Source organism: Medicago truncatula, chromosome 2 (genome assembly GCF_003473485.1).
Source record: "Medicago truncatula cultivar Jemalong A17 chromosome 2, MtrunA17r5.0-ANR, whole genome shotgun sequence".
NCBI lineage: Eukaryota > Viridiplantae > Streptophyta > Magnoliopsida > Fabales > Fabaceae > Medicago > Medicago truncatula.
Window position 1 is genome coordinate 13,937,136 of NC_053043.1, and position 72,089 is coordinate 14,009,224.

General features: G+C 32.7%; 6 protein-coding genes and 1 long non-coding RNA gene across 7 annotated transcripts; 5 read left to right on the forward strand and 2 right to left on the reverse strand.

Moving 5' to 3' along the window:
• Positions 1-17,537: 17,537 nt before the first annotated feature.
• LOC112419068 (uncharacterized) lies at positions 17,538-19,416 on the reverse strand. The gene is made up of 6 exons (XR_005643978.1): positions 19,194-19,416; positions 18,967-19,097; positions 18,683-18,837; positions 18,301-18,404; positions 17,972-18,193; positions 17,538-17,883 (listed from the first exon to the last, which is right to left on the reverse strand). It is a non-coding gene; the product is annotated as an uncharacterized lncRNA (long non-coding RNA).
• Positions 19,417-24,464: 5,048 nt separating this feature from the next.
• On the forward strand, positions 24,465-32,087 carry LOC25488070 (probable acyl-CoA dehydrogenase IBR3). The gene is made up of 17 exons (XM_013607729.3): positions 24,465-24,823; positions 24,929-25,066; positions 25,530-25,670; positions 25,938-26,069; positions 26,335-26,520; positions 26,785-26,862; positions 27,092-27,205; positions 27,287-27,385; positions 27,719-27,836; positions 27,947-28,182; positions 29,169-29,363; positions 29,468-29,610; positions 30,028-30,112; positions 30,204-30,413; positions 31,216-31,368; positions 31,457-31,561; positions 31,654-32,087. The coding sequence occupies exons 1-17, from the start codon at positions 24,710-24,712 to the stop codon at positions 31,849-31,851; spliced, it is 2,445 nt and encodes an 814-aa protein (XP_013463183.2). The 5' UTR covers positions 24,465-24,709; the 3' UTR covers positions 31,852-32,087.
• Positions 32,088-34,052: 1,965 nt separating this feature from the next.
• On the forward strand, positions 34,053-36,263 carry LOC25488084 (pectinesterase/pectinesterase inhibitor). Its single transcript, XM_024776943.1, has 3 exons — positions 34,053-34,668; positions 35,299-35,652; positions 35,746-36,263. Exons 1-3 carry the CDS (start codon positions 34,053-34,055, stop codon positions 36,261-36,263), a joined length of 1,488 nt encoding a protein of 495 aa, XP_024632711.1.
• A 5,339-nt stretch (positions 36,264-41,602) lies between these two features.
• On the forward strand, positions 41,603-43,262 carry LOC25488085 (pectinesterase/pectinesterase inhibitor). The gene is made up of 3 exons (XM_013607744.3): positions 41,603-42,239; positions 42,463-42,816; positions 42,910-43,262. Exons 1-3 carry the CDS (start codon positions 41,603-41,605, stop codon positions 43,260-43,262), a joined length of 1,344 nt encoding a protein of 447 aa, XP_013463198.3.
• An 8,076-nt stretch (positions 43,263-51,338) lies between these two features.
• Positions 51,339-53,444, forward strand: LOC25488086 (pectinesterase/pectinesterase inhibitor). Its single transcript, XM_039830101.1, has 3 exons — positions 51,339-52,407; positions 52,620-52,973; positions 53,067-53,444. The coding sequence occupies exons 1-3, from the start codon at positions 51,417-51,419 to the stop codon at positions 53,417-53,419; spliced, it is 1,698 nt and encodes a 565-aa protein (XP_039686035.1). The 5' UTR covers positions 51,339-51,416; the 3' UTR covers positions 53,420-53,444.
• A 1,781-nt stretch (positions 53,445-55,225) lies between these two features.
• LOC25488087 (condensin-2 complex subunit H2) lies at positions 55,226-61,833 on the forward strand. The gene is made up of 11 exons (XM_013607746.3): positions 55,226-55,698; positions 55,815-55,914; positions 58,128-58,234; positions 58,705-58,847; positions 58,928-59,354; positions 59,459-59,637; positions 59,717-59,875; positions 59,974-60,072; positions 60,328-60,429; positions 60,510-60,668; positions 60,770-61,833. The coding sequence occupies exons 1-11, from the start codon at positions 55,530-55,532 to the stop codon at positions 61,580-61,582; spliced, it is 2,457 nt and encodes an 818-aa protein (XP_013463200.1). The 5' UTR covers positions 55,226-55,529; the 3' UTR covers positions 61,583-61,833.
• Positions 61,834-67,549: 5,716 nt separating this feature from the next.
• Positions 67,550-68,882, reverse strand: LOC25488089 (RING-H2 finger protein ATL2). The gene has a single exon (XM_013607748.3). The coding sequence runs from the start codon at positions 68,710-68,712 to the stop codon at positions 67,846-67,848; it is 867 nt and encodes a 288-aa protein (XP_013463202.1). The 5' UTR covers positions 68,713-68,882; the 3' UTR covers positions 67,550-67,845.
• Between the last annotated feature and the right edge of the window lie 3,207 nt (positions 68,883-72,089).

The window sequence follows — 72,089 nt, forward strand, 5'->3', positions numbered from 1 at the left end:
GGATATGTTGGGTACCAGAATAACAAAATATTATCACGTAATTATAATAAAAGATGAGAAAGGAGGAACCGAACACAATATTTACATGAGAATTCCTCAACAAACAAGGGGGAAAACATGGAGCAAGAGTAGAAAATTTTTACCAAGTAAAAAAATTACAAAACCTCTCTCTAAATATAAGGAGAGTACAATTACAATTCTCTCTTAAAAATAAAAGAATACTTACACTAGAAGAAACCTTATAGGATAAACTATTCTTTATCTCTCGGTATTTTTGCTCTCGCTTTCTCAACTTGTTGTTGTTGTGTTGGCTCACTAATCTGTGATGATTGAAATGATACAATGGGGTTTCTATTATAGGATCAAAATATTATTGTCCAAACCACATCAATTAATTAATGGCACCTTAAATATTTTCAAAAATTGTCAAATTTTTTTTGCTCTCATGAACATAATTTCAAAATTGTGCAGCAATTACCAACCGGAACTTCTGATCCAACTTATTTGAGTTGGCACACAAATTGCTTTACATGTTTACAATCTCTCACTTAAATCTACTTTTGTGAGCTTCTAAAATTTCTCTGCCTTGCCAACTCTTGTTGCTATGTTTCCAATAGGTCATACTTCCCAGGATCGACGCCATACAAACTTATTAGCATTGATCGGTTTTGTCACCACATCCGTTAGGTTATCACTTGTCTGAATCTTCTGCACATCCATACTTCCTTCGTCGACTACTTTTGAACAAAATGATATTGAACACTTATGTGTTTTGTCCTTGAATGAAAAATGAATTTCTTGCAATGTGAAAGGCATTCTAATTGTCACAATACATAGTAATTTGATGTTGTTTGTGCCCAAGTTCCTCCATTAACCTTTGCATTCAAATAACTTCCTTGCAAGCATGGGAAGATGCCATGTACTCAGTTTTGTCGTTGACAAAGCTACATTCTAACTTGGATAACCAACTTACCGCTCCTCGTATAAACGTGAACACATAATCAGTAGATTTTATATTATCATGATCACTTGTAAAATCTGAATCAACATAACCCTTGTCATTTAACTCTGATCCTCCGAAACATATTGCAACACTTGAGGTTTCTTTGATATATCTCAAAATTCATTTAACAAATTTAAAGGATATTTACCAGGATATGCCATAAACCGACTAACCACTCCCACTATTTGTGTAGTGTCTGGTCTTGTACATATCATGGAATACATAAGGCTTTCCACCATCAATGCATACGGTACTCGAGACATCTCCATCCTCACTACTTCATTTCTAGGACTGATACCTACGAATAATTTAAAATTCACAGGAAGTGAGGTAGAGATTAGTTACAATCTTGCATGTTAAAGTATCGCAAGACTTTCCATAGATAATCATTTTGAGAAAGGTAAATCTTCTTGTCTTTTTGTATACAATGAATTTGTATCCTTAAAATCTTGTTTGCTGGTCCCAAGTCATATCGAACACACTAGCCAATTTTGTCTGCAATTCCTCGACTCAATCTTTGTTGGGTCCTACCACCAATATGTCGTCCATACACAACAACAAAATGATAAAATCGTTATCATAAAAAAATTTGCAGTACGTACAATGGCCTAAACTCAGTCTGTTGTAATGAAGGCTAATTATCAAAGAATTAAATATCTTGTAGCAACATATGGACACCTGCTTTCAGCCGTACAAAGATTTAGTCAACCTACAAACTAAGTTTTCTTTTCCTTCTTCTTTGGATCTTTCTGGTTGGAGCATATAAATGTCTTCTTCAATTTCACCATGAAAAAAAGCAGTCTTTACATCTAGTTGTTCAAGATATAGAGAAAATATCTCATTGAAATCAATACCTCTTTTCTGAGTATATCCTTTGACAATCAATCTTGCACGATATCGTCTCACTTGATCATTTCCATCACATTTTATCTTGTATATCCATTTGTTTTCGATGGATTTTCGAGCCTTTAGAAGTTCAACAAGATCTCTTGTCTTGTTTCTATGTAAGGCTTTAATTTCTTCATGCACTTTTTCATCCATTGAGAAGCATACGAACAATTCAACACCTCTTGATAATTTAAAGGCTCATCTTCTTCAGCTAGAAGACAATATGCATTGTGGCTCGCCGTGACAGAGTCTGATTACTAGGATGGTTTATGCATCTGACGCATTGATCGACGAACACCTTTATCACTTACCTCATCTAGATTTCCTTTCACTACTTTCAAGATTACCATGATGGTTTCTGTGATCTTTTTTGCTTTCATCACCAGAAGATTTCCTTTCACTACTTTCAAGATGCCACTTTCAGTGTGGATCACACACTCGAGGTCATCTAATTGTCCAATAGAAAATGAATCCTTTTTAACTCCTTTTACATGTCGTACCACTTTTATTTTATGAACAATATCATCTTGCATCTTTAATATGATAGTACCGACTCCAACAATTTCTAAAGCATTGTAATTTCCCATGCACAATCATCCTTTTCAGATAGGCTCATAAGAGTAAAACCAACCTCAAAGTGGAGTTGTCTTTCGCCTTTATAACTAGTTGTTGCTTTGTTATATATGATTTTACCATCATTCAAGATACTTTCAACACATCCTTAAGATGTTGAAGCTGCAGAAGTCTTCTATCAGTTCTTCTTATTATTCCAACACTCAGTCTTTAAGTGCCCTCTCAGACCATAATTGTAGCATTTGAGATTCTTCCTTCTTCAATATTTTTATCTACCATGATTTGACTTCCACTGGGATCACATTATGTTGATCTGCCTATTGTCATTGTCAAAGCATCTGGTTGCTTTGAACTCTCAGACCTTTCTTCCTTATTCTTAGGTCTGGATTCTACTCCAAGAATTGAACTGTTGACATCATCAAAGTGAAGAGTGTCAACTATATTGTTATTTGTAATGTTGATGATGAGTTGATCATACAAATTTGATATACTATGAAGTAGAAGTTCAACATGCTCATTTTCTGCTATTATGAAATCAGAAGTTGTAAGTTGAGAAAATAGTGTATTCAAGGTCTTAATGTGATATGTTATTGATGTGGATTCACTCATTCTAAGAGTGTAGAGCCTCCCATTTAAGAATATTATGTTATGAAGTTATTTGACCTCGTACAATTTTATTAGAGTGTCCTAGATCTTCCTTTGTTGCCTTCTTTTCAACAATACTTGACAATATCGAGTCTACCATTGCAAGGTGCAAATTGGCAACAACGTTATCATCTATCTCTTTTTACTTTTCGTCAGTGATATTTGCAAGTTTGCCATCAATTGTGTCTACACAATTATCTTTTCTTAAAATTGCTTGTATCTTCAATTTCCAAAGGGAAGAATTTCTCCTGTTGAACTTTTCTATCTCAAATTTCGATGTCATGGTTTTACACCAACTTTTTTTCTTTAAGCTGGTCCTAAATAATAAGAATTTTTTTTTGATGTGGAAAATCAATCTATATTGCAACCACATAACATACTAATATTTTTCTTACCACTCCACCAGTTTGCTACAGCGGAACAACTATCACGAGCCAATGGCTCTAATACCACTTGTGGCTATCAGAGTAATAAAATATTATCACGTAAGTAAAGTAAGTTTTGAGAAAAAAGAAAAATGAACACAATATTTACGTGGAAACCCCTCAACAAATAAGGAGAAAAATTATAGGTTAAAAGTATAGAATTTTCATTAAGTGGAAGAAATTACAGGACCCCTTTATAAATACAAGAAGAATAAAATTACCACTCTATTTTAAAAATAGGAGAATGTTAATACTAGGAGAAACCTCACCGGATAAACCATCATTTTTCTCTCGGCATCGTTTCTCTCACTCTCAAGAAGTACATGCACTTGTTCTTGTTGTTGCTGTTGTTGTTGTGTTTCTCACTTATGTGACATGATTGAAATGATACAACGTGGTTGTTATTTTTAGGACCAAAAGATTATTGTCCCATAAAAAAAATTAATGTCATTTATGCAATTTCAAATTTGTGCAACAATTACCAATAGAAACTATTGAGCCAACGTGTTTGACTTGGCACATAAATTGCTTTACACGTTCAAAGGATCCAGCGAAGGAACATCATCAAAGGGAACATATCTCTTGATTTGGTATAAAAAAAAAAAAGAGTTTGTTTAAGAATGTTCGTAATATACTTAGATTGAAAAAGAAGATAACCTTTGAACGAGTAATAAACTTCCATCCGCAAGAAGTAGTGAAGAGTTACTAATATTCAAAGAAATTGGATAATAAGAAGAAAAAAGTGGGAAAAAAATTGGTTTTATATTTTACAAAATGATCATTAGCACATAAAGTTAAAGTAATCATTAGTTTAAAAAAGGACAATTATAAAATTTTGTTAGTACAATTTTTATATATTGTTATTGTTAGTAGATACAAGTCCGTGAGAATCTGGTCTCTTGGTGTCTAAATAAAAAATGACTCTCATACTTTCCACGCCTCATATTAATGATTAATATTCTTTGATCAATTTATGCATGCAATCAAACTTGGAAGAATATCAACGACCAGTCATCAAAAGAATCAGGAAAATAATTTATGCAAAGGGGGCATGTATGCATCTAAAAAAACAATTTTTACTTTTTGTCTTTTTTTCTCTTTTCTACTTTTTACTCTCCTTGTGATTGCTCACTACTAATTAAATTACTGATTGCTTAAATATTCGAAGAGACTGATTACTTAATTTCTACAGAATCTATTTAGTTTTTTTATATAAAAAAGTACTAGAAAAGAGGCACTGAGACACAATTATAGATAGAAGAACAAGCTTCCATTAACTCTTTATCAAGATAAATATTAATACTCCCAAGAATAATATCTACAGAATTTAAATATCCATAACACTATTGTAGATAGTTATTTTCTCTGTATTAAAAATCACAAGACAGATTTCTATAGATTTTTTTAGAAAAATTTCCTAAGAAATTTTCGTGCAGAAAAATTCACAACAAATCTCACATGTTGCAAATCAGGTTTATATTTTCTCACATCTTTTACTTTCATCTCAAAGCACAGAATTCATGAGGAAATAATACTAGAAAGAGTGTGAAATATGATTTGAAAAACAAAGTAGGCTAACATGAGTGTGAGATACTTCTTGAATAATACTAGAAAATGCAGTTTGTTGCCCGCTTGCTTTCTATTCATGTGTAAATAATTTTTTATATATATAAAATTTGAATCAGATTGAACTAGAAATATATTTGTTAACTTGGTATTTGATAGTTCTTGTGAGTATAACTCAGTTGATAAAGACATTACATTATATATGCAAGGGTGAGTTCAAACCCTAAATTCTCTACTTATTCACCTTAAAGGTGAAATACTAACCACTAAGTTATTTGAAGAAAAAAAAAATTGGTCTTTGATCAATATGATGTCAAAAATCTTCTTGAATATGAGGTCAGCAGACAACAAAGGACCATGGCGTGTTGGAGCTGGTTATAAAACTCACCTCTCTTTTACTTTATAGCCCTATATAATTCCCAAACTTTGAACCCAATTCCGTGTACCTCTTGCCAAAATATTCCTATTCTTTTCAACATGTCTAAATGAGAATGTTTTTCCCTTTTTACTTATTTATTGAGCTTATCAAGTTACACGAATCAAGAGTAAAAAATGTGAGAAAAAGAAAGAAAAAAAATTGATGGAGAGAGCGCTCTTATCCTTTTCTAAATTCTTATGGGTCTTGCTAACCAATATTTCCGAAGCATTGGTTAAGAAAACCCTAAATACGTATAATTTTTGTCTTAAAAATATAATTTGTACTTTTGACCAAATAATAATTACACGATTTTTTTATGAAATTTTTTGGTTGCTTAACTAGTGCCTATAGGGAACTCTTTTAACATTTCTTGATCCTTATTGGTGATCAAAAGCAAGAATGAAGCACAAGAAGTCTAAGACCTTATACAAATTGTGGTATAGAGAAATAAATAACTAATTAATTAAGTTGAGAAAAAGACAAGAGGATGTTGAATTGTGTTGGTTTCTTTTTCTCTTTGATAACTCTTTTTCAACGATAAGACTGAAGATAAAGTGTAGGAATGTAAAGAGTTAAGGGATAAGAGAAACAACACAAGAAGTTATCTTAGTTCACTCCACAATCTGATTCAATCTCTAAATACTTTTGAAGATTTTCACTATAATCCAACTGATTACAAAAACACGAAGACACCTACTTCTAGATTTTCCCTTGCCTCAAACTAGAGGATTTCCTAACCTCAAACTAGAGGATTACAAGTTTACTAAATAATATTTTGAATGTTTACACGGACTCAGAGAGTAGTAAACTAATTGAGCGTAGTACAATTAAATTGTATTTCTTTGATAATTTTTTTATAGTTTCTCGACAAGATTGGATAGGTTCATATATTCTTAAGTTTGACCCCTTCTCCTGTAAATGTCATTCCTTTATGGAAAATGCTAAACTTCCTGAGAGAAACTGTCCCGATAACATCATGAATCAACATGATTGGCTATTCAACAATAAACATTGTGTTTACCGTTAAAGTCAACTATTGAAGTGGTTCATTTTAGCACGTAGTAATGCATTCGGGATGATTTCGTGAACAATTAGTTCGTTGTATATAGCAGTGTTCTAATATTTGTTAGTTCTCATTTCCCCAACAGAATTTAAGTGCATGTATTTCTCATCATTTTACCTTGCTCTACCCTTACCAAAAAAAAAAAAAAAACTTGCCCTCCACCTCTAAAAATAGAATAAACTTGCTCTCAATAGTATTATGTATTCTTGTCGTAATGATATAATGATATGCATTTCTCATTATTTTAACTTTTCTATATGAAATACAAGTTAGGAATATTTCAATATTATTTATTTTGTTGGTTATTTATTATTTAAAAATAAAATAATTATGTAGAATAACACTTACATAGAAACAAATATATGTGAAGGTCATCGTGAGTAAATTAAGACGGAAAATTTAGTTATTGCATTAGAGTGAAATCATGAGAGTGTTCTTAAACAAATCAGGCAATTTAGTTACTGCATAAAACAGCTTTAGAACATAATTTACATGGTTCATAACTCTTCTTTGCATCAGAGATGTTATATAAGAGAAACTAGTAGCGACTAGTGAGAGTACATACTTCATATATATATTATTACTATTAGTACACAAACTAGTAGAGAGTACATATTTTGGGCACTCAAACTATAAACTACTTTATTTAACTACAAATATTCTCCCCTGGGCTACAGAAGACTTTGATTTAAATATGATCACATGCCTTCGAGCTTTTTTCTACATACATATATACCATAACATGAAACTGAGACCCACTTAAAATTTAAGGCAAAGTAGTGCTTAAAATTTAAAGGGTCTACCCCAACGGTTTTGGGTCCCCTTAGGGTAACTTACATTCGATATATCAACAAAGTAAACAGTTCCATCCTTGCTAACCCCAGAAGCACGGTCTTGCATGCTGATCCTTCTTGTTGGACCATAAAACTTGTCTATTAAAGCAAACCCTTCTAAGCCAATCTTCCTTAGGTCTGATGAAGGAGGTGCCATTGATGCTAAATGTTGGAGGTCAATAAAATGCTTCTAATCTATCAAATATATGTGTGTATTGATTGATGTTGGGTACTTGCTTCAAATGAGGAGAGAGCCACATTCCCTTTTATAGTGGAAAAAGGAAAAATAGAAAGATTCCCCTTAGCTATTGGTGTAAAACATTTTTATCTAAAAAAAAATCAAAAACATATGTAATTAAACGAAAACACTTCTTATTTAACGCGATAAAAAGTGTTAAACTACATTAACAAAATAAATCACAATTTCGTTGAATGGGTTAAGTTCATATGTGATTAATCGGTCAATGAAGCGCATAAACTAATTATAAGAACCAAACCACTTTGAATTTGGTCGGGTTGGTAGGTTCAATCTAGAATTAAAAATCAACCAATCAATAATATAAACCCAACATTTTAGATTATTTGAGTTATTGGGCTTATTAGATTTACTCACACATAACATGTTTGGGTTCAAGTGTGGTATCTTCCTCTCTTGTGTGTCTATAGTATTAATTCGTTGTTGTTCTCAACATTTTCTCAGATCTTCGACAAGTGGTATCATAGTTGAGTTATGGTTGAGGCCCTAGGAAGAGGCTCCAAATGGCATGTTCCCCATATGTTCCTTGATCAGCATGCGACAACCCTTTCTCGTTGCAGTTGCAGCTCAAGCAATCGACTAACAATCGATATGATTGAAATTGAGACTCTTGTGTCCATCCCTTTGAGCTAATCATTTTCCCATGTTACAAATCCATTTTTCTGAATTTCCTTTCATAGGTTATAAATATCTGATGATCCTGAATATGCCAGCAGAGGAAGAAACTATAGTATGTATATCAGGAGTGAGTAAGAGTCCCACATTTAAGGAAAAAGTTAATGTTGACCAACATATAAGTCAGAAGAGTGACATACTGAATGCCTTAATTGAAGTTTTGTACAAATATGGATTGTTTTATCTCTTGGCAGTTCTAGATCACTGACGTGTTGCTCCCAACGTTCTACCAGACGTCCTAACAAGTGGTATGATAGTTTATGGTTTGACTTTTAGTTTATTGTATCAAAAGTCTTCCAAAAGTTTGTTGTGGTTAGACAACATGTTCCATTGATATATCTAAGTCAAATATGATCTAATTAAGCGTAGCTAGATGCAAAAAACTTTTGTTTGAGGGGGAGCATACTTGAATGAATTGTCTCACACTCGAGAGAGAAATTGTTGGTATAACAATAATTAGCAATATATAGATGAGATGACTATTATATTCAATGCCTTAAGATTTTGGAAAAAGATGCAATGTTTAACTTCACTTTATTGGTTGTTCGAAACTCAATGTGATGATCATTAAACTTCCATCAAGATCCAACAACTTAGTGCCGTAAGTGTTTGATTTGTAACCTCGAAATGGATTTTAGATCAAGAACGGTCGTAAAATAGACATTAATATCACATTAATAAATACTCCCTCCGTCCTAAATTGTATGATATTTTGGATATTTCACACATATTAAGAAATGTAATTAATATTGTGTGGGAAAGAGATATTATGAGTTGTTTTACAAAATTATCCTTAATAAATTATATGGGAAAGATAAATGAAAGAATTGAAAAAAGAAATAGTAATAAATAGTTAAGGATATAATAGGAAAAATAACACTAATGTTTCATTGCTATTCTAAAGTGACATACAATTTAGGACAAATATTTTTTCTAAAGTGGCATACAATATGGGACGGAGGGACTAATAATTTTCCACTTCTCAAAAAAAAAAATATTGTAACACAAATAGTTTTATCTTATTCTACTAATTAAGTATATGAAACGCTACTATGAAAACAGAATTCATTCTGGAATGTTCTGTTCACGCTTTTAGATGGAACATATTCACATTTATCTTTTACTACCTCCGTTCCTTTTTAATTGTCATTTTTTGATATTTTATATAAACCAAAACAATCAATAAATATTATTAGTTTTGATACAATTGCTATTACTTTTACTATAATGACCTTGTTAATTTAATATTTCATTTCATATGTTTCTCTCTCTGCAATAAATATCTAAAGGTAATATTGATAAAACAACATTTAATGATGCATTGAACTTTGAAAGTGACAGTTAAATAAGAACAAAAAATTTCTTTAAAAGTGACAATTAAAAAGAAACGGAGGGAGTAATACTTTGATATTCATATAGATACGAAAGTAGATCAGAGACTCAATATAGTTAATTGAGATTTTAGTATATAGTACTAAATGGGAGTATAGGCAAGCAGTGATATTTTGACAACTATTTTGGTATAACTTTTGAGACAATTTTGTTGTTCTCTCTTTTCATTGGTCAAAAATAATGGAGAGAGAAAAGTGTAAAAAGAGAATAAAAACATAATGTGAGTATGAGAGAGAAAGTTGTACAAAAATTATATCAAAATGATTGTATAAATATCATTTCTCATCTAGTAATCCAAAATTGTGCTATTTGTGGTCCCTTAAAGATCTGGACAACTCTACCAAAAAAGTAGATATGCACAACTTAAAATATCACGAATTAAAAAAAGAAAATAATGGTTGCTTCAGCAAAAAAATAGTTTTGTTTTTTGTTACATAAAAAAAATGATAGTATATAATCGTGGATTTAACTTACCCTGAGAGTTACTCTGCAAATTTGTACATGCATATCTTCATGTAATAATTCAATGTAAGAAATTGTTATAAAAATAGGCTAAAATATAGTTTTGATCTCTGCAAATATGTCTCGATTTGGTTTTAGTCCCTGTAAATTTTTTGTTTGTTTTTTGTCTCTGCAAATATGTCTCGTTTGGGTTTTGGTCCCGACCCCACTTTTGTGATGATTTGCACACGTGACACATGATGATTGAACCCATTTATTAGAAAAAATAGTCCCTGCAAAATCTTTTAATTTTTAAAAAGTTCACTGCAAAATATTTTGTTTTTGAAAATAGTCCCGGGACTATTTTTAAAAACAAAATACTTTGCAGGGACCAAAAACAACAAAAGAAAAAATTACAGAGACTAAAACCAAAACGAAGCATATTTGCAGGAACCAAAACCATATTTTAATCCAAAAAATATTCTGGGTAAGAATCAAATAGTAAAATGAAGAAGAAAAAAAAGTGTCTTCAATCTACTATGTAATTGCAATCATTGATAATATGATGAGTTCGGGTACATCTTTTACTCTATTTTTTATTACAAAAAAATACTCTATTTTTTATTACAAAAAAATCCTACAATGGTGAACCCTAATAGACAAGAGAAATAACTTAGAGATATATAAAATTGTTAACAAATCTTATTATGGTTGATTAATTAGTGAGTTTCGCACAAGAATAGCTACAATTGTATTGCCTAAAAGTGAATATGAATGATTGAGAAGATTGGGTGAACCGAAGGCACATTTCGTCAAATTTGGATGTTGAGGATGGTACCTGCAAACACTTTGATGCTCAAATTAATAAGAGAGAAACAAGTGAGAGATGTTATGTGAGAATCCTTACATTGTTGCTAAAAGGAATGTATGTATAAATACATAAGAGGAGTCGTTGGGGAGTAATGGATTCACCGTTATACACACGGCGTATTTCAATTCTTGAATCCAATGATTGGAAGTCGTTTTTAAGTTATTTAGTAATTACCAGCTGCGGCCTCCATAGGCGAGGTGAGTCGATTTTTTGGATAGGGTTCATTCAAAAGTAGACCCTAAGATCATGATGGACCAACCAAAGGGCCGTCTAGACCAATATGCAAAACTAATTTTTTTTTTTTTTGTGCTGGTCGGAATTTGAGCACGTTGCTATAAGCTAAATTAATTTAATTAGATGATATGAGCCGTGAGAATTCATAAAAGGATTAGAGCACGCTGCTATAATTCTTTTATGCAATCTTATTAGAAATCAAGTCCGTGAGAATATCTATTTCCATGTCTGAGGATGTAACGGTTCGGTTTGGATTGGTTTACAGTCAAAAAAATGTCAGAACCGATGAAACCTTCATCGGTTTGGATTGATTCGGTTTTCACTATTTTAAAAAAAAAACGTACCAAACTAATCGGTTTGGTTCGGTTGATCGGTTTATTTAAAAATACAATTAAAAAAAAAAAATCATATTCTCACAAAATATTCCATAGAACTTTGTATAATTGTATTTCATATTTTGTTGTCTCATGTTCTCTATTTTACAAACAACATTTTTATAACTAACCTTACTCAAGATTTCATACATATGATTCGAGATTCATTCATCCATCATTCTTCAAAAACAACTTCATCAAACTCAAATATTTCAAAAGTATTTTATGGCTACGGTTTTTTTTTAGTAGAAATGAAAGAGTCTAACTGATGAGATGAGAGAAAGTGAATGGATTAAAAAATATTTTATGTTTAATTTTGGTCATAACCTTAAGTTTGTGTGAGGTAAGATAATATTAATAAAATAAGGAGTGTGGTTATCAACAGATTGGTTCATCGGTTTCACGGATCTCAAAATGAAAAACTATGAACCAAACCAAACTAGATCGGTTTTGATTGGTTTGGATCGGTTTCAAACCGAATCAAACAAAGTCAGATATTTTTTTGATTTGATTCAATTTGGACTTTCGATTTCGTTGGTTTTGTCCGAACTACTTACACCCCAATCCATGTCCACTTTTTACGATTTTCTTCATAGAGAATCTGGTCTCTTCGTGTCTAACTAAAAACCGAATCTCATACTTTCCACGTCTCAAATTATTAGTTGTTAATTAATATTCTTTGATCAATTTGTGCATGCAATCAGACTTGGAAGAATAAATATCACCGACCAGTCATCAAAAGAATCATGAAAATGTTGAATGGTACAGAAAATAATTCATACCTTTTATGCATGGGGGCATGTATGTGAAATAATAATAGAAATATGATTTGAAAATAAAGTAAGCTAAAATGAGTGTGAAACACTTCTTAAATAATTTTAAATATTTTCAACAAGAAATATGATTGTTAAATTGGTCTTGTATAAATATGATGTCAAAAATCTTCTTGAATATGAGGTCAGCAAACAACATATGCACCATGTGCTGGAGCTGGTTATCACACTCACCTCTCTTCAAAACTATGAACCCAATTCCATGTACCTTTTACCAAAATATTCATATTCTTTTCAACATGTCAAAATGAGAATGTTTTTCCCATTTTACTTAATTTATTGAGCTTATCAAGTTACAAGAATCATGAGTGAAAAATGTGAGAAAAATAGTAAAAGATTTGGTTGAGAGAGCGCTCTAGTACTTTTATAAATCCTAATTTAAAAAATGTGTACTAAAAAATATAAATCCTAATTAAATTGCAAGAGGATTTTTATTTATAGTTAAAGTGTAGGTAATGAATACAAGGGTATTGAAGTTGCTACCCTTACGGATACCAATCCAGGTACATGTACTTTTTCAAACCACGTGTATGGAGACGAAACCAAATTCAACTCATTACCATCCCTAAAAATAGTTGATGCTTAACCATTCATTGGATTTTGGCTTTCTTGCTGTCTTCCTAAATTCCTTTATATTTTCCAAATATTTAATGAATGAAGTTGGAAATTTGGAATATGAAATATTTGCATCACATTTCATTGACATTATTTCAATTTAAAAAATTCACATGAGCTAGAAATTGATCCTAAATAAATTTTAAGCATTTCTTTGTTACCTGCTGCAGCAAGGTTTTTATTGAGCTTTTGGCCTAACAGTTGTGGAAGCTATGACTTGTGGTCTTCCTACATTTCTCACTTGTCACAGTGGCCCTAATGAGATAATTGAGCATGAAATTTCTGGATTCCGCATTCCCTGATTAATTGAACAAGATTGCTGAGGCAGAACGTAGGGCATTCATTAGACGTTTGGTTCGGCCTACTTCTTATTAGGATTTTAACTGAATGTTCGTACACTCTGTGTCGCGACATAACAATTTGTAATGTAGTTAAAGCCGCAATATCAAGGATTATGATGTAATCACAAACAACTACTACTTTTTTTTTTTTAAACAACATATATTTTAGACCTCCCTTGCATAAGCAGAACGAGAAGGCGAAAAGAAACATTACAAAAGGCGCCGTAAAAACACAACCACCGGCACAAACAAAGAAACTATGATTAAACAATAGTTTGGGTTCCAACACCATTCGTAGAATAGGCAAGAAGGAATCTATAATCTACTTAAGCTTCATTGTCAAAACAATGCCTTAATCTCCTCAACCATTTCGTCTACCTCCTTAGTACCATTATTGAAGATTACAACATTTCTAGATTTCCAAATCATCCAAAGAGATGCATGTCAAATCAACCATCAACCTCTAAGAAGCTTCTTATTCCTCACCTCCCCACTCCAACTTTCAAAATGAACAAACAAGTTTTGAGGGGCTAATGATATTCGGTACAAGCCAACCCAACACCTTGGACCACAACATAAAAACTTGACAGTGCAAAAAAAAGGTGAGTAGATGTTTGCACCACTACCACAAAACACACAATTGAAACTGTTCTCCAAAGGGAAGCAATTCCTCCTTGCAAGGTTAACTGTCGTTGGAATAAGTTTGTGGAGTAACTTCCAAAAAAAGAAAAAAAACCACCACCTCGGACGATATTGAACTCTTCCAAATCGTCCGAAACACCGCCTCCTTAGAATGGCACAAAGGGCCATCCACAATCAATATTTCCTCAAGTAACTTATATGCCGACTTCACCGAGAACACCTCGATGCAAACCAAGGCCACTCTTCAAATGACTGCTACTTAAAACCCTGTTTTTTTTATCACTAAGTACACGTCTCAAATATGAATCTTCCCCTAATTTGAAACATTTTTTTACCTTTATGTTTGGAAGATATACTAAGTGTAAGAGGGCAACTACGAACTTTAGACGGTGTTTATGGCTTCTGGAAGCATGTTTCCAAGCTTATGAGAAGAGAAACTAGGATGTATTTGGAGATGTTTTACTTTCTAAATTCTTGAATAATAGTTATGCAGCCTCTTCAATTGCTTATATTTTAACATGGTAAATTCAATTCAAAAACAAATACTTGGAATGTCTTTTGTTCAATTTTTACAAAATTCTGATTTAGCAAATTTCTGAAATTTTCTATAAGTGAATTTTTTTTGTAGTTAACTTTTATGGTGCTTCCAACAACAACAAAAAAGTGGAACGTATATTTAAGAAGTGACATCAATACATTTTTCAACATAAATTTTTCAAGACATTTTTATATCTTGGTTAAGATTCATATAGATCTCTCCAAATCATGTGGGTCTTTTTATAGTCAATGATATGATATTTGAGAAGTGACATCAATAGTGTTACTCTCTCTAAGTAGAAGTGTGTTGTATTACTCGATCTTACAGTCAAGAAATGATATTTGCCAAAAAACCAAGGAAAACAAATATTAGTGTATCAACTAGTATTTAGACCCGTGCGATGCACGGGAAGTTAAATATGACATTGATTAATATATAAGGTAATCGTAAATGAAACAATAATAGTTGTAAGTGAGCATGAATTAACGTGTCCAAAATAAAACTAATAAAAACTTGAAGTAATTTAGAATTCTCGTTATCACATCGGATAGACAAATAAAAATAACCAAATGCAACTACTAATATAAGTTTGTCTTGCGTAATAATATACAAATTTGTGGATAATAAAGACGTGTCAATTCTCAACAATTGAATCGGTAAAACTCATTTTTGTGTCTATGACTTTTGGTGATTCCAAATCAAAAATTCATCATAAAGATGATGATATACCTGACATGAAATAAAATAAATTTGTATGATTATACATGATTGTTTTAAATGGCAGAAGGTATAAAGAGAAATACAAATTACATAACAATATATAAAAAAAGTATAAGAAAAATGCATAACATATTGTTAATTTGTGAAACAAATTTAGTTGATAAGTTTTGACTTTTTTGTCAACAACAAAATTCTAAATATTATTTCTTACACACGCGTGTGCGTCCACACACACACACACACACATATATATAGATCGAAAGAAAGACATTATTTTAAATAAAAGTGCTTTGAAAAACATAGCTAGATGCGCGCAACAATAAACAAATAGAAAATATATACGAATATGTATATGTGTAAATTATCTATCTTAAATTCTGAAAGACTTCTTTGTAGACAACATTATTAGTTTTGTTGGAGACACGTCCTTCGTCATCGCAAATCAGCATCTTCAGCCCATCATCACGTGAAGTAACGCGTGAAAGAGCAACATATAACTGTCCGTGTGAAAATATGGGTTTTGGAAGATATATTCCAACATTTTTAAGAGATTGTCCTTGACTCTTATTGATAGTCATCGTAAATGAGACCATAATAGGAAACTGTTTACGTTGAAATGTGAGAGGAAGTTTTGTATCAGATGGAGATGGAGACAAACTCAATCTTGGGATATATACATTTTGTCCAATACTGTTTCGTGATATTATCTTTGCCTCAAGTACGAAATTCCTCATTTGCGTAATTATAAGGCGCGTACCATTGCATAATCTTAACGGTTGATCAATATTTCTCAATAACATAATTGAAACTCCAACCTTGAGATTTAACTCATGGTTTGGCAAACCTGAAGATTTGACGGTATTCAAAAATTCTAGAGTGAGAATCTGATCAGGACCATTAATATTTTCATCATGTGTAGACGGACTATCAGCACTTAAGTATGTTTTTTCTCACCAGAAATCATCTATAAAATGTAATTGTTCAGTGAATTATCATTGGTAGGTACTAAAATTGCCCTATCTTGAAAAAATGAAATATCACTCATATTCTCCAAAAGTGATGGATATGTGCTATTAACAATTGAAGAAATTGGGTCACCTGAGTTCTTGATCAACATGTCATCTGGTATTTCAATTTCAGCTTCTCCATCATTGTTGTCTTCAATATTTCCATCTCCAACATTTAAAATTCAGTCAGAGAACTCTTTGAGTTCATTGACATCAGAACATGAAGATCCAATTTGAAGCCTCATGTTTTTGGTCAATTTTAAGACTCGACAATGTTTCCAAAGGCGCGATGAATTAATGCTAGCATCAACAACATCATGTCTTGGTGCTCTTGGAATGACCGGAAGAATTTGCCTGAAATCACCACCCAAGACGACCACTTATATAGAGAGAGGTAGTGGATTAGTTTGGCATAAAGTGCCACATATCTAGGAAAAGTTACTTAACAAAAACAAACAATAGATGAGGGTAGGTCAACAAAATAGGAAAGTTAGTGGAAATCAAACTAAGATTATTATGAAGAGAAAAAAAAAACGGTTAGATTCTATTTTGATGAGTCTATTTGTTATAGACTTTTTAAGAAGTAAAAAAAATCACTTTTAAAAGTGTGCATCCAATTGTTACAATCTGTAATAAAAAATAGAATCTAAAATTTTTTCCCAAAATAAGAATCAAAATATTGAAGCAATTATAAATAAGATAATTCATTTTATATAGTTGTATCCAAACAATTAATGGAAAACAAACTAAGATTATTATGAAGAGAAAAAAGAAGGAAAAAAAAAAAAAAAAGTTACCTAGTAGTTTATGAGTCTATTTGTTATAGCCTTTTTAAGAAGTAAAAAAAATCACTTTTCAAGTTAAAAAAGAAGGACTCTTGCTAGTAGTTTGAATAACTTGGTTGGGTTAACATTTTTCTAAAGTTGGTTTTTCACATAAAATTTATTTGTGCTTATAGCAAAATATGAGTTATCATTTAAGAATAGGCATGCATATAGTTTTTGCCACCATATGAAGAGAGGATATTGATGATGCTACGAAACACAATAAAAAAAAGTAAGGTGATTTATTTTGGTCACCAACGCAAGTGATTTTTGGTTACCACCACATCATTCGATAGAGATAAAAAAAAAATTATACAGATAGAGTGACATTGACGTGGACAAAAAAGAACGTAAACATGTTATTTTTGGATGTATGACATATGCACCAAAGTACCAAATGTTATAACAACCAAATTAGCAAATGTGAAGCAGATAAATTCCAAAACAAATAACAATTAAGAAGGTACTTATTGAGTAAAAGAGAAAAACGACACAAAATAAATCTAAGTAGTGTAGACTAAGAAGAGCTAAAATATCAATCTTCAGGTTCTTGCTTAATTTTGACAACTTTCTGCAATTTAGTGGTGGACGACCGAGTTTGACAATCAACGTCAATATATGTTGCATCTGAGTCGGCGTTTCTCTTTCTCAAAGACTTGGATGGATGAGTATCTTTAGGAATAGAATTAGCTTCATCACCAAGAAGCTACAAGAATAATAAACATGCATAGCAATAGTTAATTTAATAAGTTTTATGAGTACTTTTAAAGTAGATATAAAGAATATTTAACTACCTTAATGTTATCATCAGTTTGGGGAGTAATAGGACCTATGATATCAACATCATCTTCCTCACCATTCGGAGGAGCAGCATGACACTCAATATAATACAATTCGGACATCTTTTTGACTGCATAGGTATAAAACCTCTGTTCAACATTTTTTTTGATTGATCTTCAGTTTGAAAAGCATTTTCTTATCACGTAAGGTGTCAATTAATCATTTGTGGTCTTTCCCTGTTTTTGATTTGGATTAGTAAACAATTAAAACCAATGTTTACTGTTTTAATAATATAACATAAAAAATACAAAAAAAACAATATACTTAAGTTCATTATCAATACCATTTGTTCTTTTGCAGTCTTTCCAAAGTGCTGTGAAATAACTCCATCAAACAACACAAAAGTAGGACCCACTATCATCCATAACATGAATGTGCACCATAAACCTAAAATGAAAAGTGAATATACATGAAAGATTCAATAACCTTATAAGGAATCACTAACCAAAAAAATCAGTGACCAAAAGAATAAAAGTGGTGATGATGCAACTTGTCGTTTATATAAAATTGTCGTTTATATAATCATGTACATAGTAAGTTATTACAAACAAAAATAAATTGAAATTAGATTTGCTAATTATATAAGTAACCGAATAGAAAGAATAATTGAGTTTAGCTTAAAAAAAAGAGTGAAACATAAGAAAAATTAATATGGAAAATGTTACCTTTTTGTAGCTTCGACTAATGTATCACATTTTTCACAAAAGTATTTTGTACAAACAGGTTCAACCTTCTTGAAACATTTATCACATGAAACGTAGCACCACTTCTTATTGGTATCTATGTCAATAATTTTAGCCAAGACAACACATGCACCCACCTGCATAGTTATTAAATTTATTTAAAGAATAATAATTAGAAAATTAAAACACAAAGATATGGATTAAGAATTATTTAACAGCATAGTAGAATAGTATAAGTCAAAGAAAATTAGCATAAAGTTGTAGACCTGTTTAGCTTGTGTAATATCTGAAATTGTCATGTTTTTTGTTTGGAGTAGATCATTAGACAAAGAAAGTGAAGATTGTGTTGTCATCTGGGTGATCCCTTGGGGTCAAAGATGCATTGCCAGTTTCCATTCTATCGTAAAATATAAGAAAATCATACTTAACAAAAAAAAATTCCAATAATTATCAATATATAATATATGTGTAATAACGATAGGTTAGTGCATACCCTTTCTTGTAGGTGCAACATTCTTCAATGTTTGGATTTATAAGCAACTTGGTTTAATCAAAAAAATACGACGTACGATTAATTTGAAGTAAGATGATTTAATGGAAGGATGAAGGAGGAAGTATGACTTATAAATACTATTTGATGTTACTTATATAGAGAGTTGAGAGATGATTAGTTTGGCATAAAGTGGCACATATATAGACAGAGTTAGTTATCAAAGACAAACGTTATATGAGGTTTTTTCTTTTCTTTGGTGGCACAAATTTAATGAGAATTTTTTTTAGCAAAAGTTTGTTTACAAAAACATAGTTAACAAAAACTAAAAAAAATATGGGGATCAGTGTTTATATTGCCAAATAAATATAGAAAATAGCACTACCAAAAAAATAGAAAACAAACTATGATGTCCATAAAAAAAAAAGATTATGAAAGGAAAAAAAAAAAAACAAACTATGATTATGGAAGAAAAAAAAAACGTATTTAGTAGTTTATGACACAAATTTAGCAAATGTTTGTTCAATTGCTTAAATATATGTTAAATAATAATAATAATAATAATAATGAGATGTCAATATTAAATTTAGCAAAAGTTTGTTCAATTGCTTAAATATATATTAAATAATAATAATAATGAGACGTCAATATTAAAATGACAAAATTAACCTCAAATTTTGGCTCCAAAAAGCTGTTTAAGACAACTTAAGACCTTTTATAAATAAAATAATAATAATAATAATGAGATGTCAATATTAAATTTAGCAAAAGTTTGTTTACAAAAACATAGTTAACAAAAACTAAAAAAAATATGGGGATCAGTGTTTATATTGCCAAATAAATATAGAAAATAGCACTACCAAAAAAATAGAAAACAAACTATGATGCCCATATAAAAAAAAAGATTATGAAAGGAAAAAAAAAAAAACAAACTAAGATTATGGAAGAAAAAAAAAACGTATTTAGTAGTTTATGACACAAATTTAGCAAATGTTTGTTCAATTGCTTAAATATATGTTAAATAATAATAATAATAATAATAATAATAATAATAATAATAATAATGAGATGTCAATATTAAATTTAGCAAAAGTTTGTTCAATTGCTTAAATATATATTAAATAATAATAATAATGAGACGTCAATATTAAAATGATAAAATTAACCTCAAATTTTGGCTCCAAAAAGCTGTTTAAGACAACTTAAGACCTTTTATAAATAAGATAAGATAATAATAATAATAATGAGATGTCAATATTAAATTTAGCAAAAGTTTGTTTACAAAAACATAGTTAACAAAAACTGAAAAAAATATGGGGATCGGTGTTTATATTGCCAAATAGATATAGAAAATAGCACTACCAAAAAAATAGAAAACAAACTATGATGTCCATAAAAAAAAAAGATTATGAAAGGAAAAAAAAACAAACTAAGATTATGGAAGAAAAAAAAAACGTATTTAGTAGTTTATGACACAAATTTAGCAAATGTTTGTTCAATTGCTTAAATATATGTTAAATAATAATAATAATAATAATAATAATAATAATAATAATAATAATAATAATAATAATAATAATAATAATAATAATAATAATAATAATAATAATAATAATAATGAGATGTCAATTTTAAATTTAGCAAAAGTTTGTTCAATTGCTTAAATATATATTAAATAATAATAATAATAATGAGACGTCAATATTAAAATGACAAAATTAACCTCAAATTTTGGCTCCAAAAAGCTGTTTAAGACAACTTAAGACCTTTTATAAATAAGATAATAATAATAATAATGAGATGTCAATATTAAATTTAGCAAAAGTTTGTTCAATTGCTTAAATATATATTAAATAATAATAATAATGAGACGTCAATATTAAAATGACAAAATTAACCTCAAATTTTGGCTCCAAAAAGCTGTTTAAGACAACTTAAGACCTTTTATAAATAAGATAATAATAATAATAATGAGATGTCAATATTAAATTTAGCAAAAGTTTGTTCAATTGCTTAAATATATATTAAATAATAATAATAATGAGACGTCAATATTAAAATGACAAAATTAACCTCAAATTTTGGCTCCAAAAAGCTGTTTAAGACAACTTAAGACCTTTTATAAATAAGATAATAATAATAATAATGAGATGTCAATATTAAATTTAGCAAAAGTTTGTTCAATTGCTTAAATATATATTAAATAATAATAATAATGAGAGGTCAATATTAAAATGACAAAATTAACCTCAAATTTTGGCTCCAAAAAGCTGTTTAAGACAACTTAAGACCTTTTATAAATAAGATATGGAAACACTCTTAGGTTTTCGCTTCGCATCCCAAATTTGTTGTATTGATTGCATCCTTGAGCTTGATTGTGAACCAACTTGCTTAGAAATGTAGAAAAGAAAGAAAGAAAAAAAGACCTTTCGTAGAAATATCTCTCATTCTTGAACATTGTTGGAAAAAGTTGAGTTTAGCTTTAGATTTCTCTTGTGAGATATACTTGTTTCATCACAAGTAAATAAAATTCATTCAGACACACACATAAATGAAAATTAATGAAAGAAAAAAATAATTAAATAATATATATTTTAAAAATATTTAAATTATATGTATTTTAGAAGTGTGTCTAAATAATTTTAATTTAAAGTTGTGATTATATAAATATTTCTCTTCCTCTAAAAAAATCAGTATTTCTCGTATTTTGTTTACTCACACTTAGTCGTAATAGAAATTATATTGCTCATATGCTCGCTAAACATGCTATTTTTAACCCAGAGGTGTGTATTGAAGAACCCACACATTTTCTATAATCTCTGCTGATTTTCTTGGTCCTCTTTTTCAATAATATGTGAGTTCATAAAGTCTAACTCAACAAACAATATTAAAATTGTTAAGTTAGATACCTTTATTTGGATTTGAATTCAAAACATCACAATTATATGTACAAGTTTTAATGATGTTTGTCACCTTCTATACACATAAAAAATAATACTTAACTTACCGGTATATATATTTCCTCTTATTAGAATTATATGGTTTGTGTCAGCTCAGTTGGCAATGACATATATTGTTATATATAAGGTATGGGGTTCGAAACTCGGTCATCCCACTTATTCACCTTAAAAAAAATGTGAGTTTTAGCCACTAGACTACCTGACAAAAAAAGAATTATATGGTTTGTCGGTCAAAGTATACCGTTTGATAGCAACTGCAAATTGGGGGAGTTTGGTCACAAGTTGTGCCTTTTGACTTCGAAACAAATTAATTTGAGTATGAGAAATGGGGCCGAAGATGTTAACACAAGAAATGGATATCAGACGACAACAACAACCAAACATTTTTCAACCGAGTAAGATTGGCTATATGGTTAAATTACACCATAACATTTTATCATAAATTATGTTTCAATTCGATTCATTAATTTTTAAATCTTTAATAATAATTGTTCTTGATCATCATCGGTTTCTAGTGATCTTTCAAAGAAAGGTCTCTAGTGATCTTATTCTCCTTCATCTGAACTATTATCTATACTACAAAATTTATAACTCTTCTCTCTACATGCTTAAATTACCAATGTCTATTTTCGACTATCTTTTTCTAATATAGATAGTATCCCAACTTACAACTTTCAAGTACTCCATTACCATAGTCGCTCATTGGTCTCTCGCGCGGTATCTCCACCCAATTTTCTTTTACACGTTGTTGAGTGTTGACCCTATCCTTATTTTTGGACTAATAAGGTTTGACTATTATTAGTATATATAAATCCTTCAAAAAATTAGTATATATATGAAAATTTTGAAAAAAAAAACAGCAGGAGGGGCCCGACTATTAATAAATCATTGATAATTAAGTTTTTTGTTTTTGAAGGAAAAATTAAGTTTTTTTGTTAAAAAACTGTATATTAAATCAATCTTGCGACATAGTTACCGCAAAATAAAAACTAGGTAAAATTACACAATTCGTCCTTTAACTTAATTTTAAGTAATACTTTCGTCCTTTATCTTTTTTTGTCTCGAATTAGTCCTTTATGTTATAAAATGACAATATTTTTTCATTTTTAATGAGATTTTTTCTATGAAATATGAGTTTCTTGATTTGTATAATGAAGTTTTGGGTTTGTTTGAGTTTGATGGTTTTTTTGATATTTTTTTTTATAAAATAGAATAACTTTGTTGACATTTTATAACATAAAGTATTAAATTGGGACAAAGAAAAAAGATTAAGAACAAAAGTTTTATTTAATTAAGGACGAATTGTGTAATTTTGTCTAAATACTAACAATTTTATTTTACATAAAATCTCTCTCCTCTCATAAAATTCCTCTAGTTTATTCCCACCCTTTATATAATACCACCCTTCATGCATATAAATTAAAAAAAATTGTAGTTTTAAGATCCTCGGCAATTAAGTGCCGATGTGTTATTTTTTCTTTTTTCGTAGGCAGTTAACTGCCGAAGGAACTTCGGGAGTTAACTGCAACTGATTCATTATTTCGATAGTTAACTGTCGATGAGCATTTTCGTCTTTTATTGGTGTTTCTCAACCTTATAACATGTGTCAATAGCAATTCTCTTAGGGTGTGTTTGGTTGTGGAGAGAAAGTGATAAGAGAGAAGTAGGTGAGAGAGAGTTTGAGAAGAGAGAAAGATGTGAGAAATAAAGATGATTTGATGTAGTGTTTGGTATAAAAGAAAGAGATGAAAAATTGAGAAGAGAGAAGTGTTGATTATTTTTAAAAGTACAAAAATACCCCTTGAAATAAAAATCTTTGCCTAAAACTACTCTATTTTATATTTAATTAAATTTATGGATTGATTAGCTTAATTAGTTATATGGGTTATTTTACTAATAATATTAACAAGGTAAGTTAATTTATTTAATTATTATTTAAATGAGCCTATTGTGAAAAAGGAAGAAAGAATCACGTGACAACATTGCATAAAAGACAAAAAAAAAAAAAAGTGTTGTTCTCTTAAATTGAAGGGCATAAAAGGCAAAAACAACAAAACAGTAACTTCTCTCCTGTTTCTTCGCTAATTAGGGGAGAACAAAAAATGCATGGGACCCACACCAATTTTGTCCCTCTTCTCTCTTTCTCACCTTTGCCAAACTAGAGAAATGCCACACTTCTCTCCTCTTTCTCTCCTTAGTGTCTCTCTCTTCTACATTTCTCCTCTACCAAACAAAGTGTTAGAGAGAGTACACACCAAGTTAGTTGAAATTTCAACTGATCCAGTAAAGTGGTTTGAAAAATATGTGTTGAAAACTCTGTCATTTACTATCCTACAATCACGACCAAAATGGCAAAGATCAAATAAATAAATTATCATATTATTACGTAAACGTTTGAAAAATCAATTCAACCAGACAGACAAAAACATCTTTGTAATCATCATCGGCGTCTCAGATTGATTTGATTGTCTTCAACACATCACTGCTACTTACACCCCCCCAATTCTATCTTCTTCTGCATCTCTCTCTCTCTGTTATAGATCAAATTTGGATTTGGATATGGCGGGGAATTCACCTGACTCTCACCATTTCAACCATGACTCTCTCCTCCGCTACTGTTCTTCCAACGTTTCTGGCTTCCCTCTTTCTCCAACTCATTTCAATCTCTCCCAGGTTCCATTTTTCATTCATTTTTTGCATTTTTTATCCATCTGGGTCATCTTCGTTTGCATCAAAATTTATTCTTTTTGTGTTTGATTTTTTTGAATTGTTATATAGTTTGGACATGGACAGTCTAATCCAACATACTTGATGGAAGTTGGTTCAAATGGATCCATTGTCAAGAAATATGTTCTTAGAAAAAAGCCTGCTGGGAAATTGTTGGCTTCAGCTCATGCTGTTGAAAGAGAGTTTCAGGTTTGTATATTTAATCATAATCGCTCATTCGATCTTTATTCATGTCATGGCTGATTATTGAGTGTTAACATGTTTTGGATTTCAAAAACTTGTTGGTATACAATAAGACATATTTGGATAAGCAACTTAATTAATTGCTTATAGTATAAATAGGCACTCGTCATATAAGTGTTTATGTATAAGCTATTTCTATAACAAAAGGTAAAATAAAGTCGATTTTTTTATATAAGCTATATGCTATTTTCATAAACTATTTTGACGAGCTTGTCGAAGTAAGCTGAAAAGAACTTATGGACATGCCATAAGCTCTTCCAAATAGTCTTACAATTGTTTATGTCAGTAGATAAGCTCAAATTAGCCAATCTGAAGAGGCCTGTAACAAATTGATAGATGGTTGAAACTGTGTTAGACTGTTAGTGAGAGAGAAAATTGATTGTTTTCTTTTTTGTCCTTCAATTTACAGGTTCTCCAGGCTCTAGGCAATAATACCAATGTTCCAGTTCCTAAAGTTTTCTGCTTGTGCAATGATCCAGCTGTTATTGGAACACCATTTTATATTATGGAGTATTTGGAAGGACGGATATTCATCGATCCCAAATTACCAGTATGGTTTGTTTATATGCATCTTTAGCGTTCTAAACTAAAATTACTGATTGCAGGACTGGATTGTCATCATGGTTTTAAATTGTGTTTGTGGTTGCAATTTTGTTAGGAACCTAAAATGCAGTTAAAATTGCAGTTGCAATGCCATTGCAGAGATCTCAAAATCCTTTTGAATTGCAGCTGCAGCTGCAGCTGTGGCTGTGGATCGCAATTGAAAACCATGATTGTCATTAGTTTTGTCGTTGATTGTGTTAAATGAATGTGTCAGGGTTTGGCGCCGCAGAGTAGGAGCACAATTTATCGGGAAACTGCTAAAACCTTAGCTTCATTACATTCTGCTAATGTGGATTCCATCGGTCTGGGAAATTACGGGCGACGTAATGATTATTGCAAAAGACAGGTAAGTTCTTTCACATATATCTCATTGTTTACGGTCAATGTTATGTCTTGAAGATGATTTTTTTTATCAAATGGATATATTTTATTAGGATAGGGAGAAGTACCATTTGACTGCTTGATAAACCTTGTATCACTGTATGGATTTATAGAAAAGTTGAACTCAAATGCATTGAACTTATATAAGCTACAAAAGAGGGGTTAGGTGAGGGTCAAAATAATTTTATTTTATCAGATACGAACTTGATAGGATTGTTTATTTATTTTAGATCGAGAGATGGGCTAAGCAATATGTCTCCTCAACCAGTGATGGTAAACCTGCAAGCAATCCGAAAATGTTTGCTTTGATTGATTGGCTACGACATCATATCCCTTCTGAAGATTCTTCAGGAGCAACAGCAGGTTTGGTTCATGGAGATTTTCGCATTGACAATCTTGTGTTCCATCCCACAGAGGTAAGATTCATTCGGTAAAACTATACACTTTACCAAAGTTCCGTTGGCTGAAAAACTAAGTCCTTTTTTTTTTGTTCTGATATTAATGCATACATTTTTCTATCTGGTAATGGTCAAAACTAGAGTATCATAACTATCATGCTAAGGAAACTGAAATTTATGTTGCCATGTGCATAATATTCTGGAGTCTAGACAGTGTTAAGATTAGCATTTTGGAGTAAGAATCCAGGTCTTATGCCTGATAAGTTTTTTTTTCTGCTGCAGGATCGAGTAATTGGCATACTTGACTGGGAACTATCTACCCTTGGTAACCAAATGTGTGATGTTGCATATATCTGTATGGTATGTACTATATTTTGATGTTCTGAATCAAGATCTTGGTGCATAATGGTGGATTTGTTACATTGCGTTGCGTAGTTGTTTTGCACCTGATTTTTGTTTAGATCTTGATAGATATATTTTTCATATATTTTTTTAGTTTGTTAAAATGCTCCCAAAACAGAATCATAGATACATAAATTGTTGATTAATTGAATTGTCAGCGTAATTCATGCTTTTTTTTCTTTGACAGTGTTATGTTAAAGATATTGGCGAAAAGAGCGTACAAGAAGGTATGGAACGTTCTGGATTACCACAGGGAATTCCTTCTCTACCAGAGTTTTTGGCTGAATATTGCTCTCTAGCAGTAAGTGCTGTTACTATATATTTTCAATTTGGAAGAAAATTCCTCTACTAAAGAATTCTAACAATGAGTTTTTGATGCCAGGGAAGAAAGTGGCCTGTTGCTGAATGGAAGTTCTACGTTGCTTTTTCTTTTTTCCGAGGCGCTTCAATTTATGCTGGAGTGTATAATAGATGGGTTAAGGTATCCAAACTTGTTAGAGATGCTACTGTCATTTGAGTTTGGGATTTAGGCTCTGTTTAGATAAACAAATTATTTAAGCACTTATCATATGCTTATGTATAAACTATTTCTATAGCAAAAGATAAAATTAAGTCAAACTGTTTTTATATAATCTATAAGCTCTTTTCATTAGCTATCCTGAAAATAAGCTGAAATCAGCATATAGGCATGTCATAGGTTGTTTTCTTAAGTTCTCTCAAACAGTCTCACAAGTGTTTATGGCAGTAGATAAGCTCAAATAGGTCAATCCAAACATATTCTTAATTATATGTGGCTTCTTTGTGTTCAATATAGGGTAATGCATCCGGTGGTGAGCGTGCTCGTTACACAGAAGTACTTGCTAATGGTCTCATCGAAGCTGCTTGGGAATTTATTGAACGCCAAGTTGTGCTTCCTCAGCACCCTCCTTCAGGTAGCTATACCAATGGGCTCTCACATTGCGTCACATATATTTTATTGCTGTAGCAGAAGCTAATCATATTACTACACTAATATCTGAGGTATTTACTTTTAACAAATCAGGTGTAAATGCAAAAGAATTAGTGCAGGACCTCCCAAATGAGGGAAGGTTTGCTCCTAGTCAAAAGGTTTTAGTGCTAAGGAATAAAATAATTAAGTTCATGGAGGAACACATATACCCCATGGAAGAGGAGTTTTATAAACTTTCCCAATCAGAAGCACGTTGGACTGTTCACCCAGCAGAGGAAAAATTGAAGGAGTTAGCAAAGAAAGAAGGCCTGTGGAACTTATGGATTCCTGTACGTATCTATATTCTGTTCTTCTGTGATATATTTTATCTGTAATTTGTTGTTTCAGAAGCTTTTAACATCTTTCCATATGTTTTTGAAATATTACAGCTTCCTCCAAAATATTTAACCAACAGGCACTAATTTCTTTGTCATAGACCTTAGCAATTAGTGTTCAAGGGTTTTCACTGTTTTCTTTTCAACTTGCACACTATTATTTTATTTTTTTGGATAAGAAAATGTTAGTGGTTAGTTTCTTAGGAGGAGAAGGAATTTGTTAGCAGCAGGGGTCGAACCCTGGACCTCCTTCTTAATACTCCTTCAGCGTCCCAACTCATACCACTAAGCTACATCTTAAGGGACCTAAGTTCACACTATTATTCAAATGTTTGATAATCTGAAACAACGTTAGTATTTATGGGCCACTGAGAATGAACTAAACGTGTTGCTTTTAGAATGTGTTTATACTTCAAAGAGATTGTTACATAAATAAACATCTTTGCTCAAGCTTTGAGTTTCACATTGAGATATTATAATGCTTATGTAGAAGTTTCAAAATTGTGGAATCATTACAAGTATGTTTGGATAAACTTCTCGAGAAGTATGCATGGAAAAAGACCTATTAAAAGAATCTTGCGATAACCATCGGTTTTTAAACAAATTCCCATGTGAGTTGAAATTAACCGTTGCATCTCAAATTTTCAAAAGCTCATTCATTTAACTTTTCTATGAATATCTTCTCCATAACTGGAGAACCATAGATATAAGTTAACTAAGATGTTGCTATTTGCTAGAAACTAATCTAAACTTTAACTTATAGGTTGAAATGGTAGGGCATATTTAGATAGAATAAAATATAGGTAGAGAGAGCATGATAATCTTATAAGGAGAATATATTGATACCACTTATAATAATGTGAAACAAAATACTAAATGTTCTCTGTTTGGTATTATGTTTTTAGACTAAATCTTGTGAATGTGTGTTTGCTTGTATGCAGGTTGATAGTGCTGCGAGGGCAAAGAAAATTCTGTTTGATGGGAGCAATAATAATCTCTCTACTGATTCAAATGACCTATTGTTGGGGGCTGGTCTAACAAATCTCGAATATGGATACCTTTGTGAGTTCATGGGTCACTCTCTTTGGGCTCCACAAATATTTAATTGTGGTGCGCCTGACACAGGTAACATGGAGGTAAGATGATATTATAGGTTTGCAAGGTTAATCAAATTTAACACTTTCTCTATCATCATTACATTTTTGTTCGATAAGGGTGTAATATTAGTCTTGCATTTTAGGTTTTATTGCGCAACGGAAATAAAGAACAAATGCTAGAATGGCTTATTCCTTTGCTTGAGGGGAAGATTAGGTCTGGATTTGCTATGACAGAACCGCAAATTGCATCTTCTGATGCAACCAATATTGAGTGTTCCATCAAAAGGTAGAATTATCTATAATCTTGAAGCAATACTTGTGCATGTTCTTTCCATTCAGCTGATTTAGGGCCTGTATTAATTGAATCATTTTAATTTATCTACTGACATAAGCACTTATGAGACTATTTGAGAGAACTTATGACAAGTCTATAAGTTGTTTTCAAATTATTTTCATTAGTTCTCCAGGATAACTTATGAAAACAGCTTATAGCTTAGATGAAAATAATTTGAATGTCTTTTATCTCTTGTCATAGAAATAGCTTATGCATAAATACTTCTATGATAAGTGTTTATGCTATAAGCGCTTAATTGAGCTGTTTATCCAAACAGAACCTTAATCAAGTTGAGTTTAGCTTCTCAATTGAACTACCTATTTATGAAGCTATGAACTACCTATTTTCTTAATTTTTCTCTTTTCATAGGCAAGGAGATTCATATATTATAAATGGGACAAAATGGTGGACTAGTGGTGCGATGGATCCAAGATGCAGAATTCTTATACTCATGGTAAATATTTGGCTGAAAGTTATTGCATTATGAGTCAATATGCTATTTCATTTCATTAGAGATCAGATGGTGATCAAATACGTGGACACAGGGGAAAACTGACTTCAATGCTGCAAGGCATAAACAACAATCGATGATCTTAGTGGATACTCAGACTCCTGGTGTTCACATAAAGAGACCTTTGACGGTGTTTGGCTTTGATGATGCGCCTCATGGGCATGCTGAAGTAGTATTTGAGAATGTTCGTGTGCCTGCCACAAATATCTTAATGGGTGAAGGACGTGGATTCGAGATCGCTCAAGTAAGTTGAAAAACATTTCTTTTACTATAAATACTAGGACATGATGTTGACTCGAATAGAGTTATGCACTAGACCAAATTTTGTAGGTTAAAATTTCAATTGTTGAAGTTTTAGGATTAGTATTACAGGTTGAAGTTGTAGGATTAGTATTTTAGGAATAGAGATAGGGAAAGGAATACTCTAAGTAATTACATTATATTCATATTGTAATGTTTGATGTTATAAAAAAAGAGAGTATTAATCCTTGTTTATACTAATAATGGACTCTCAATCAAATTCAATAATGAAATAAGTGATCATATATAAGGAAAGAGGATATATCAAATTACACCAGTGTAGCACTTCGGAAATGTTACATACACACTCAATAACTTTTTATTGGATACATATTTTACGAAATTCACTGTTTGATTGAAAGTTTATATCATATATAGATAATCTCTAAATCATTCTCAAGTAAACAAAATACAATCAGGATTGAAAGTTTAACCCCTTGTCTATAAGGAAAATATGTAACCAATTAATCTTAAGTGATAAGCTAAGCAACCCTAAGATACAATCGTGATTTTATATGATATATAGTATGTTTCAAATAATCTAAAACAGCTTCAACTTTCATCTGTCAATTTCTCCCATGGCATAAAGAGTTAAATGACTGTTCAATCACTTATCTATGATAGTTTGAATGTTTTCTACTAGGAGTTACATGTTTATGCAAATGACGTATATCTTGTATTGTTTGAGATACTTGCTAAAGTACCAAAAAGCATATTTTTCATCTTTTGCCGACTTGCATTTGCAGGCTAGGTTAGGTCCTGGAAGGCTGCACCATTGTATGAGACTAATAGGCGCTGCCGAGCGAGGCATGCAACTAATGGCTCACAGAGCTCTTAGTAGAAAAGCTTTTGGGAAAATGATTGCTCAACATGGTTCATTTGTTTCAGATTTGGCCAAGGTATTAGAGTTGAGCAAGTCAAAAATAAAAATATCTTTCAATTTCACTTTTTAAATGATCTTTGCTTACTAAGCTATCATTTGTTCAGTGCCGAATCGAGCTAGAGAAGACTAGGTTGCTGGTGTTGGAAGCCGCGGACCAGCTTGATCGGTATGGAAACAAAAAAGCTCGAGGGATAATTGCAATGGCTAAGGTAAACTCTTGCTCCAATCTTCTGTTACTATCATTTCACTCATGATATGATTTTTCTTTCAAATCATCACTATGGCTGGTCTTGGAGTGTAGGTAGCTGCGCCAAAAATGGGATTGATGGTGCTTGACATGGCCATTCAAGTGCATGGAGCAGCTGGTGTATCATCTGATACTGTCCTGGCTCATCTGTGGGCAGCTGCGAGAACGTTGAGAATCGCAGACGGCCCGGACGAAGTTCACTTGGGTACCATAGGCAAGTTAGAATTAGAAATACAAAGAGCCAAGCTTTGAGAACAAATAGAAAGTCACCAAATAAAAGCTCATGAAGGGGAATTCACAACCCCACTAATAAAGTGCTCTAAGGAAAAAACAAAGCTATATCACAATAGCAGTGTTCTGAAATGCTTTTTGGAAGCATTATGTAATGTGTAAGAGTTTTTTTTTTTTTTTTTTTATCAAAATAAGCTTTCTCATTGAATATTCCTGGTATGTGACTCGTTTAATTTTGAAGACTTACCTGTCTTAAATATAAGCGAAAAAAATACACCTTTGGTGAAAAAAAATATAAGCAAGTTTAACTACTTTTTACTATATTTAACTTTGTCATTCCTAAATTACTTCTTAATAATAAAAATTTTACTTTATAATAACTTTTTTATTTTCATGAAACAATTTCTTATGAAGGACACTTTTGAGAATGCACTTTTTTTTATGAGATCAATAAAACTAATTGCACTTAACTAATTTTTTAATAAATTTGAAGTTAGTTACTCGCCATCTTGTGCCTTTAAGACATGTTGAGAAACCAAATACAGTCAAACTAGTGGTTAGCATAACCCTTACGTGATCTACATTTGGTTTTTTAACATATGTCGTAAGGCAACCGGTTAACACTTCCTAGAGTAACTAACTTATATGAGCTGGGGGAGAAGCGGTGAGGGAGAAGACGACTTTACCGATGTAAATCTTGTGCTCTCAATGTTATTTCCACCATTTTTCAAATGCCAATTTGAAATGGCACCCGAAGCAGAGTTTTTATTTTATTTTATAAGTAAAGTAGATTAACCTACCAATTAGCATAGACAAGATTCATACTTCTTCCTACCAGTTAGTCTATCAATTATCAACCACTACTACAATATTCATTATCTTCCTATTGAAAACAATGGTGTTGCGCTCCATCCAAATGCACCACACTGTAGCTAGCCAAAACAGATGAGACACCTTCCTACCATTCTTCCCTTTGCAAACCTCTTTGAAGAATAAAAAATTGTCAACCAATTCATCTCTCCACCTCGTTGTGATCCAATTTATCTAGTTAAAGATAAGCTCCTTGTATTACTCTAGTCTTTGGACAGCGTGCAAATAAATGACTAACTTTTTTTATACTAGATCTTTATATTTTATTAACTTTGGTAAATACTAATACAACATCTCTAAGACCATCTATAATGGATGCTTAAATGGTTCTCCCGTGTACGCATCCCACATTTTATAATTAATATTTAATAAGCATTTTATTAATCAGATGATTGAAGATGGTTTAGTTGGCGTCTTTATATAAGGACAATTTGTAAAGTGGGACGACTCTTAATTTAACTAATTTGTATGATTTTATAGAAGTTTATTTATAATCCATAAAATGGTACTAACTAGGTTGGATTTAGCGAAAAGGGTTACACTCTCGCAACATGGCAATTTAAGATTCGAATTTTGGTTGAAAGTGGTACAGACTTACTAGGAATATGCACATAACACTGATCATTTAAGGAGTACCAAATAACAATTCAAATACCTAACGTAACATATCCATGAGGACCATGACCATGTAACAACAACAAACTGCAAAGACTATGCATGCACGCACGTATAATCAATTCCACGATTCAATGACATCCTCTAATCAATTATAATTATCACTTTACTTAACAATTTAATGCCAAAATTGGCCAGTTACTAATTTTAGCTAATGTTATAATCCAAGTTTAGGAGTTAAGTATTACAATAACACGATTTTTGTAACAGATTCCCAACTATTTTTCCGTTTGACAAGGTAAATTAACATACATTTTGTGGTAAAATTAGTTCTATACATGTGAATATATAGAATCAATGTCACAAATTAAGAACTTAGAGTAAGACTAAGCCCTCTTGATAGGGCATTTTGAAATATGGGAGGAACACGTTATAATGGTGGTCATGACCAAAGTAAAAGGTTTGCACTTGTTGGTGTTTCTTCCATACTTCTTGTAGCTATGGTCGCCACCGTCGCTGATGCACAACAAGGACAACCAAACGTTCAGATTCTATGTGAATCAACACAATATCAACAAACATGTCACCAAAGTCTTGCAAAAGCACCGGCCGAAACGGCTGGAGTGAAAGACCTTATCAAAGCAGCTTTCAGTGCAACATCAGAGGAGTTATTGAAACACATAAACAGTTCATCTCTTATTCAAGAATTAGGACAAGACAAGATGACAAAACAAGCAATGGAAGTTTGCAATGAAGTTTTGGATTATGCTGTTGATGGAATTCATAAATCTGTTGGTGCAGTGGATAAATTTGATATTAATAAGATACATGAATATTCTTATGATCTCAAAGTTTGGTTAACCGGTACACTTTCTCATCAACAAACATGTTTGGATGGTTTTGCAAATACAACAACAAAAGCCGGTGAAACAATGGCTAGGGCTTTGAACACGTCTATCCAATTAAGCAGTAATGCTATTGACATGGTTGATGCTGTTTATGATTTAACTAATGCTAAAAGGAGGCTTTTGTCACTTGATAATGGTTATCCTTTATGGGTTAGCGAAGGGCAAAGACGACTTCTTGCTGAAGCAACTGTTAAACCTAATGTTGTTGTGGCTCAAGATGGAAGTGGACAGTTTAAGACATTAACTGATGCTATTAAGACTGTTCCTGCCAATAATGCACAGAATTTTGTGATTTATGTTAAGGAAGGTGTTTATAATGAGACTGTTAATGTGCCTAAGGATATGGCTTTTGTTACCATCATTGGTGATGGTCCTGCAAAGACCAAATTCACTGGTAGCCTCAATTATGCGGATGGTCTCCTACCTTACAACACTGCAACCTTCGGTAAGTAGCAAAGAATTCATGTTAATTTTTTTTCTCTCAATTTTTATTACATTTGGAGGTTAGTTAAAGGTGAATCCGGATTAGTTTGTTCTTAAATCGAATACCAAATTTTTAAGAAAAAAAATTTCACCGTGAATCACTTTGATATGTGGTTCACCATGAAGTGTTTACGGTTTACCTAAAAATTGACCAAAACATTTACATTAATTGCCGATGTTTTTTAGAAATAGAAACTCATATCTTATTCGTGACTTGATGCGTGTCAGATCGACAAGAATATAGGATAAACAATTGAGTTGATCGATTTTGAGCCACAAATATCAGTTTTTTTGTTTATGTCAAACTTACACCGATCAAGTCATAGTCTTAGACGTTACAAGAAAAACTATAAACTTTTACTTTCAATAGTCAACGTCAATATTAAGGTGGTTTTTCGTAGAATTTTAAATAAATGTGGGCGATGTTAATCTGGATTGCGACATAATGATTCTTTATGCTGCCAAAATCATAACGCGACATGATTAAGGTCTTATTGTTGGATTTGACCGTGATTCTCCTCAATATCATAAATTATGATCACAACCACCATTACTAAGAAACCTATTTTATTAATTTGGATATGAATTGCAGGTGTTAATGGTGAAAACTTCATGGCAAAGGATATCAGCATCGAAAACACAGCAGGACCAGAGAAACATCAAGCAGTTGCACTCCGAGTAACAGCAGACAAAGCAATCTTCTACAACTGCCAAATAGATGGTTACCAAGCAACACTCTTCGCCGAATCCCAACGTCAATTCTACCGTGACTGCAGCATCTCTGGCACAATCGACATGATCTACGGTGACGCCTTTGCAGTTTTCCAAAACTGCAAACTAATCGTAAGAAAACCATTAGAAGAACAACAATGTTTCGTAGCTGCCGATGGAAGAACCAAATCTGACAGCTCAAGTGGCTTTGTTTTCCAAAGTTGTCATTTCACAGGTGCACTAAAAGCTAAAAACAAAACATAAAAAATCTAAAATTTAATGTCACTGTTATTAATAATAATTTTTCTTTTCTCCGATTTTTAAACAGGTGAACCAGAAGTAGCAAAGATAGACCCCAAAATAGCTTACCTAGGAAGACCATGGAAGTCATATTCCAAAGTTGTTATTATGGATTCAAACATCGATGACATTTTTGATCCTGAAGGTTACATGCCATGGATGGGAAGTGCTTTTAAAGATACATGTACATTTTATGAGTACAATAATAAAGGTCCTGGTGCTGACACATCAAAAAGAGTTAAATGGCCTGGTGTTAAGAGTATATCTTCAACTGAAGCAGCTGCTTTTTATCCCGGTAAATTCTTTGAGATTGCGAATGCAACCGATCGTGATACTTGGATTGTGAAGTCTGGAGTTCCTTATTCACTTGCTGCTTTGGATGCTACAAGTAACCAAGGGGCTACTCCAGGTCAGGGAACTGTAACTGGAACTGGAGCTGGAGCTGAAGGTCCAGCTCCAGCTGAAGGTCCAGCTTCAGCTGGAAAGAGCAGTGGTTTAGTTAACAAAGGTAAAGTTAAGGATAATACTCATAACTTCGGTCAATAACACATTGAGCATACTCTTACATAACTAATTAATTAATTTAGATATTTATATGGAGATATATTATTTGAACAACTATTTTTTAAACAACTTATAATACAACTAAAGATATACAAAGAAATGAAGGTATTAGCACGAAAAGCAAAACAATAGAGAGAAAGTAAAAACACAATATGAGTATGAGAGAATTGTCACAAAGTAGTTGTATAAATCTTGTTTCTCTTTATATGTTGTTGATAATGGTGGGAATAAGTCAAGTCACTTCAGAGGGGCTTATGATTTAGCCCATTGAAAGTTCAACTCGACCTTACTCGTTTATTATAAAGCTTAGGTTCAGACTCTTTAAAAGGTCTATGATCACTTGGTGCTTATGATCATGGTGATTAAATTTGAAGATTTCATATAAACCCTCCAAACGATAAATGATAAATTAATGATTTTGATACATGAATTTCCTTCATCACCTAAATAATATTTTCTTGTAACAGGTAATATTTGGCTTCAAGTGGTTCTTTTGGTTGGGATACTTTCACTATCATCTTCATTCCAATTCTCACGGTAGCTGCATTGAAGATTCATGTAGGAGACTGGTTATTGAAGAAAACCAGGACGTAATTATGCAAATAAAAAAGACAGCAATACTGCATCAATCAATTGAATCATGGACACCTCATTGTTTAAACCATTGTCATAAGAGGGGCTTGTACAATTAATAGTTGAGTAAATGAAGACTTGTATATGTTTCTTGTTCATCCTGTGAATTATCAAGTACATGTGTGAGCCTCATTTCAAATAAAATCTGATCAGTTTATATTTGTTTAATAATTCTGTTGTGAACTTGTACTCTTAACTCTTGTATGTTGGTACATATTTTGATATAGGATTTTGAGTGTCACACTGCTCACGTATTTGAACATTCTTTTTCGTCTTTCAACTAAGCTTTCATTAGTCAATTTGGTCATCTTGGTAGTTTTTACTCGAAATGTCTAAGGTGTGGACTGATGACAGTCAGTCATATAGTATTTTTAGCATCATTTATGTGTTATTTTAGAGTCTTTTTAGCAAGTTCTCAATTGTTTTAGTCGAGTTTATGCAAATAATTCAATGGATGAGCATGAGAGAATGATTCGAAGCACAAGGCCTTGAACCACGTCAAGTCATCCAAATCAGACAACTTTGTGATCGTGCTATGCTTTTACAAACAACACAGACGTTTCTGTAAGGAGAAATGAGAAAAGTAATGAAGGATTGATGAAAGGACAACTATTGCCTCATGCTCGATGTGTGCTAGGAGCTGCACATCGTGTATTCATGAAGGAGGATCACGTGTACAACTACTGGTAGATGTGTGATGCATGCATTGAGCTGCGCAAGATTTGAAGGTGTTCAATCACTCCCTCATGTGTGATGAGCACAAGGCGATGCGCGTCACACACAGACTATTCCAAAAATATTGAAAAACACTTGCCTATAAATAAAGAGGTCTTGCCTCACTTGAAAAACACGCTCTGACGAGAAGAAACAAGCAAAATCATGATTTATGAAGGCTACCAGCGATATGAGGCATTTTGGAGGCGAGGAATCGACCCACGGTGATCATGATTCACGTATTGTTTTACATATTCTTTTGTTTATGTTTAGATAGCATGATAGCTAATTTCCTAGGTTAGGTCATGTAGATGACCTTCTTTGTGACTGCTTGAACCATGTAACATGTTGAGTTTCCTTTGAATACAATTGCTACATTTGGTTTTATTCGATTATGATTTATTCTTAGTGTTGTTTATGCGTTAGAGGGTGTAAAATAAATTGATCTAGTAACCCTAGCTTTGAAACCTGACCTATAATCATTCAATCTATAATAGCTTTAGACATATTCTACTGCCGCGCCTTTGTGAGAATAGTTTGTCGCTCGTTAAAGCCTTCAAAGGTATTGGACTCACTAAGCTTGTCACCCATTTCACAATCCTTACAGATGCGAACTTATATAAATTTTAGGCTAATTAATTTTCGTATGGTCACATAATTAATGAGGTTTCATATGATCTCGTAATTAATTTTCGTTACTTTTGATCCCTTAACTCACCTCTGTCAACCAAATAATTTTTTTCTATTAACCAAATAAATTCAAACAACAATTACGGAAGTCCATAGATTAATTTATGTAAAATAAATCTATGTACTTTTTCTTAAGGATATTCGTACTTATATTAACCACTAATATTTTATTTATATAAATTTATTTACTTTTGTCATTTTTTTAATCTTTTTAAAATAAGTGGTTATTATTGTTTTACACTTTTGTGGTTAATGAAGTAGTCAAAGAGTTTAACGATATTTATGTTAAAAAAATGATTAACATCTTATGTTTTTTGATAATGAGACAGCTGTGTTGGAATAAAATGTCTTTAATATTACCCTTTGAGAGTTTTGATGATAATAAGGTATTAAAAATTGTCAATTAGATATGCTAATATTTGTTCAAGTGTACATGACCATAGACAAAAATTTGACATCTTAAATAGGTTCTGGAAGAACAAAAGAGAGCAAAGGAATCAACAAAAAGGACGTTTGAAACATCTGAAAAGAAGTGCTCCTGAAGTGATACGTCATCAGAAGCAAGTTCCTCAGAAGTTAAAGATCACTAGAAGCTCTAGTTCATCAGTAGATGCAAGATTTAAAGCTTCAAAGGTTGTTCAATGGATTTAATCTCGTCTAAGCATTGTAGAAGACTGAAAGAGTGAAGCAACGACTATTTTGAAAGAATTTGAAGGCATTGGATGCTTGTTCTTTGAAGAGCGTTGACAAAGTACAATTGTACGAAGTGTACAACCACTATCTCCACTACTCAGTTTGTGTCTCTGCTACAAGACAAGGATAACAGCTCCGCCTGCAACAATGTTCCTACATACTGGGAATGGATTTGAAATTGATCCTTTAGAGGACAAGAACCATATCAGGCAAAAGATCGTTGGTGATTGATCAAAGCTTCAAACGACTCTATTTTGATGTGCTGACAATTCACAACGTCTCTTTCACACCTCCATATAAAGGAGTGAATATTTAGAGATTGGCAAGGACTCAACAACAATTTACAAGTGCCAAAACTTTGCTGAAATTGTTCTGCATTCAAAAGTTAACTTAGAATTTCTTAACAACTTTCATATCTTAGAAATTCTAGAGTCTTAAGAGTCTGTATCTGATTTGCATTGTGAACACCACTGATTGTATATCAAGTGTTCAACCTCAAACATTTTTCTTTGTAATTCTGTTTGAATTTAGAAGTCTCTTGCAGTTGTGCTTAAGCATAGAAGTCTCTTGATTGTGTTCAGGAGCATAGGAAGTCTCTTGCAGTTGCGCTTGAGCATTTGAAGTCTCTTAGTTTTAGCAGTGAGCAATTGTAATCAGATATTACATGGTGAACTCTCCTTGGAAGTGCAAGGGGGACATGACTGACTTCCGGTTTGTGGAAGGAACCTGTATAATTGCTCTCTCTCTCTCTCTCTCTCTCTCTCTCTCTCTCTGTTTTTATCTGTTGCATCTAGTTCTGAACACCACTTCAGAAGTAGAACTTTATCTGCTTCTGATCAGTGTTTTCAGCTTAGGAGAAAAAGAAGAAAAAACAAACACAATTCAACTCTTCATTCTTGTATTTTTCTCACCTTCAAGCTGAATTTACAAAAATCCTCCTCTATATTTAAAAAAATAATAATTTAAAACAAAAGTTATCAAAAAAATATTGTCTGTCGCAGAAAGGGAGTGAACAATATATAGTTGTCGTATTGTTGTCGACTTTGTGTTTTAATATCATTATTGTTCCTTGACTACATATGGTAAATATTAGGAATCAAATATGTCTTTCTATTTATTTTTTATAGTCACCGAGCAATTCAAATAAGAACTTTAGGCCTCAAATTAAAATTTGCATTAGAAAAATCTCAAAAAAAATATTTTGGGTATAAATATATAATATGGCAAATAAATTATAGACATTTATATAATTTAATTGGTTATTGAAAAGTTCTAAAAAAAACTCTTGGTCATTGGTTAAATCTTTTTCGACTCTACAAAATTAAATGTTTTTTTATAAGTATTTTGTTAAAAAATATATTTTAAAAAGCCTCATTAAAATTTATTCTTTAGACCTATTAGTATATTACGCCTACTCTGCATACTTATAGGGGATAAATAGAGCATAAAAATACGTTATTGATGTAAAATCTAAAAAAAAAAATCATATAGATTGAAAAAAGATAGTGGTTTACGTACATAATAATCTATTGATAGGGTTCAACTAAACTAACTAATTGAGTAACTAATTCATAATTGCTTATAATAACATTGGTCAAGGACAACCAAAAAATTACTCCCTCCATTACTTTTTAAATGTCTCTTTTGGAGAAATTTTTTGTTCATATTTAACTGTTACTTTTAAAGTTCAATGCAACATTAAATGTTGATATACCAATATTATCCTTAGTTATTTATTGCGGAGAGAGAAATATATTAAATGAGATGTTAAATGAACAAGGTCATTATAGTAAAAGCATAACTTATTGGATCAAATGTAAAAACAATTATTGATTGTCTTGGTTTGTGTAAAATGTCAAAAAGTGACAATTAAAAAGGAACGGAGGTAGCAGTGTTCAGTTCACAATTCAAGGACAAGTTAATTGCCAAAATTAGTCAATTACTAAACTTGAGGTAATGTTGTAATCCAAGTTTAGGAGTTAAAACAAACGGTTTCCCAAATATTTTTCCGTTTCACAAGTGAACCTGTTTGTTTTTTGTAGCTACAGGTACTTCAATGCATATGTATAATCCATCTCACAAAATTGAGAAACAAAACATAGCCCTCTCACTTGTCAAAAAAAAAAACATAGCCCTCTCTACCGGGCAATTGAAAAACACTGCCCAGAAATAAAGGGCTAATAAGAAAAAAAAAATACTATATAGTTTATAGAAAAATTAATTGTTTTTTATAAAATATGGGAGGAAATGACAATAATGGTGGCCAAGGCCAAGGGAAAAAGCATGCACTTCTTGGTGTATCTTGCATACTTCTTGTGGCTATGGTAGGCGTCGTCGCAGTTAGTTTAACAAAGGGTGGCGATGGAGAACAAAAAGCACATATCTCTAACTCGCAAAAAAATGTTGATATGCTATGTCAATCAACAAAATTCAAAGAAACATGTCACAAAACTCTTGAAAAAGCGTCATTCAGCAACATGAAAAATCGTATCAAAGGAGCTTTGGGTGCAACAGAAGAGGAATTACGGAAACACATAAACAATTCAGCACTTTATCAAGAATTGGCAACAGACAGCATGACAAAACAAGCGATGGAAATTTGCAATGAAGTTTTGGATTATGCTGTTGATGGAATTCATAAATCTGTTGGTACATTGGACCAATTTGATTTCCATAAGCTAAGTGAATATGCTTTTGATATCAAGGTTTGGTTAACTGGTACACTTTCTCATCAACAAACATGTTTAGATGGTTTTGTAAATACAAAAACACATGCTGGTGAAACAATGGCTAAGGTTTTGAAAACTTCTATGGAATTAAGTAGTAATGCCATTGACATGATGGATGTTGTTTCGCGCATACTTAAGGGTTTCCATCCATCCCAATATGGTGTTAGTAGGAGGCTTTTATCTGATGATGGTATTCCTTCATGGGTTAGTGACGGGCATAGACATCTTCTTGCTGGTGGAAATGTTAAAGCTAATGCTGTTGTGGCTCAAGATGGGAGTGGACAGTTTAAGACATTAACTGATGCTCTTAAGACTGTTCCTCCTACAAATGCAGCACCTTTTGTGATCTATGTTAAGGCTGGTGTATATAAAGAGACTGTTAATGTTGCTAAGGAAATGAATTATGTTACTGTCATTGGCGATGGTCCTACCAAGACCAAATTCACTGGTAGCCTCAACTATGCTGATGGTATCAACACTTACAAAACTGCAACTTTCGGTAAGTTCTAAAGAATTCACGCAAAATGTTTTTTAGCGGAAAATATTATTATTGTTAGTATTATGTTGGGAGCGATGATCACACCTTCGACCTCATTATGGTCTCACTCGTTAACTTTCTGATCTCAATCACTAAGTCAATATTATATCCGCTAATACACATCTTAATTACAATACTTATACTACACATTTATTTAATTAATTTGTTCATGCATGGATCGCAGGTGTTAATGGTGCAAACTTCATGGCAAAGGATATTGGCTTCGAGAACACAGCAGGAACCAGTAAATTTCAAGCAGTTGCCCTCCGAGTAACAGCAGATCAAGCAATATTCCACAACTGTCAAATGGACGGTTTCCAAGACACACTCTTCGTCGAATCCCAACGCCAATTCTACCGTGACTGCGCCATCTCTGGCACAATCGACTTTGTTTTTGGCGACGCCTTTGGAGTTTTCCAAAATTGCAAACTAATTTGTAGAGTGCCAGCAAAAGGCCAAAAATGTCTAGTAACCGCAGGTGGACGAGATAAACAAAACAGTGCAAGTGCTCTCGTTTTCCTAAGTTCTCACTTCACAGGTGAACCGCAGTTAAACAAAAAAAAAATTAAAATTAAAATTTTATTGTCACCGTTATTAATAATAATTTCTTCTTCTCGTATTTTCAAAACAGGTGAACCAGCGCTAACATCGGTAACACCCAAATTATCTTACCTAGGAAGACCATGGAAGCTATATTCCAAAGTTGTCATAATGGACTCAACCATTGATGCTATGTTTGCCCCTGAAGGTTACATGCCAATGGTGGGAGGTGCTTTTAAGGATACATGTACTTTTTATGAGTACAATAATAAAGGTCCTGGTGCTGACACAAATTTAAGAGTTAAATGGCATGGTGTTAAGGTTTTAACTTCAAATGTAGCAGCTGAATATTACCCTGGTAAATTCTTTGAGATTGTTAATGCAACTGCACGTGATACTTGGATTGTGAAGTCTGGTGTTCCTTATTCACTTGGACCTATGTAATCCGGTAGTTTTTTTTCTGCGGTCATGGATTTGGATCAAAGTTAAAGTTTAGTACTCATATGTAACTTTGTTCAAAAACACCATGAGTGTATATATAAGATTTTTTTCAATTAATAGTAATCCAATTGACATGGTTGATGGTCCTGCAAAGACCAAATTCACCGGTAGCCTCCATTATGCTGATGGTCTCCTACCTTACAACACAGCAACCTTTGGTAAGTAGCAAATAATTCATGTTAATTTTTTTCTTTTAATTTTTATTACATTTGGAGGTTAGGTTAGAGGTGAATCTTGATTGGTCGGTCCTTAAATCGAATACTAGACTGGCATGGATAGACCATTCCATTTGACTGTTCAAGATGCTGGATTGATTGTTCAAGTCAACTCAGCCAGCTCAGCTCGTCTTCCGTCAACACTGGCTTGATTGTTCAAAGTCATGCCAGCCAGCTCATCTCATCTTCACTTAATACCACGTGTCTCGTACAGACGATCAACGCGTCTCAAGTCCACGCGCCTAGTACGGATGAGTTGCATCCTAGTCCGTGCGCGGCCGTACTCAAAACATACAACCAATAGGAGGCTCTGGATCACAACTTAATGGGCCTTGAATGATCAGAAAAAGACCCATTAAACCAACACCTTGAGGACTATAAAAGGGGAACACTTGAATGTTTGATGGGACAGATTCCAGATAGTGAAAATAGTGTATTATTCAGTTATTTCTTAAGAGTGCTCTTGAGACTCCTCCTAAGACGTTTCATTGAGCAGCTCACTTGTTGTAATTAACTTGTGTTTACATACGTGAACAAATACCAAATTTTCTAGAAAGAAAAAAAAAACAATTTTACAGTGAATCATTATGATATGTGGTTTGACTTTGGAGTGTTTACCTAAAAATTGACCAAAATATTTACATTAATTGTCGATGTTTTTTAGAAATAGAAAGTGTAACGCCCACTTTTGTTTAATCGTTATTTAATTGAGTTTAGGCAATTATATTATAATTATATAGTATATGCATGATTTTGATATGTTTTGATGATTGGTGGTGAATTTAGTGATTTGATTGATGACGTGATAAGTTATGAGTTTTGGAGGATTTGATTATGATATGAGAATTATTTTATTGTTAAATAAAATAAAGATTTGAAAATAATATAAAATATTTAGTTGAGGGCTGTTTTGATATTTTAGATAGTTTTGGGGGTGAAAGTGAGATAAGATAAGTAATTAGGAAGAGATATAAATAGGAGAAGACCTAATATTTTAGAAACTCATTGTACGTGAAAACTTTTGAAAAAGGGAGAAAAGCTTAGAAGGGAGAAGAGCATAGAGAGGGCTGCGATTTCTTCATAACCAGGTAAGGGTGAGACTAATAACTCAGTATTGTTAATTGAATGTGATTCTGATGATTAGTTAACAAGAATTAGGAGTGAATTGGAGAAAACGAAAACTAGGTCAAAACCTTAGAATTGATGATCAAACGGTGAGAATTGGTTTAATTGATGTAGAAAGTGTTCCTAGACCTTAGATAATGTTTAGGACGAACTTGGGAATCAAAAACAAGCTTAGAACCATGTGAAACATCGAGTTTTTGTGAATTTAGGAAGTCTGGCCGTAGCGACATTCATCGCTCGCCACGGCGAGCTATGAATCTCGCCTCGCGAGTGATGAACATTCATCGCTCGCCTCGCGAACCCTGTTTCCTCGCCTCGCGAGTTGTGCAATGCAGCTCGCCATAGCGAGCGATCTTACTCGCCATAGCGAGCTAAGGCAGAGTGCATGTTATATTTTGTGTTTCGACCTTTTTAGTTGGACCTTGAATGCCTTAGTGTGCCTGAACACACCTAGTAATGATTAGGAATGAATGTAGGGCAAGATTAGACCCAGAACAACTTTAGTTTGGGAATTGTTTAGTACTCGCCATGGCGAGCAAGAACCCTCGCCTCGCGAGCACCTCCAGCCTTGAGTGTTATGAGTGTTTGTGCGATTTGTGTCGCACGTTTTGATCAAGAGTGAACCCCCTTATGATAATAAGACCTAATGATGACGTTAAATGCAGTCTGTAAGCTGTTTAAGTTATGTTGATATTGATTGATTATGATTAAGGTATTGTATATTTATGTAAGATATGGAAGTTTAATTATGAAATAATTGATGTGCTATTGATATAATGATATCATCCTGTTATGTGACTTGATTATGCTGCTGCTGTTATTTAACTAAGTGCATTGTATGTATTTATATATGATGAAATGATGATGTTTAGCTCCAAATTGTTGGATGCATGTTGATATGTTGATTACGATGTTTTGTTCATAAGAGTCCATGCATAGCATCTCATTGAGCTTAGTCCTCACCACGTTTATTAGGAGCTTTGTCCTCCGCACGATTATTAGGAGCTTTGTCCTCCGCACGATTAAAGTATATTAATACTTATGATGACGATTGGTACCACATGCATATAAGGAGTCTAAGAGCATTGTCACATTGTCATGTCCATAATGCTATGTTGTTGATGACGATTGAATAAGTGAATACGTGATATTTGTTGAATATATGAATATGTGATACTTGTTATTTGAATACGCAAAGTTATCCAAGAATGATTATGATGTTAATGTTAATTATGATTCGAATTACTTTGATTAGCATTATTTTGTTATGAAATCTCACCCCTTCTGCTTCAAAATGTTGCCCTTCGTATGGGTAACTTACAGGTGATCGTGCTTAGTGTGCAGTTGCTTCTGTGAGTGGCTTTGCCTCACTGTGTCGTTTAAGTCGCTCTGATACGTAACGGGATGGGGTTTATGTTTATGCATGCTTCATTCTCTTACGTGACTAATATGTTATTTTTATAATGTTATGGATTATGATTATGAACTTTTGATGGGGCCTGCGTGCCAAAACGTTTTATGAATTATGATTATGATTTTCCGCTGCAATGTTTAAGATATTGGTTAAATTATTATTTAACTGTTTTGGATTATGTTTTATGTGATATCCCGTTGTTTATGATGCTTACTCTGATAAATGTTTTTAAGAATTTTTATGTTGGGAAAACGGGGTGTTACAGAAAGTCATATCTTATTCATCATCACGTTTGAGAAAGTGACTTGATGGGTGTCAGATCGACAAGAAAATGATAAAAAAAAAATTGAGTCGATCGATTTCGAGACACAAATATTTGTTTTTTGTTTATGTCAAACTTACACCAATCAAGTCATAATCTTAGACGTTACAAGAAAAACTATAAACTTTTACTTTCAATAGTCAATGTCAATATTAAGGTTGTCTGTCATAGAATTTTAAATAAATTTGGGCGACAATTATCAAGATTGCGACATAATGATTCTTTATGTTGTCAAAATCATAACGAAACATGATTAAGGTCTTATTTTTGGATTTGACCACGATTCTAATCTATATCAAGAATGGTGATTGATAAACTTTTAGCAAGTGTACTAAAAATGCATCGAAGTAATAAAATAAGTTGGTATCCACGAGGACTTTGTTAATCTCAATTTAGCAATAAAGTGAATATTTAGGATGTATAAATTATTTTGTTTGTAGATTTGATTTGATTGCATAAAATTAAATAACATAAAATGTAGATTTGGTTAGAAAATATGAAGAGAGATGATATCAGGTCTTTCGAATCATCTATGTTCCCCTAATTGGTATACTGCACCTATTCTTATGAATGATTTTCTAGTTCCACGATAGTTAACAAAATAGTCATAATCAATCCCTTGACTTAGGACTCTCTTCTCAAATTACAACCCCTAATTCCTTAGGTGGTCTAATAATCTTTGAAGGTTTAAGCACGTTAACCTAATATCACTAACAAACGATTATCCATTCCTAGACTAACCATGTTTTTTAGAAAAATCCAATTAGGTCTAAGTAGAAAGCTATGGTCAGTAGTCATTCATTCTCACTAAATCATGTTTATATTTGATCATGATATAAAAAACATTAAGAACAGTTGAATTGAATAATAACTATATTGTCAATCACAATAAATAGAGTTTCACAGCAACATGGTTCAATTAGGGTTACAAAGAATCATCTCAGACCTAATCTCTAAGAGATTTAGCTACTCATAATCGAGTTTACAAATAGCATAATCAATAATTGAATCAAAACATACATGAACTAATAGAAGGTTGAAGAAATCGCCCTCCTAGCCGTCTTTAGGTCTCAAAATCGCACTTTGCTCTCTCCAATTCGTAACCTTTGTTTTCAGAATAGTCTTCAGCTTAAATAGGCAACAAAGGCTCCTCAAATCGTGGCACGATTTAAGTAAATCGTGACACGTTTCTGCTTGTGTAACAAACCACCTAAATTAGGATTTCCATAATTGTGTCATGTTTTTGCCATCGTGACACGTTTTCACCGATGTCGAATACAAGTTTCTTGAAAGCTCCAAATCGTGTCACGTTTTCCAGTAATCATGACACGATCCCCTTTTTTCAGTTTCTTCAGTTTTTCTTGCTCTTCTTGCTTTTCTTGCTGCTTAATCTTGTTTGTGAACTCAAAAATATCATAAAAAGACTCTAAAAATAACGAATGATTGACTGTCATCACAACCCCAAATTTGAACCATTCCTTGTCCTCGAGGAATTTACTTGTAACATTGACAATTGACAGTAAAATAACAATTACCTGATCAAGCGATAGTACACAAAAGTTCAACACCTTACTAGCTAAAGATGAACTAGTTTGACTTGTTAGCAACCACCAATTCACAACTCCACGCAATAATATGAAAGGGTTCCCACACAGTCGACATGCAATCTACATATTACCATACGCTTGAAAAGTTTCTAAACGTCAATCAAAATCAATGTCAGTTCACACTTTGAGGTCTTAAAGGGTTATAACGGGGCTTAGGTGAAGGTGGGATAATATTTGGATAAGTAGGCTACAAAAAATTTGAGTTAGACATTCATACGGAAGTTAAGCACAATATTCAATCCATCATTCATTCACCTTTTGGAACAACAATTCTTGCAAGGGTGCTAGAGATTATTTATAACAATTTGGACAATCGAGTTTGAAGTTACTTGGTTTTTCAATGTCTTGTCCCTTTTTCATTCTATTCTTTTTTTTTAATACACCATTTTGGCATATTGATCTCATGAGAATGTTTTTTTTTTCTTTCTTTCTTTCTTTTTCTTTGTTCTCTAGTACCCCCACCCCAAACTTAGTTGGTTGCAAATTCCAATAACAACCCCAAACTTAATATTTAGCAATATTCTACAATGCCTAACTCAAAAAAACAATAAGGGATAAATCCTAAAAGTCTCTAAGCTTGTAATGTAGTTTGCCACCGAACAAAAAGATCTAAACCTACCGGCTCAATTTGGCTAAAGAAAGGATAAAATTTCAATACAATCAGGGTAGGCTTCAAAAGGCTCACAGGACCAAGCACTTTTGCCTCAGTGTTTATATGACAAAGATCAATCGACAACAGAGAAAAATTGCAAGTTCTAGAAATGTAAATGTATGGAACACTCTTTAGAAGTAAATTGGAAAATAAAATTTGGCCAAGAACCTTACAGTTTAGTTTTCTTGGAGTTGTGACTACCTATCTTTCACTGCCGTACACTTCACCTTTGAATCACAAGTCACTCCTTCTTTTGAACTTTTGGAATTCCACTTGAACACATATTTGTTACTAAACAGGAAAAAGTCAACAAATAAGCAAATTCATCAATAATGAACAAGTTCAGATTCAATCACATAACCGGGGCATACAACTGAGTTAATCCAAAATGAAAATTAAAGAAAAATGTTTGACTCAACGATAGAAATAAAATACTGAAAATAAAGACATAATAAAAATGTTGGAACTATACTCTTTTCATTACTACTTCGGTAAGACCGTGCACTTGCGGTTTTATCCATCAAATTTTTGGCGCCGCTGCCGAGGAGTTAACTAATTTAATTAACTCTTTCTTTGTGATTAGAACTTTTCTTTTCCTTTTCTTCTTTCTTTTCTTTGTTTACCGTTAACTTCTTGGGTTCTCAATTTCTTATGCGAAGAAGTAAAAGTCTCGACGAATTTATTCCTGAGATTGAAAGATATTTGCATAAGAAAAAGAGAGAAGTACAAAATAATATTGTCATGGCTGAACGCACTCTCAAAGAGTATGCTACTCCTTCAACGAAAGAGCCACAAGCTATTATCGTGTACCCGACGGTTGAGGGTAACAACTTCGAAATCAAGCCTGCACTACTCAATTTGGTGCAGCAAAATCAGTTCTCTGGATCACCCACTAAGGATCCAAATCTCCATATTTCTTCCTTCTTAAGACTTAGTGGCACCATAAAAGAGAACCAAGAAGCCGTAAGACTTCATCTCTTTCCCTTTTCCTTAAGGGATAGAGCTAGCGCTTGGTTCTATTCCCTAGAAGTTGGTTCCATCACTTCATGGGATCAAATGAGGCGAGCATTCCTTGCTCGATTCTTTCCCCCATCTAAAACCGCTAAATTAAGAGATCAAATCACGCGGTTCAACCAAAAAGATGAGGAGTCTCTATATGATGTGATAGACTTTTAGCAAGTGTAGTAAAAAGATGGAGAGTCTCTTTAGAAGTAAATTGGAAAATACACTCATTCCTTAACAAGTTGTGTTCTAACAAAAAATTGAGTTTTATCATCAACTAGTTCACTACTTCGTTAACCATAACATAAAATTGTTCGATGTCAATCATTTTTTTTAACATAAAATGCACTATAACCACTTTGATTACTTCATTAACCAAAACAGTGCAAAGCAATAACCATTTATTTTTAAAAAGTTTCATAAAATTACGGAAGTCCATAGATTAATTTATGTAAAATAAATCTAAGTACTGTTTTTTTAAGGATATACGTACTTATATTAACCACTAATGTTTTATATAAATTTATATAAGGGATATTGCATGTTATATGCAGGGGTCGGAGTTCGAACTCCGGACACCCCATTTCTTCACAATTAAATTGTGTGAGCTCTAGCCACTAGATTACTTGACAAAAAAAAATAAAATAGTCAAAGATTTTAACGATATTTATGTTAAAAAAATATTAACATCTTATGTTTTTTGATAATGAGACAACTGAATTTATAAAAATCCTCCTCTATATTAAAAAAAAAAATCTTTTAAAACAAAAGTTGACAAAAAAAATTTGTCCGTCGTATAAATACAGTGAACAATGTCGAATTGTTGTCGAGTTTGTGTTCCAATATCATTATTGCTCCTCAACTCCATATGAAAAATGTTAGTAATCAAGTATGTCTTTCTATTTTTTTTCATAGTCACCGAGCAACTCAAATAAGAACTTTAGCCCTCAAAATTTGCATTAAAAAAATCTCAGAAAAAATATTTTGGATATAAATATGTAATACGGCAAAAAAAATTATAGGCATTTGCATAGCTTAATTGGTTATTGAAAAGACCTCAAAAACTCTTGGTCATTGGTTAAAATCTTCTTCAACTCTACAAAATTAAATGTTTGTTATAAGTATTTTGTTAAAAAAAATATTTTAAAAAGCCTCATTAAATTTTATTGTTTAGACCTCTTAGTATATTAGGCCTACTCTACATACTTATAGGGGATAAATGGAGCATAAAAATACGTTATTGATGTAAAATCTCATAAAAAATCACAAATTGAAAAAAGATAGTGGTTTACGTGCATAATAATCTATTGATAGGTTTCAACTAAACTAATTAATTGAGTAACTAACTTTAACTAATTCATAATTGCTTATAATAGCATTGGTCAAGGACAACCTAAAAATTAGTGTTTAGTCCACAATTCAAGGACAACCTCTAATGTAAGCCCATTATAATTAGCACTTAAAAAATTAATTGCCAAGATTAGTCAATTACTAAACTTCAGGTGATGTTGTAATCCAAGTTTAGGAGTTAAAACAAATGGTTTCCCAACTATTTTTCCGTTTCACAAGGGAACATGTATATGTTTTGTAGCTATAATTAATTCAATGCATGTGTATTTAAAGAACCAATCTCACAAAATAAAGAAGAAAAACATAGCCCTCCCTACCGGGCAATTGAAAAACACTGCCCAGAAATAAAGGGCTATAAGAAAAAAAATACTATATAGTTTATAGAAAAATTAATTGTTTTTTTATAAAATATGGGAGGAAATGACAATAATGGTGGCCAAGGCCAAGGGAAAAAGTATGCACTTCTTGGTGTATCTTGCATACTTCTTGTGGCTATGGTGGGCGCCGTCGCAGTTAGTTTAACAAAAGGTGACGACAAAGAACAAACAGCACAAATCTCAAACTCACAAAAAAATGTTGATATGCTATGTCAATCAACAGAATACAAAGAAACATGTCACAAAAGTCTTGAAAACGCGTCATCAACCGACACGAAAGAGCTTATCAAAGCAGCTTTCAGTGCAACAGCAGAGGAATTACGGAAACACATAAACAATTCAGCACTTTATCAAGAATTGGGAAAAGACAGCATGACAAAACAAGCAATGGAAATTTGCAACGAAGTTTTGGATTATGCCGTTGATGGAATTCATAAATCTGTTGGTACATTGGACCAATTTGATTTCCATAAGCTAAGTGAATATGCTTTTGATATCAAGGTTTGGTTAACTGGTACACTTTCTCATCAACAAACATGTTTAGATGGTTTTGTAAATACAACAACAAAAGCTGGTGAAACAATGACTAAGGTTTTGAAAACTTCTATGGAATTAAGTAGTAATGCCATTGACATGATGGATGTTGTTTCGCACTTCTTTAAGGGTTTCGATCCATCCCAATATGGTGTTAGTAGGAGGCTTTTATCTGATGATGGTATTCCTTCATGGGTTAGTGACGGGCATAGACATCTTCTTGCTGGTGGAAATGTTAAAGCTGATGCTGTTGTGGCTCAAGATGGGAGTGGACAGTTTAAGACATTAACTGATGCTCTTAAGACTGTTCCTCCTCAAAATGCAGTACCTTTTGTGATCCATGTTAAGGCTGGTGTTTATAAAGAGACTGTTAATGTTGCTAAGGAAATGAATTATGTTACTGTCATTGGCGATGGTCCTACCAAGACCAAATTCACTGGTAGCCTCAACTATGCTGATGGTATCAACACTTACAATACTGCAACTTTCGGTAAGTTCTAAAGAATTCACGCAAAATGTTTTTTAGCGGAAAATATTATTATTGTTGGGAGCGATGATCAAACCTTCGACCTCATTATGGTTTCACTCGTTAACTTTCTGATCTCAAACACTAAGTCAATATTATATCGGTTAATACACATCTTAATTACAATACTTATACTATACATTTATTTACTTAATTTGTTCATGCATGGATCGCAGGTGTTAATGGTGCAAACTTCATGGCAAAGGATATTGGCTTCGAGAACACAGCAGGAACGAATAAACATCAAGCAGTTGCCCTCCGAGTAACAGCAGATCAAGCAATATTCCACAACTGTCAAATGGACGGTTTCCAAGACACACTCTACGTCCAATCCCAACGTCAATTCTACCGTGACTGCGCCATCTCTGGCACAATTGACTTTGTTTTTGGTGACGCCTTCGGAGTTTTCCAAAATTGCAAACTAATTTGTAGAGTGCCAGCAAAAGGCCAACAATGTCTAGTAACCGCAGGTGGACGAGAAAAACAAAACAGCGCAAGTGCTCTAGTTTTCCAAAGTTCTCACTTCACAGGTGAACCACAATTAAACAAAAAAAAAATTAAAATTAAAATTTTATTGTCACCGTTATTAATAATAATTTCTTCTTCTCGTATTTTCAAAACAGGTGAACCAGCACTAACATCGGTAACACCCAAAGTATCTTACCTAGGAAGACCATGGAAGCTGTATTCCAAAGTTGTCATAATGGACTCAACCATTGATGCTATTTTCGTCCCTGAAGGTTACATGGCATGGATGGGAAGTGCTTTTAAGGATACATGTACTTATTATGAGTACAATAATAAAGGTCCTGGTGCTGACACAAATTTAAGAGTTAAATGGCATGGTGTTAAGGTTTTAACTTCAAATGTAGCAGCTGAATATTACCCTGGTAAATTCTTTGAGATTGTTAATGCAACTGCACGTGATACTTGGATTGTGAAGTCTGGTGTTCCTTATTCACTTGGACCTATGTAATCCGGCAGCTTTTTTCCTGTGGTCATGGATTTAGATCAAAGTTAAAGTTTAGTACTCATATATAACTTTGTTCAACAACACCATGAGTGTATACATGAGATTTTTTCTCTTATATAATTAATTTATCAATTAATTAATTTTATGTGTTGGTGATGATTTGATATTGGACTATGTTTGTTTAATTTTTTTTTTTTTGAGGCAATGTTTGTTTAATTAGAAATGGAAAAATAAGATGCAAGATAAATTATTAAACTAACCAACTGATCCACATGTAAACTAAAATGAGGATTATTGTTTAAAACAAAAAGGATTATTGTTTCAAAATAAGTTAAACTTCCTATTTTATTTCACTTTTTTAACTCAACAATTATAATTAAGCAACAAGAACTCAACAAATAATAATATGAATTGCAACAACAAAAAATTAAACAATATTGCCACAAAATAATAGTATAGTCGTTTTTTATTAACAGGAACATTTTTTTGATGAAAAATAATAGTATAAAAAAAAACATGCCAAATATCCTTTCAAAAAATATTGTCCCAAACACGTATAATAATCAAATGGTAATTAGCCTTCACCAAAAAAAAAAAAATCAAATGGTAATTAGAGTAATTAGTTTAATTCTTCAAAAAAAAAATTATTAATAGAAAAAAATAAAATCAATTAACAAACAACTTTTTGACATTTTTTATTTTTTTTTGTTTACTACAAATATTAGATTTTTTAGATGAGGACATTTTTATCAACTTATAAAATCATTCAACTTCTTTCTTTTCTATTTCTATTCTATCTCTCTTATACCAAATAACAAATGAAATCTATTTTATTTCTCTCATATTTTTCTCTTCTCATACTCTCTCTCATCTATTTCTCTCTTCACAATTTCTCTTCCAAACCAATAAAAATAATATCAATTTTGACAGCAAATACTTACAAGCGTCGTGAGAGCATCATCACGTAACCATCAAGAAAATTATTTTGACAATAATTTAAACAATAATGGTTGAAAGTAGTGGTTAACGAAGGTGGGGGTAGAGTGTTATCAGGTTGGTGATCGATGATGGCCAAAGTTATTCATGCGGGTAATTTTGTTTTTTCCAAAATATTTTTCTTTCTTTTGGTGAATGAAACTTACTTATAGAAATAACAATGGTTTCAACCTTCCTGTGCAATATTTTTTTCTAGCTTCATTAATTGGTGATCGATGATGGTCAAGGTCGTTGCAATGGTAGTCACGATGATCGAATTCATGATCTCAATGATAGTTAGTAGTGATCGATGATGATCAAAGATGGTTAGTAGTGTATGATGAGTTTAGGTTTGCTTCATTTAAGTTAAGTTACATTTATTTCATTTAGGATTTTGATGTAAGAAATAAGGCAAAAAAATACTCCTATCTAACGATTGAGATTTTAAATTAAAAAATAAATATTTGTTTAATAAAAATACATAATAATAACAAACAAATTATGTTCTCTTCTTCTCTCCTATCGCAACAACATTTCATTGTTTTTTAATTTAAAATCTCAATCGTTAGATATTTTTTTGCCATATGTCTGACATTCAAACCTTAAATAGAGCGTAGCCTAAATGGAGCATATCCGAACTCGTATGTGACGGTGACATCTTATTAGTGTTAAAACATAAAAGGAATATAAAACTTAGTTTTATGATTTTTTATTTTATTTATTTTTTCCTTCAAAAAAAAATGATTTTTTATTTTATTTTTCATTTTTGTCATGAACCATGGAAGGGGATATTAAATAAAAAAACAAGACCACAACATAAGTGTGTAGGCCATACCTAGGGTTTTCATTTTTGATTGAGGAGCGGGAAAAACATATCCAAAACTTTTCAATTTCTCACTTTCTCTCTCTTCTTTCTCACCTTCTCTCTTCACTCGATCCACACACTCTCTCTCTAAGCTTCAAACTTTTCACTAACCCATTTTCCGTTTTTCAGTGAATTTCAAAACCCTAGTTTTTGTTTTTTGTAATCTTCAACCATATGCAAGAACGTTGAAACCCTAGTTTTTTACCCATTTTTACTGGGTTTTTGAATTTGATGAAATTACTATGATTTTTGTGGTGAATTTGTCAATTGAAGATGACTAAAGACGCCCCAGAATCAAGTGGAGGTGCATTCCATGCGGTTCATGCAGAACGTGACTTACAATCCAATTGGGAAGTTGACCTAGCCAAGAAACTTGAAGAGTATTTGTTGAAAATATGTTCTGGTGAAATCACTGGTGAAGAACATGTGAATTTTGCTGAAGGTTTGGTTTTTTTGATTCATTTTGTTTTTAAAGTTTGTAAATTTAATTATTTGAAATTGTGTGAATTTTTTGATTTATGTGTTTAACTGAATAAGCTGTTTCTGGGTAATTTGTAGCTGCTTTGCTGCTTCAGGGTTCGATACAGGTGTATAGTCGAAAAGTTGAATATCTATACAACTTGGTATTGCGTGCTTTGGAGTTCCTTTCTCAGAAAAGGTTTGGTTTTTAAGATAAAGTTTCAGCATTTATTTCCAATCTGTTTTAATTGAATGAAAGGAGGGGATAGAGTAAATGGTTGGAAAGTTTGTTTTCGGGGGTGGTGAAGAAAATCAAATTAAGTGATATAATGTTATTGACGGTGGTGAAAGTTAGTTCCAGATTTACTTTTCTATCTGGGTGCAATTTTGATGTTAGTTGATGTATAAGTATCACACAGAATCAAGTTAAAATTACGAATGAATGTTCGGTTCAAATTCAATTAATAGCTCATTGGTCTATGAGGAAACAAATTTATTTTCTGGAAAATACTTACCTAGAGCGCCTTAGCCACCGTTCATCCAGTTGTGATATCTACAAAAAGTGGGAAAAACTATATCCAACCTTGATTTAAATGACACTGTTTAGGATTAATTACGCGAAGAACTGGCTGTACGGTGCCTTAAGCACTGTTGGTAACTATTCTTATTTTTATTTGTATTTTTTAAAGCAATTAGGTATCATATAAAGCATAGAAAAGTAAGCCTTCAATTATTACGGCGATCTTTCTGAATATTTGTTCGGAACAAATGATAAAATTAAACTTTCAAAACCTTGTTGATGTAATTTAGTTTTTTCATTTGGAAAAATTTGGTTAGATTTACTGTGTTTCCCTCTTAATTGTGAATAATAATATTGAAAGAAAAGAGAGAATAGATATGAAACAGCCAATATGAAATATATAGTAAATATGATTGCAATTTCATTTAGAATATCTACTATCAACTTTAAACTTGTAAGCAATGTTCTAGGATGTTGATTTCACGTATGAAGATTCACTTGTACTGTAGCCTGTTTTAAGGGGACAATGATTTTTATGGCAAAGATACTCTTTTGTTAGCTAGTACATTTCTTGTCGCTTGTTTTCTAAAAGCAAGATTAGTTTTGTCAGTCATTATCAGAGTGTAGAAGTGTCAAGTGTAGACTTTAGTTATAGTTCAGTTCTTGGCATAATATACTGCAATAGTAGTCTATTAACATTTTGTGTTGATTATTTTTAGCTTATCTTGCTCTCTTGCAATATAGCTGGTTTACTTAAAAGGTTTATCTTAGGAGGTGACTGTAAATAATCTCTTTGATAGAACTTGTTAGCCTGCTTGAGATATAAACCCAATAAGGTTATTGTTACTTTACATGTCATTATAGGGTTTTGGGAGTTGATCCTTGACGTGGTATTGGACCATTACAGCCTTTATGACCAATTATAAAGAGCTCAATATTTTTATCCCCATTCTAAATATAAAAAAGTTGAATTTCAATTCAATGTAGGACCTCTTAAAATTTGGGTTGGGCCTAACTCAACCCTTTATAAACCGACTTGTAGAGGGAGTTTTACCCACCACTTACTTATAAATACATTTTCAGACATATTTCATCCAATGTGGGACTCTTAAAATACCTCCTCATGCCTAGGACTAGGCATCTAGAGTGTGATCCGATTAACTCGATAGTGGATGACCCAATGGATCTTGGATAGGCTTTGATACCATATTTGAGTTGGGCCTAAATACATTTTCAGACATATTTCATTCAATGTGGGACTCTTAAAATACCCCCTCATGCCTAGGACTAGGCATCTAGAGTGTGATCCGATTAACTCGATAGTGGATGACCCAATGGATCTTGGATAGGCTTTGATACCATATTTGAGTTGGGCCTAACTCAATCCCTAACAAAATCGGCTTGTAAGATGAGCAGTATTGCCCACCACTTATAGACACATTTTCAGGCCATATCACATCCAATGTAGGACTCTTAGCATACCCCCTCTCGTCTAAAATGGGCATCTGGAGTGTGATCCGATTGACCCAATAGTGTATGTCCCAATGGATCTTGGATAGGCTCTGATACCATCTTTGAATTTTTTAACTGGGCCTAACTCAACCCCTTACAAACCCAGCTTGTAAATTGAGTACTGCCGACCACTTATATAAACACATTTTAAGGCCTTATCACATCCAATGCGAGACTTTTAACACAACCAAATATGGGTTTTCTTTACCTAACAGTTAAAGTTTTTTGTGAGAGTTGGTATCTTACACTTGGTAGATTTAACTACATAATTGAACCAAGTTACATAAAATAAGATGTAATAATATGTTCTAACTGAATATATCAGTATATGCAAACTGTATGTACAGAATCATTAATTCTAGCTAATGTTTTTTGTGCAGACAGGCAGATCCTGTAGATGGGGAATCAGTCCAACCCGATGAAGCTGGCCCTTCTGCTGTTGCTGTTGAAGAAAATGATCAGTTTTGGGGCTTAGATGACATCCCAGGTACCTATTTTATGAAACTTATTTGACTAAACAATCAAGCCAAAGCCATTCATATAAGGGGGTTATTATCAACATGACTAGTTTTATTTAGATAATTTCGTTGACCGCCTCAGGTTGCCCTATATTGGGCTTGGATCTAATATTTTCTAATTTATAATTAGTATGATTATTTAGCCTTATTTAGTAGGATAAGGCTTGGGGGTGGTGGTTGTTGATGTTGTTGTATTTAGCCTTATTTGGTTTTGAATTTCAAGTACAATTTTTTTAATTACAAGTACAACAAATTCAATCACGGAAGGTTAGGATTATTTGGTTGTTTAGGCTTATTTCGTTTTGTCTCATACGTTCTGTCTTCTCTTTCTCCCATCAATCTTTCATCAAGTGCATCAAAACCTTCTACATAATTGTTACTTTGTTTCACTATATATAGTTGCAAATGCCAGATCACCTGAATTTTTGCTATATTACAGTTGATGAAAAGAATTCATTGGACAGTTCAGCAGGAAAAGATGTGAATTTGGACCAGTTCATAAAACCCCCTGCAAATCTAGTTGTTCTTGAAGGCGACTGCTTGGATACTGGCGGTGATGGAGGGGAGTTGGAGTCTTATCTGGTATCTTAATTACTTGCAGCTGTTAACATCGTGGTGTTTTGTATAATTTTAGTGACTAATGATATGATGAACTGCTGCAGCTGTCCACCACTGACTTGTACCAAGATTTTATTTTATTGGACATGTCTGATGCTGTTGCAGTTGATGAGTTTATGAAAGGTGGAAAAGCCGGTACAACACGTAATGGTACTAACAAAGCAACCTCAACCCGTAAAAGCTTTCTTTCTCCTAGACGTTCTGGTGGAAGTGCTCATAAATCAGCTGCAAAGAGTCAGCGTGCTAATTCCATGTGCTCTCCTAAAAATTTTAATTTTGAAGACAAAGATGCTCGGCCCAATTCTCCGGCCTCTGCTGGTTTTGATAACGGTGACTTTGGACCTAATATGGATGATGGATTTGATACACAAATGGATGCAGACAATTCTGATTTAGAGGATGAAGATGATCCATGGAAACCATTGAATCCTCATGAACCAGGAAACTTGAAAGTGAAGCCCTTTCGAAAAGGTTTCCATTCCCCCCCACCCCCTATTTAAGTATTTATCATTGATTCGCCTTCCTGTAATTGTATAACTTACGAATGTTGTTTCTTGTTTTTGTTGTGCCTGCAGTGAAATCTTCAAGAAAGATTAGAATCAATGTGAAACATCGAGTATCTATGAGCACCTTGTTTCCACTTGCAAAATTGCATGGTCCTATCAGTCCAGAGCTCATGGAAATGTGGGAGATGCGACGTTGTGCCCATCAACGACGAAAGGATTCTCAATCCACTCCAACATTATATGAGAAGGTACTTTTTGATGGATGATCTGTTCACCATTATTAATATACGACTCTTTAGTGTTTATAATGAGATATGTTAATTGCAGTTGAGGCAATCTCTTATTAATGATGGAAATGAAACCGGTGGAGCGTTTCTTAACACTGAAGATGACAATGATGACAACGAATGGGATAATGGATATCCCGAAATTGATATGCCTGGCAATGACGTCATGGATGAAGATCTACCTCCTTTCAATAATGAGGTTGAGATAAGAGACCAGTTACTTGGCAGTTTATATATTTAATTGCATCTTGAAAACCTCTATTTTATGCTCATAAACTTCTCTACTTGATTTAACAGCATGAAGTTGAGGATGTTCATGCTAATGCGGATGAAGCTGTAGATCTTGAATTTCCAGATTCTCAGACAAGTTTGGAAGACCTTTGCCGCTCTCATCTGGTAAAAAAACCCATTCTTAGTTGTTTTTGCTTATGAATTGTAAAGATATGCTATATTGGCTTCTGTTTCCCCCCTTCAATCTCGGTTCACAATTTATCTTACTAAACCCTTTTTTCACTGAGACATTACTGCTAAACCACATAAATCATGTTTCATTGTAGCCTTGCAGCGTCATTTTGTATTGTCTGATTTCGTTACATTTTATATCTTTTACTCACATAAATCATGTTTCATGGCCAATGTTTCTTTCTCTAGAATGCTCTCTTAGCTAGCATAGCTGAAACTGAGAAGCAAACGGAAATGGCTGCTAGGGTTTCAACATGGAAACAAAGAATCGAGCACAACTTAGAAGAACAGGTGAATTCATCTTTTGGGTGTGTTGTCCTTCTCTCGATATTGTTTAGGTCTTTAAATTGAATGACTTTTTTGCATGATAGGAATCACATCCACCGTTTGATATCCGAGACTATGGTGAAAAAATTATGGACAAACTATCCCTTGAAGAAAGCAGCAGCAATGTCTTGCCATTTTCTGACTTGGTCAAGGGACAAGTAAAGTACGACGTCTCCCGAAGTTTCTCTTCACTTCTTCAACTGGTAATTCCCTTAATAGTGTTGAGTGCGCTTCTCAAACTTTTACTTCATATTATGATGGTCAATGAATTTTTTTCTTCATGTGATGTTATACAAATTTCCAGGTGAACAATGGAGAAGTTGATCTACAAAGACATGATGCTCCCGGAGAATCTTTTTGTTACACATCTGTTAATCCTTTTCATGTTAGGCTCCTAAAGCATGATAAGAGACAGGAGGTTGTGAAGCAGTTTGGTATATCGAAAAAGAGAGCAAAGTCTCCAACAAAAAAACCGTCTCCAAATGGCGAGAAAAAAACAAGAAGGGAAAAATCTCCAACAAAAGAACCATCTCCAGAGGGTGAGAAAAAAACTAGAAGAGAAAAATCTCATTCAAAAAAACCGTCTCAAGAGGGTGAGAAAAAATCTAGAAGAGAAAAATCTCCAACAAAAAAACCGTCTCCGGAGGGTGAGAAAAGAACTAGAAGAGAAAAATCTCCAACAAAAAAACCGTCTGCAGAGGGTGAGAAAAGAACTGGAAGAGAAAAATCTCCAACAAAAAAACCGTCTCAAGAGGGTGAGAAAAGAACTGGAAGAGAAAAATCTCCAACAAAAAAACCGTCTCAAGAGGGTGAGAAAAGAACTGGAAGAGAAAAATCTCCAACAAAAAAATCGTCTCCAAAGGGTGAGAAAAAAACTAGAAGAGAAAAGTCTCCCATCAGCTCATCTTCTAGGGAACATGGAACAACAGGGTTAACATCACCCACCAATTCCAGTTCATCTTCTAGGAAACATGGACGAACAGGCTTAACATCACCTACCAGTTGTAAGTTTTCTGTAAACCTTGGAAAGGCGAGTGCTATGAAGTTCTCTCCTCAATCCAAAAGACGGCGTAGATCTCCATTAATCGAGCCAGTTAACGTACATTCAGCAGGGTGACACTGACATTTGCAGCAGCTTATTCCTCTCAGCCTGGAATGATTTAATTCAAGACATTTGCTGAATGTCTTACCCCTTAGTTAAGTTTGTGTATTCATTAGATTCCTAGTTCTCACTAATTAGTAGTTTTTTCAGTTTTCATCTGTATCATTATTGCTATTGCCCCAAGTTTAACATATTTGATGTAATGATATCACCATGTAACACCATACATTCTTATTAATGTACGTAATAATTTCCTTCATTCTCAATCTCACAGTGCTGTTAGAGTCATGTTTTTTTTTTTTTTTTTTGTGTTTTAAAGAATCGAGCGGCGAAATTCACACACATTAAATGCTGAGAAGTGGATAATTGTGGATTCAAACCTATTCCCCCTATTTAATCTCTAAGCAACCTTTTACCACCTGAGTTGTACTTATAATAAGTTGTTAAGTCGTGTTATTTCAAACCTAATGGAACATTTGTTCTCATGGGGAGATAAATAAATTCTCATGGTTACCCTTTTCCTTATAATTTGAAATGGACAAAATACACACATGCCATTGGAATAAAACCAAAATGTTTATGTGAAAAGAAAACAATAAGGTACTTTTGCATCTACTCTTTTTTTTGGTATAAATTGGGTATCCTCCGCGCGCAACTGCAGTTGTGGGACTCAAATAAGCGGCAAACTCTCCCTAAAAGTTTTTACACTACTGCATGCTCAAGGTTGGATTCGAACAAAGAATCTTAGGTAAGTTAGAAGAGACTTGTGATATCTCATTTAAGCGATCTTGGTTTTTTTGCATCTACTCTCGGGTCACTATTATAAAGTATAAATAAATATTTCTTTTTCATCTTAATTGAATATTTGATGTATCTGATATGTCAGTAAATCTATGAATCCTAAATCAACATTTTTTCTTTAATACAGAACGTGGTATATTCAACAATGCAATTACTATTGGAAGAAAGTGACTGCACTTTGATTAGTTGGTGAAGCAAATTTCAACCAAGTTGCACCATATATAGACCAGTGAACAATCAGATATTTGTTCCATTTCATTATTGTGTTCACCCAATAGTCTTGAGTCTTGACTCGTGAATCCACCACTTAAGTAACATGACACATGATTTTAGAAAAACAAACAGTAAAACGTGTGGGGTTACTAAGTGGGGTTAGGGGAACAAATTTACGCGCTATTATTTGGTACTAATGACAACCTACGATCAAGGAAAGCAGATTTTCATGGTTAAAATTGTCGGGTTCAGATTCACTATTTGGAGCCTTGTCAATATCAAATAATTTAAAATTCTTTGACATTATTTTGGCAAATACTACCAATTTTATTTTAGTTTTTTATTAGGAAGAAAATGGAGTTAGGCCATTAGGGATGTTCATATTTTGTATTGTCACTCCATTGTATCACTGTGACACCATTTATTCTTGAAGCGTTTAAAACAATTAAGGGTTAATAGTGCTTTTTATCCTGTAATATATGTTATTTTCGGTTTTCGTCCCTATAAAATTTTTGGTTTGATTTGCATCCTCGTAAAATATATTTTTTTTCGGAAAACATCCTTAATAGGCCATTCAAAAACCAAAATTTCTTGAAAAAAAATTCTGAAAATGGGCTATTAAAGGTGTTTTCCTGAAAATAAAATTTTTACGAGGACACAAATTAAACCGAAAATTTTATAGGGACGAAAACCGGAAATGACATATATTACAGGAGTGAAAAACACTGTTAACCCAACAATTAATACAACCAGGATAGTTTCTTTTTTTTTTTGAAGGAAACAAGGATAGTTCATAGTTGCATAATGTAACTGGCTCTGGCTACGGTAGGCGACCTTAATGGGTCTCCTACCATAAGAGATTACAATTTTTATTATTTTTTTTAGTTTGTAAATTGGTTGTGAGCCATTGAATTTAGAAAGAACATTTTGAATGGCACAGATTTCTTGGCAGGTTGACGCACTAGGATAGTATATTTTAATCTTTAAAGTTGATATTTAATAACTTAAATGATTTTTCAAACAATTTACGTAAAGGGTGTTATTGTCAACTATATACATCATTTAATGAATGAATCTAAAATGTTAGTTTTACTTATAATAGTGACCGGAGGGTGTACTCCAAACATAACCCTAATTAATACTACTAATTAATACTAGATGCATTTATTATTATTTTTTCAAACATAACCCTAATTAATACTACTAATTTACCTTCTTTTTTTTTTTACGTTTATTTACCTTGGAATATGAAAAAGTCAAATTTGAATATACTACTAATTTACCTTATATCAACGTTTATTATTATTTTTTCAAACATAACTCCAATGCCGCAACAGGACACAAAAGCACTTATTTGGATATATCACGATGAAAGAATGCTCAATGACTAATCAATCTAAAATATCTTCTAACAGTTAATAACGTATGAGAGCTACCAATAATCAAATCATGTGTGATAGCAATTTTTAATCACTAATATTAGGGTTAATTAAGTTTTTGGTCCCTATAAATATCTGCAGTTTTGATTTTAGTCCTTATAAAAATAAATCACACTTTTTAGTCCCTACAAAATTTTCCGTTAGTGTTTTTAGTCCATGTTAAATTAAAATTTGTTTAGTTATGAAGAAATTGTGAAGGAAGATGTTCTTCTCGTTTCAGTAAAGGCAGGGAAAAGAGGAAAGGTATTACTTTTGAACTACCAAAAATAACCTCAGCACTCAATATTTGTATATGTGATTAATATAATATTGATTACCTGCAACAACAGGTAACAAATACTGGGTTGACCTACACATGTAAGTTATAAGACCAACATAAAAAATAAAAAAAAAAAAAAAAAAAAAATTATAAAAGCATGTCATGCACCATGCAAGACCCATAAGGGTCGTGTACCTTAAACGGCGCCAATGTAACTCTGCATACTTATCAATGAAGATTGAGTTAAAGTAACTAGATGTGCAAGAAAGATAATTTACCATTAAAAAAGGAAAATCTATTATTGGTAACCTATAAAGCCCGGATACAAGATACGATACGACATTGATACGGGAAAATTTCAAAAATCAAGAATATAACATGCATATAATAGGAAAAATAACATTAATGCATATACAAGATACGATATGGCCAAACTCAACCCAAACCCACCCACGAACACCCCTAAATGAAAGAATTGAAAGATGAGCGAGTAATAAATAGTTAATAATATAATAGGAAAAATAACATTAATGCTTCATTAGTACTTGTAACACCCTATTTATATTAAAACGATAATACAAGATATGATATAAAGCTGGATAGATATAGGATATGACAAGGACATGATAAACATTAATCCTATCATGTGTTTGATGCGCACATGATAAGAAACATGATATCATTATAATTAAATGAAAAATTGCTCCCATAAATCATAATTAATTAAATATTATAAAAATGGCATGTTATTAATTAGGCTTATTGATGTGTTTAGCCCTTGCAATTAGGCGGCATTTAAAAATTCGTCCCTGTAATTGCTAATCCTGGCATTTTAACCCTGCAATTGTTAATCGTTTAAAATTTGGTCCTTTGACCAAATTAATCACTGCCACGTCACTAATTTGATGACGTGGCAATCACTGTCACACATGAAATTCCAATTTTGCCCTTAAGAAGTTGACAAAATATTGAAGAAAGAATTGGAAACCCAGGGGTAAATTTGGAATTTCATGTGGCGTGGCAGTGATTAAGTGGGGAGAGGGACGAAATTTTAAACGATTAACAATTGCAGGGTTAAAATGCCAGGATTAGCAATTACAGGGACGAATTTTTAAATGCCGCCTAATTGCAAGGGCTAAACACATCAATAAGCCTATTAATTATAATAGGAAATACATGCTATCATTATTTTAAAAATGACAATATTTTTAAAATGGAAGAATATCAAAATAATAAATAAGGAATGATCTTCTAATCCCATCAGGATAATTTCTAACCCAACTTATACTCAGGATAGAAATTACAAAGGAAAGTCAGGATATGATAGAAACATGATTTATTTTATCATGTCCCTTTGGTGCATCAAACATGAGATTTAAGGAGGATATAATTAATGTATCATATCCCGTCTTCCTATCCTGACCATCAAACGCACCCTTAATGTTTTATTGATATTGTAAAACGACTTATAATTTGAGATAAATTTTTTCTCAAAGCAACATATAATCTTGACGGAGGGGGTAATTGTTAATATTTGTCACTGTTCTGATCTACATTCAAAAGAAAAATGTTTTTTGTGTGTTCAATTTGGCAAGAATGAGGTTATTTGAAGATTAAAAAAAATATATCATATTAATAAGAAAATGTTGCAACTTTTAAGATGTAGTTATTGCTTAAAAAAACCTTTCTATTCTAACTCGTTTAATTTTTTATTTTAATATTAGTGTGTGTATTTAATATGTTACACTTTTTTAGTAAGGTATATTTGTAATAATATTTAAAATGTTACGATCATCTATAACTACTCCACTAACTAAAGAGTTGCGATCTTCTTTTGAGTTTGGCTTGACATGTTCAAGTTCTTCATACTTTTTACGGGGGAAACCGAAGTGCTGACTAGCTTGCTAATTATAGCTTTTCTTTGGATTCTTATAGTTGCTCTGTGGTGGAGTCTCCTCCTAATGTTCTCTGTAGCTTACTTTTTGATGATATTTGCGAAGTCTGCAAGTCTAGGAGTGTCAGCTAGCTTCTTAGTTTTGTTTTTTCTTCGAGTTTAGGCCCTCTATTGTAACAAAAAAAAAATTAATAAAGATGTTTTTATAAATGACACATTTTTTTTATTGAAATCAAAACTATTAATCATTTCTTTAATACTCCTGTAAATCTCAAATAGAACACTTAATATGATACGGATGGACAGTGTCGGACCTTGGGGAGTGCAATAAGCGCTACGGAATCGAGCCTCTAAAAATTATGGGCCTAAAAAAAAAATATAATACTCACCCCAACTTAAATAAAAAAATTATATGTTACTTTTTTTTATTCAATACACGTATGAGTTTTTCCTAGACTCTAGTTTCACTTTCTGGACATAAATTTGATGCTATTGAACCACCGTCAATTTGAATAATCACTTAATGAGTCAATTTGAAAAACTATTTCATTGAAAGAATCACAACAATTATTTCTTTTTCGCATAAACCATTCGTTTTCCCTTTCCTACGACGTATGAGTGACATTCCAAACAACACATTTAGGTAAATTTCACATCTCTTTCACTTAATCTTGTTTTATTTTGTTTTGTGTTTAAAAGTTCTTCTGATTCTGATTTTTTAATGAAGCTTAGCTACACAAAAAGAATTGCGTTTTGATTTTACTGTGGCCTATTTTAAAAATAGAACCGAGCCTCCTATTTCATAGGAACGGTCCTGCAGATGGAGTAACTCTTAGTTGTTCACGGAATCTTCGTTTTGTGTATATGAACAACAAACTTAAACTTGTTGTTTTTGTCATTTCCCGTGCATAATGTGATTTTCTGACCATGCATGTTATTTAAACAACCATTTTTAAATCAATACAAAAACTAAAACAATAATGAAAAAAAAAAATGACAATGAAAATATACGGAAAAAAAATTATCTCAAAAATTATTACAAAATTGTTGAATAAATATCATCTTTTTTTAGAGAATGCTAACCATTGCTTTTGAGGAATTAGATAAGGGAATAAAAATAGAAATATAGCATTGAAAAATTGTGAAAAATGATAAATTTAACTTTTTAAAAATTAAAATATTGTTGAAATCAATACAAACATGCTAACAAGATTTTTTTTTATTTTTTTTAACTAAAGTCTTAACTCTATGCTTTTTTTTTTCCTTGTTGACGACAAGTCTTGACTCTTGACTTATAAACATCATCTTATCTACCCATCAATTCTATACTTTAAATATTTGACTTATCTTTGTGTTCACACCTCCTAGTCCAAGAATAATAAAGACAGTTCAATTTTTTGTGTTGAGTCCTATTATACCATCTTTGAAACATAAACAATAAACAAAATAATAAACAAATAATCTTATCAACAAATTGGACTAATCTATGTTGACCGTTGAGTACATACATGCATAGATACATTCTTTGAAATTTCCAACTCCTTCTCATATTCTCAAATGTGCCACTCACCGCTCCTACTCACAAAATGTCATACCGCTTTATACACGTTCCGTGTTTAAAATATCTGCCACATCATCTCGTATTCGTCTAAAAAATGTCGATATTATTAGACTAGACAGCTTTATTTTGACTGTAATTCGAAGCTTCGGCTATTGAGCTACACCCACCACCACCACAACCGTCGCATGACGGAGAAACATTCCCTTTCCAATTCATACTAAGAATCCTCTTAAACGAGGACATTCTACTCATCGGCGACCGGAACGACGATGACTGAGTCGACTCATCTCGAAAACTTTCGTTTCTTGTAGGCACTTCAACTGTCACTCCCGCAAATGACGGCTTTCTCCTTAACCCAACCGAACTCGAACCAACCTCTTTACCGGCTCGGTTTTCATTATTCACATCTTCGGTCGAACCAGAACTTGAACCGGTTTCCGGTTCGCAAACGTTTATAACAACATCAGGTCGGTTTTGCATGGGCTCAACGGGCGCCCGACAAAGAGGACACGTGTCATGAGAATGAAACCACATATCAATACACTCAGTATGAAAACTATGTTTGCATTTGGGTAAAACCCGACCCGTTTCACCGGATTCAAATTCCGACAAACAAACAGCACATTCCGGTGCGTTTTCCGGGTAATTCTTCGCATCGTAAAAGAACAACGGAAGCGAGGCGATGACGGTAGCATCGAGTCCGCGTGTAACAGTGGTGACGGCGGCGTTTGTTGGGTCATCGGTGAAGAAAACCAGCTGAGTACGGCGGCGTATACGGTTTCTCCGGCGACGAGATTGGAGAAGGTACCAACGAGCGTAAATATGGAGACAAAGCATTAATACTATGATGAAGAAGAGAAGGATAATGGCACAGAGCATGATTTTGCCGTTGAGATTGTAACCTTTTGGGTCAAAATCGTTGGGAGGGTTTTGATCTCTGGGGAATTTGGGTATGGGTTCATCGTATTTTACTTCCATTGGGAGAGTGAGTGAAAGAGGGGTGTGAAGAGTGAAGAGAGGAAAATGGAGAATAATGAAGGAAGTAAGAGAGAAAGAGGTTTAAGTAATAAGAGAGAAAAGAAATGTATAAGAAAGAGTGAGGAAGGTTCTTGAGAGTTTCTTGAGAATGATGGATGTGTCAGTTTGATAGGATATTGATGAGGTTTCTGTTTATGGGAGGGATGCTTTTATTTTTTATTTATTTGTTTGCTTACTCTTCTCACACCTGCTTTATTGTCTCATGTGGAACAAAAGAACACAAATTTTGACGCGTTTTTCTTTTTCTTTTTTTATACAAAAATGATTGTAAATTTATTTTTAATTTTGTAATTATGCATATGAGCAAATATCATGAGCAAAAGAACACAAATATTAGTTTTTGGTACATTAGTTAATAATTATTATGCATATGAGCACATATCATATGAACTTATAAGAGTGAATATACAAATTCGTCCTTGAATTTGCACGAATCAGATAAAAATGTCTTTTAATTTATCGAAATGCACACTTTGTCTTTGAATTTAACAAACGTCCATCAAAATAGTCCTTCCGTCCAAATGCTCCATTAGTGCTGCTGAGCTGTCATCCTGTTATCTTGTATACGTGTTTACAAAGAAGCCACGTGTACAAGGACCAATTTGATGGAAACGCTAAAAATTGCAGTTTTGCTTTTTAAATTCAATTTTTTTCTATTTTTCCAAATTTACCCCTTTATTCCCCATACCTTTCCATCCTCACATTTCATTCAGAACATCAAACACGCCCCTGACCTTTCTCCTTCCCGTTAAAACCTTCATCATCTTCATCTACGGCGAGGAACATTGCAAAAGATTCCGTTTTGACAGACGATTTTGTCGTTTCTTAAGGTAACGCAATCTGTTCGTTTTCTATTCAGTCATGTTCGTTTGCTCCCTTTTTTGTGTCCGTTTTTGTGATTTTCGTTTTCAGTTTTTAGGCATTCATTTTCAACTTTAAACTTCATTTCATGCTTGCTTTGATGTTAGTTTTTGCTTACCTTGATTGTGTTTTTTAAATTACCGATATTAGCGTTTTGTGTTAAAGTCTTAAAATGCAGAAAATGTTGGAGGTGTTGCAGAAAATGCTGAAAATGTATCAGGAAATGCAGAAAATCTTGTTGCTGAAAATGATGGACAAGTTGCACAAAATGCTGAAAATGTCAATGTTGTTGCTGCAAATGTTGCAATTCAGAGACAAAATGTTGTCAATGATGTTACAAATGAAGTAGTGATTGGACAAGTATGACTGTTAAATTTTAAGGATCGATTTGCTAGTAAGTGTATAATTTAGGGACTAATTTGATTGAATGTCTTATGAATTAGGGACTGATATGATTGAAATTGTTGTTGTTGGCTGTTCTTACCAGGAGGTATGACATTAGAGGGCCAATTATTTCAAATGAGAGGCCTAAACAAACACCAATGAGGGGTCTTGCACTAGCACACCTAACTGCTCATGGCGTTATTAGAGTACCATATCCAAATTATGGTCCATCCGATTCAACTCAACCTAAGTTCATGGAGTTTATCCCAACTCCTGGCTCCCCAAAGAAGTGATACTTGATGCATATTTAAATTATGCTTTTGGAACTGTAATATTTCGACTTGTTTAAATTATGCCCCCTAGTTGGGTTTCTTTTTGGCTATGTAATATTTAAGAACATCCTTCTATGACTTATGATTTGTTAATGCCGCGTAATTTGATTGCTTTTGCCTATGTGATATTTCAAACTTAAGACTTATAACTTATTTAATGGTATTTTCAAGGATGAAGTTGTGTATTCTGTCTTTTTCACTCTATTCTGCAAATATATGCTTCAAGGATCAAATTGGATATATGTTTATAAAATTCAAGGACTTATTTGACGGGTTTTTAATATAATTCAAGGATTGATTTGATAGTAAGTAAAAAGTAACAAGGACAAAATTGCACAACATTTTTTGCAATCAATCAATTTCGTCCTTGAAAATTTGTCACTATCAACCAATTTAGTCCCTGCTTATGTGACATCTGACATGGAAACCCATGTGAGAGGTTAACGGCCACGTCATCACCGTTAACACCTCAAATGGACGTAGGAACTAACTTGATTGAGATATGACAAATTTAGGGATAAAGTGTGCATTTCGATAAATTGGGGGACGTTTTTGTCTGATTCATGCAAATTCATGGACGGATTTGGGTATTCACTCGAACTTATAATGTAAAATAATTTTACAAAAAGGAGTGGAATGAATGTCTGTAATCCAAGAATATAGAGGTTTAAGTTAGTTGAACTGTCGAAGAACACAACTTCAGCAAGTTATTAGGGCGAAAACCCTATATATAGAATGAATATGATAACTTACACAAAACATATGACACAAGTACGACAATAATGACAATTTTGTAATTATAACTAACATATAAGAAAAAAAAAGAATTTTCATTCACTCACTTCTCTTTCCTCTTCTCATCGTTCTCTCTACTTCGCTTCTTTTCTTTCTTCACTCTTCTCTCCCCTCATTGGTCTCTCTATCTCCTCCTAACTTTGATGGTGAAGGCGGAAGCGGGCGTGATGGCAGACGATACGACAAGGATTGAGGTGGAGGAGGGAGGTCGTGTTGGTGGTGGATGGAGTTGCAGGAGGCGACAATGAGGAAGGAAGTGTTTGCAGATCTGAGTTGGACAGCAACAGGAGGCAGCAAGGAGGGAGAAGTAGGCTGGCGGTGGTTAGATCAAAGAAGAGATCGTGAGTTGCGGACGACGGTGGCTGGATGGTTTGAGAGAGAGGTGGTGGTAAGAAAGAGAAAGTTGGATAGAAGAAGGAAAGGAAAAAAAAAACTGGTGTATCAATACCGTATAAATATATTGCGAACTTTGTTTGATGTCTAATTTGTATTTGTATTTTGATGTCAAGTTATCATTTGCTCATATAGAATACTCATAGAACGACAAAGGATCATCCGGTGTTTGCTCAAAAAACATCACATCTGGAGCCTTGGTCATAACACGTCACTAACAAGGTTCATATGTCACTTAGCAAGAAGAATGTCTTAATAATAAGTCATATAATTTATAATAAGTATTGCTGTTGACACATTTGGTTTGGCTGAGAAACACGAGTAAATTACTCAAATGTCCCTCGGCAGTTAACTGCTGAAATTTTAAAGAACCGGCTGCAGTTAACTGCCGAGGAATTTCAAACCAGAAATTAAATAAGGAAATACACCTAAATTTTCCTTAATTAAATTTAATTCTTTAATCCTTTTAAGGAATTAAATATAATTATTTTTATGATTTCATTCATATGATTTGTTGCCATAAATGAAGAAATATGAGAGATGAATAATATC

What these genes read in the sequence shown, in the direction of transcription:
- LOC25488070 (XM_013607729.3), top strand. Translation starts at nt 24,710, where the DNA reads ATGGCGGGGAATTCACCTGACTCTCACCATTTCAACCATGACTCTCTC. An exon ending in CTCATTTCAATCTCTCCCAG is followed by an intron (nt 24,824 to 24,928) that starts GTTCCATTTTTC and finishes ATTGTTATATAG; the next exon opens with TTTGGACATGGACAGTCTAA. An exon ending in GCAGAATTCTTATACTCATG is followed by an intron (nt 30,113 to 30,203) that starts GTAAATATTTGG and finishes ACGTGGACACAG; the next exon opens with GGGAAAACTGACTTCAATGC.
- LOC25488084 (XM_024776943.1), top strand. Translation starts at nt 34,053, where the DNA reads ATGGAAGTTTGCAATGAAGTTTTGGATTATGCTGTTGATGGAATTCAT. An exon ending in TTACAACACTGCAACCTTCG is followed by an intron (nt 34,669 to 35,298) that starts GTAAGTAGCAAA and finishes TATGAATTGCAG; the next exon opens with GTGTTAATGGTGAAAACTTC. An exon ending in CCAAAGTTGTCATTTCACAG is followed by an intron (nt 35,653 to 35,745) that starts GTGCACTAAAAG and finishes ATTTTTAAACAG; the next exon opens with GTGAACCAGAAGTAGCAAAG.
- LOC25488085 (XM_013607744.3), top strand. Translation starts at nt 41,603, where the DNA reads ATGGAAATTTGCAATGAAGTTTTGGATTATGCTGTTGATGGAATTCAT. An exon ending in TTACAAAACTGCAACTTTCG is followed by an intron (nt 42,240 to 42,462) that starts GTAAGTTCTAAA and finishes CATGGATCGCAG; the next exon opens with GTGTTAATGGTGCAAACTTC. An exon ending in CCTAAGTTCTCACTTCACAG is followed by an intron (nt 42,817 to 42,909) that starts GTGAACCGCAGT and finishes TTTTCAAAACAG; the next exon opens with GTGAACCAGCGCTAACATCG.
- LOC25488086 (XM_039830101.1), top strand. Translation starts at nt 51,417, where the DNA reads ATGGGAGGAAATGACAATAATGGTGGCCAAGGCCAAGGGAAAAAGTAT. An exon ending in TTACAATACTGCAACTTTCG is followed by an intron (nt 52,408 to 52,619) that starts GTAAGTTCTAAA and finishes CATGGATCGCAG; the next exon opens with GTGTTAATGGTGCAAACTTC. An exon ending in CCAAAGTTCTCACTTCACAG is followed by an intron (nt 52,974 to 53,066) that starts GTGAACCACAAT and finishes TTTTCAAAACAG; the next exon opens with GTGAACCAGCACTAACATCG.
- LOC25488087 (XM_013607746.3), top strand. Translation starts at nt 55,530, where the DNA reads ATGACTAAAGACGCCCCAGAATCAAGTGGAGGTGCATTCCATGCGGTT. An exon ending in AGTGAAGCCCTTTCGAAAAG is followed by an intron (nt 59,355 to 59,458) that starts GTTTCCATTCCC and finishes TTGTGCCTGCAG; the next exon opens with TGAAATCTTCAAGAAAGATT. An exon ending in CTCCAACATTATATGAGAAG is followed by an intron (nt 59,638 to 59,716) that starts GTACTTTTTGAT and finishes TGTTAATTGCAG; the next exon opens with TTGAGGCAATCTCTTATTAA.
- LOC25488089 (XM_013607748.3), bottom strand. Translation starts at nt 68,712, where the DNA reads ATGGAAGTAAAATACGATGAACCCATACCCAAATTCCCCAGAGATCAA.